This window comes from Armigeres subalbatus, unplaced genomic scaffold (assembly GCF_024139115.2).
Source record: "Armigeres subalbatus isolate Guangzhou_Male unplaced genomic scaffold, GZ_Asu_2 Contig1562, whole genome shotgun sequence".
Taxonomy (NCBI): Eukaryota; Metazoa; Arthropoda; class Insecta; order Diptera; family Culicidae; genus Armigeres; species Armigeres subalbatus.
This window is the reverse complement of record NW_026942354.1, coordinates 1-51,989: the sequence shown is the minus strand read 5'-3', so window position 1 is coordinate 51,989 and position 51,989 is coordinate 1. Positions and strand designations below refer to the sequence as shown.

The window sequence follows — 51,989 nt, the reverse complement described above, 5'->3', positions numbered from 1 at the left end:
AACTGCCGAAAATGTACACAAAAATGACAAATGGTAGTTTTGCCACGGGATGCATATTACCCCAGTTTCCCTTACTGTCATGAGGGACGCCTGCGACGATATTGTGCGCATTGGAATTCGCTCCGTTGATTGAGATCCGGAATGTCCTTGCCGACAGGTAATTCTTGATGATTATCACCAGGTGGCTGGGGAGATTGTAGCGTTGATCATATTTTTTGATGATTCGATATGGACCGTCAATTCGTCAGCTGTGACCTCTAACTCCTCCGAAATGGCGACCTATTTCGGTTGTCTTCTCTGCAGGAGTTATCGAGCGATCATTAGAGTCATTGTGGTTTAGTGGAATCAAAGGGGGAATGGGCCGAGGCTTGGATTTTGGAATTTTGGTTAGTCCTTTATCACTAAAAAAAAATGAAACTCGCAGCATTGAAGAGGAGAAAACATCGATGAAGAGAAATCGATCAATGCAGTTACCCCCTTATCTCCCTAATCGCTAGAGTTCAATGTTCAGAAAATTATCTTACTAAATGTACGTTTTGACAGTTTTCTCATGGAAAAACTGTCAAAACGCACGCAAACGTATTCATTGTGCGTGGCTCTTAAGTCAGTCTGTTTGTAAAGTCTACTACATAGGATGGCATTTATGTTGCAATATTAACTTCTCGTTCTTGACAGTTAGTGAGAAACTCTATTCGCCATTATATTTTGTCGGGCGCCAATATTGCACTCGCAAAGCTGCTAAAAAACACCAACTTTATGAATATTCTTACGCATTTTGCCCTAAACAGGTACCACCAAACGGAAAACACAACGCAAAAACAAACAAGTTTTCAATGAACGAGTTGAACCCCGTGATGCTATGGCACTCCCTAGGAACCCCTTTTCGCGAACGGAGAAGCCAACCAGCTGACAGCTGGTAAAACCAACTCGGACCGGTTCTGCGAAACTCTGTTCTGACTGCTGATGTTGTAGGTTATGGATGACAACGAGGGATGGATAACTACCGTTCGCCCGCTCGCGAGAGAGCGATTTCGCACATATACGCCGTTACCTCAATTGCTCGGCGGTTGGCATTCATAGCAGGATTGGGAACTCTTCCGAGAATGGGAGAGCGTTTTCGCCCTTCATTGATATATCCAAGCAGGCGGGTTGGACAACGCAAGCCGAGAGACACGGCCGCCAGACAGAAAGTAGAACGGTACGGGTGAGTTTGGTTTCGCGTCGTTTCAGGCAAAATTTTCAGAAATTTTGCTGGTGACCCTGAAGGTCCTGTGATTCGCGCAGGTGTGACACGGCTTCGATTGGATCGAAGGTTCCGAAACGGTGCGGTAGTGGATAGCAAAGTAGCTAGTTGCTCGTTCGCAGGAACGGTCGTAGAAAAGTTGGAATCTGCTTCACGCGAGTGAAGGTGCGGATTTTTCTTCTTTGTGGAGTGTAAAATTGGTGCCAGATCGCAGCAACCTGTACTGCAGAATTTTGGGGATTATTTAGACCCGAAAATAGCAGCAAAATGCTGGCGAGACAAGTTATGTAAGTTGTTCATCATTGGTAATGAGAGTAATTATGTCACTTTGTGCATTTGAGTACGTCAAGCTGAAGGAACGGAGTCAGTAATGATCGATTGGAATTTTTTGGGGATGAAATTTTGGTCTTCTTTTTGTTTGATCTTATAGCGTATGTATTTGTGTGTCCATGGACTGAATCTGGAATGGTCATGGCTTTCATCAACCAGAATGACTCAGTAAAATTTCCTCAACGGGTCAATGAACTAAACTAAAATTATCTGAAATAATCATTATGAATTAATTTAAGGGAAAATCCATTCCCGAAGCCACCAAGGGATTGGTGACGTAACAGAAGAAAACTGTTCAATTGAAGTATCTTTTTTCATCAGGTGAGCAGCCAAGTGTATGTACTCTCTGTAAAGAGAAGCACAAAGCACGCGCACGCTCCTCACGACTCGTGTCACACAAAATACCCTGCGACTCCACTGTGTCACATGTTTCCGCATCTGCCTCCTCGACTGTTGTTTGTATACATTTTATCAGTAACCCTGAAAAAACACGGAGCAGAGGCCACACTCGACACACTTCATTGAACGACACTTCCTGAGCTTATAACTAGCTCATACTGGAGTGAGTCATGTGAAAGTTCCCCTGCCCCTCTGTTCTGCAATGCCATCTAAACGCAAAAATGTGTGGATTTCATTAATTTAGCACTCGTTACTATGATGTGGTACTGTGACCTAATTTTGAATCCCCCCAACGAAGACGAATCGGCGTCATCAGCAGCCTTGACTCACGGGGGAACGGCGAAACATTGACCTTGAAGTAATCCATGACGTTTGCGCGTATACGCGCGATGAATGTTGAGAAGCGGCGGTGTGTGTGTATGGTGCGTGGCCGCCAATGCGCATCTTTGCGAGAGGTTTATCGCTGGCTATTTGTTGTGGGGGCCGATGAAGTGATAACTTTCCGTACAAACAAGTGGTAGCCATACGACGTACGGTCGGTATCAGCTGTAAGCGCTTGCGGAAGTTGACAGATAGCACGATACGGCTGTGAATTTGTACGTTGATGTTTATGTAGATATATTTACGCGAATTAACACGTGATGGGAATGGTGACACTTCGATGCAAATGAATCCATTAAAGGAATTAAAATATTTCCTTATCAATGACAAGCACGACAAGCGCTGTAGCATGTAGGTGGCATTTTCAATAAGAGAATTAATTTCTGTTGGATTAGATTTCAGTGGGAACAAAGAGAAAACAAATGGCTATCTGTTTTGATTAGGGTGATAATATGAAATTTATCCAAAGGAGGACAGTTCCTTCGAATCGTGCCAAAAAGGAGGACATTTGGTTGAAAAATGAGGACATGTGAAAAAATACCAAACCCAAATGCCCTTTATTTGATATTAAATTGACTGATTTTTCGAGTGTCGACTTACAATTATACGACATATAAATGTATTAAATTAAAAATCAGAAGGGTTATATACAAGATACGACCGCTCAACGTAAACTACGTAAACAGATCATAAGATAATTATTTTGGTTAGAGCTTGAATGATAATATTTGCTGTTTTGTTTGGTGAACCTCCTAAATTTTCAACTGAATTGATTATAATTAAACTGAGTACGAGCAGTTTGAAGTTTGTATGGAAATTACTATAGAAATCGCCCCGTATGCGAAAAATCGTTTCATGAGGCGGATCATTAACTATTTACGGGGAGATTCCTCAGCGCTGGACACCTCCCAATACCGGACACTACACTACTTGCAGAGATCGCTCCTTCATCTTATTAAGTACAGAAGGAAGCTATTGAAAAGGCTTCTAACGGCAAGGAATATCAGATCTTTATGTGATAAACTTTGTTTTCAATTGTTTCTTCTTGCTGAGAAAGCCATAGAAATTATCAGACACAAATATTGAAGAAAACATTGAAAAGAGATTAGGATGTAAAAATTTAGCTGAAGAGTCAAATAAGCTCTACTAATAATTTTAATATTTACAACATAAGACACGTGAAAAATATTCCTCAATAATCGATTCGTATTGGGATCAGCTGTGTTTCTATATGCAAAAGGTTAGTGAATTTTAAAGGAATAGTGGGAAAATTGTCAAAATGCAATATTAGGGTGAGTTTGGAGAAAACCTTATGCGATCGCTCGAAAAATGATCTAGAGTGCGGCGTCGCAATTAACGCAAAAAAATGACATTTCGAACGTTGAACGTAAAAACCCGAGCAACGCAGGGTACGTTCTGCTAGTAAGGTATAAAAGGAAACATAATCCGGATAGTTAGATTTTTTTTTGCAAATTGTTTCGCAATAAAGACAATTTATTCACTTGCTAAATCTCCTATGTTGCCAACGTACTCATATATTTTTAGATATTAATGAGCAACGTTGCAAAACGTTTTTCCGAAAAAGTTACTGTTTTCATAGTAATTCTCATACAAACTTCAAACCGCGCGTGCGTGCTTAGTCAAATTACAACCATTGGGGTCGGGAGGCAGCGAGGTTCGTTTTGGTAAACGTTTGGCCGTGTGTAATGTGTAGTTTTTCCGCAAATCATGTTCGATCGCACACCAATCCATTTTTGTTTCGAACAAAATTGGCGTAACTCACTTTATATGAAAATGGTTGAATATTACAATTTAAAAAACCCAAATTTATTATTCCGCAGTGGTGATGATGCATATCTCCGACTATTATTCGACTTAGAGTGATTAATGCATCTCATAGTTTGTTTGTCTATTAAATGGCGATTAAATGCTTTTGAAGTGTTATATTAAGGGGATGTTGCCTAAATAGTAAGATAACCTTGTTTAAAGTTGATAAATTAATTTTAATAATCACCTCTAGCTTACATGAGCATGTCCAGCATCTGTAACACTTTTTCATAAACACTACTTTATTGGTCCGACCACGGTCATTGCTCTGGTTCTGTTGCGGATGCAACAAGAGAAACGCTTTCCGAAAATTTACAATCCGGTTTATTTGCAGTGTCGAGCACCGAGATTAAATTTTTCCTACAATAACATATAGTTTTAATTAAAATCACATTTTAGGTTAGACAGAACAGACTCACGTTTGCACGTTTCCCTGTTTTACTACGGTTCCCCGTCTAGCGACGTCAATTAGGATTAACAGAATCTCAAATCTTTAGTTTAAGGCAAACCATTAATTTATGTTTCTTTAAATTATTTAGGCTTAGTTACCGTTAATTTTAGGAATACTGACTGTCTGGATCCTTCGCATGCAGGTCCAGCTTATTGGCTCACTTTCACGTCTCTGTATATAATGTTTACTTTAGTTTTTAAGTTCTTGTTTTATGTTTTTCTAGCTTACCGATTCAATTTAGTAATAGGTAGAATAAGTTAACAGTAGGGAATAACTAGTTCTAGCAACAAGTAATAGATTAAGCAAATCACCGTCTCATTCACAATCTTTATGTAGCACGAGTAGAATACAGTTTTTGCTCGTCCTCGCTTTACGATCTGTTGTTGACAGTTCTGCTCCACGTCATTCTCGCAAACCGCATCACCCAGACAGACCCACAAAGAGCTCTTGTAACTTGGCGTTGAAGGTATTCCCACCAACGAACGCCGTTAGGGTGTAGGTGCTGCGTTACGCTTAGGGTGTGCGCAACAGTCCCCTCAGTCACTTCGTTTTGCACCTACAGCCAACACTGCAAGCTTCACTACTGGCCTTTGATAGAAGCCTGTAACTGTCTGTACGACCGCCGAACGTACTTGTCCGTCTGATGAAGTCTTGACTGATAGCACCCGTCCTTTCAGCCAACAGTTCCGAGCCAACTGAGGATCCACCACAATGACAATGTCGTCAACCGCAATTGGCTTCACAGGATAGTACCATTTGGTTCACCGAGTTATTATGGGCAGATACTCTGCTACCCATCGCCGCCAAAACGAATTCGCCAAAGCGTCTGACCCCTTCCATGACTGTTGAAGTGCCAGCGGACAATCGGTATACGGGACTAGTGGCTTGGACCCGTTCGAAGATCCCAAAATAAAATGGTTTGGGGTCAATGCTGGTGACGAGTCATCATCCACAGGTACGTGTGTCAGTGGGCGGCTGTTGACGATATTCTCCGCCTGGATTAGGTAGCTTCTCAGTACTTCTTCGGTAGGCACCCTCTGCGGTTTGATGACAGCTAGGATCTTCTTCACCGACTGGATGAGACGTTCCCAGCAGCCGCCCATGTGGGGTGAAGCCGGAGGGTTGAAACGCCACAGTGTTGTCGGAGTGGTGAATTCGGTCATCAGCATGTCCTGGTGTAGCCCCGCTAACGCAACCTTCAGCTTCTTTTCTGCACCAACAAAATTCGTCCCTCGATCGCTTCGAATTTCCACGGGAGTCCCACGACGTGCGAAGCAGTTCCTAAGAGCCATGATGCAAAAACTGGTGCTCAGCGAAGTGGCAAGTTCGAGATGTATGGCCCGAGTTGTTAGGCACGATCAGTCCCCAGCGCTTTCCATGTCGGGGACTGATAAGGACGAGAAATGGACCGAAGAAGTCCATACCCACATATGAGAACGGGCGTAGGAAAGGTGCAACTCGCGCCTTTAGAAGAGGTCCCATCGCTGGTGGTTCAGGTATCGCACTGGTGATCAAACACAACATTCACGACGTACTTGGTCGTAAACTATGCGCACTCGAATTATATAGAACTGTTTACGAAACTCGTTCACACAGGTTTCGTGGCATTGATGATGTTAACGCCGATGAACATTAGCGACGATGAGACGTGTAGTTGGATGGTCTCGCGGGAGCACGATTGGGTATTTATCACTCTCGTCTACAAAGTCACATTCGCCTACACGACTGTGGATTCGCATCACGCCACGGTCGTCGATAAAAGGGTTCACTTTGTATAAGCGATTCTTCTTAATCATACGGTGGCTACCTGTTGTTATTATTGCTAACTCTTCGCCGTATCCATCTTCTTGGGCTCGCTGAAACTAGCGCTCATTCTGGAAAGTGGTGATATCGCGCAGTATTGATAGTGCTCTGTCGTCTTCCTTCGAAAGTATATGGTTCTGTGGAGCTCTGATCCCCAAACTGTCGAGTGCGAAATAGTTCTTAACCGTTTCGTGTAGGGTTTCATCTGGTCCATGGGAATGTGAGCAGATATGGAAGCTGAGAAGAGCGGTACTGTCAGCTGATACACTCGCCGATGGGCAAGTGCCATAGACAGTCCAACCAAGACGAGTCTTAATCGCCACCGGTTCGTCTGGGTTCCCTCCACGGCTGTCCAAAGCGTGCATCACTCTTGCGTTGCTAACACTGATCATTATCCTTGGTTGAACGTTGCTGTATGATTCCAGTGGCAGTGATTCCGGTAGAGATTGAGAAGGAAGCTTTAACTCTTTCACCGTGTAGACCTCCTTTAAACTGTGCAGACTTCTTCCACTATGCGTGCCAGATATGTTGAGCGAGACTATCTTGGCATCCTTTCCATACCGGCAGGTGTGCGCAGTCCATCGCAGACACAAGGGGTACTTCTCACCATTCAGGTTTAACTCGTCCGCCAAACTGTCTTCCATCAGTGTTAATGATGATCCACTGTCTAGAAATGCGTGAGTTCGGAGCACGATACCGTTGTTATAGAGAACTACCGGAACGTACTGGAAAAGAAAGGCCTTTCCTCCTCCTCGATGCGTATTGCACGACTCGACATCCAATGACCTTTCGACGATGCCTTGTTGGGGAACACTATTGCTTGAACCAGGGGCTGCCCCGGTTTGTTCTTCCCATCGTTGTGCAATAGCCGATGGTGTTTGTATTATCATCCGTTTCTCCCACATGGCTTCACAGACTTGCACTTACCACGATGATTGTTCAGACAACTGCGGCACAGTTTGTGCTCACGAAGTGTGTCACAGCGAGCGGAGAGACCGAGCGAAATAAACCGCTTGCACCTCTCCACTGCTACGCATCGTCCCTGGCAGACGAGACAACCGTTTTTGTTTCCAACTGCTTCGCTTTTGGAATTACTTCAGTGTGGGCGTTCAAGAATCCATCATCCTTCCTACCTCGGCGAGATTTGCTGTCTACGGCGGTAGAAAATTGTGGTATGGTCCGGTCAGTGCAGTGATTGCCTCTGCTAACGTATACAACCAATCACTGAATTCGGACAACGTTACGACACGAAGAAATTGTCGATGTGTCGCCCAGTTCAATCTGATCATCGGAGGAAGCCACGGGGATGACAAGCTACGCCATCTTTGTCACATCTTTTCTGAGTCACCAATACGAGTACACTGCGAATGCAACATAAACAATTCCGAGGGTGAATATGATATAAAACGAACAAAGGCCTAGACAGTAACTTGTGCAAATAGTATTTTGAAGAATTGAGCAAATAAGCTGAACATTCGTATGTTTAAAGCATGGAATCGAGTGTAGAATAGTTTCAATTTGTAGTTCGTTAATTTTCTCTATTTTCTCATGATTGTATCATGTTGGATTACTGAGTTGTATGGGCGCTTTGCATCATATTCTCCTGTAAAAAACGTAAACATTCAAAATTCGCGCACATACTAATGCAAAATAAATCTGTATTGGGGTAATTTGACACTGAGGTATGAATTTATCCCCCAAAAAAGAACAAACGGGCAAACCTGTCATAATCCATAGTAAAGAAATTGGATGTCGGTCCTCTGGTGGAAGCCGTTCGGTCAAACTATGCAGAAGGCTGAGGTGCTCCTCTAGTTCTCAGGCCTTGACTGTCGCCACCATATTGCATACAGCGAGAGCAAAGTCGACAAATGTTCCAAGGCGGTTCGCCTTCGGGGCCGGTAAATTGATGATTTTCTGTAGAAGCGAATGTACAACGATTTCTGAGCGACCAAACAGCATCTTGAGTGTACCCAGCACTTGATCTGGACGATGTAAGTCTGGTGGTGGGCGGAAAGATGGAGAGTTCGATTGTAGATTGCCAAGCGGCGGAGGAAACATCGAAACGTTCGGCCGATTATGATCCAAGGAGGGAAATTCGAAATTGGCCGCGAGATTGGAACAAACGGTGATATGTTCCTGTTCTCAAGAGTGGAACGTGGAGGCAACTGATTGTGACACACTGGAGATGAATGATACACTGGTGGAACCACGGTGACCTGGTTTATCCAAGCGGTCCTGCTTTCTTCTTGTTTATTCACGGGATAATCGTTGATTGGTGACTCCAATAACAGCTGAAACCTACGCAGCAAGTATCGCTGCTCGAAGGCTTCCTGCTGCTCCAGGAACTGGATACGACGATCCACTGGCAGTCTGTTAATAATTTCCACTTCTGCAAGCGTGCGTTCTACAACGGGTGCACACGAACCATGTGGCGGGGGCATCGGCGTTTGTGCTGGTGGCATGGACGATCGTGTAATTGGCTCACCTGTAATTGCTGTCGGTGATATCGATGATAGTGGCAGTTGTGGAGCCGGATTTGTAGCTGGCACTGGCAAGCAATCCGGGCAGCTCCAGGACACATTAGCCACGTCTTCATTAACTCCGACACAGTCAAAGTGAAACCACTGGTTACATCGGTCACAGCACACCATCTCGTTGCAGTCTGGAAGATTACACAGCAGGCACGACTGTTGAAGACTTTCTTCCAGCGCCCGATTCCGCCTAGGGTTCCTCCTATTGGCCACCGTAGATCGATCCAGAAAACGAAAAATTTAAGATTGTTACGGATGCAACACGAAAAACGCTTTCCGAAAATTTATAATCCGGTTTATTTGCAGTTTCGAGCTTACTTACTTGATGGGCTACAGCTCTTCGATGAACCTACGCCGAATGGAGTATCCTTCTCCACTGGACTCGATCCTGGGCCAATCGCTTCCAGTCGCCCTGAACATTGAGCGCCCTCAGGTTCTCTTCAACTGCAAAAAGCCATCGTGTCCGCGGCCTTCCACGAAGCCTGCGGCCTCTTCCGGGTTCTCTACTAAATATTATCTTCGTTTGACGTTCTTCCGGCATACGAACAACGTGACCAGCCCACCGTAGTCTGCCGTGTTGTATAAGCTTATAAGCTATATCCAGCCCTTTATACACCTGGTACAATTCGTGATTCATGCGACGCCGCCAGATATTGTTCTCCTGTTTACCGCCGAGTATTTTCCACAACACCTTACGCTCAAACACTCCGAGAGCTTTCCGATCAGCCTCCTTTAACGTCCATGTTTCATGGCCGTATAAAGTCACCGGAAGAATCAGAGTAGTATACAGCGCAAATTTCGTTTTCGTTCGCAGACTACAGGCCTTAAACAGGTTACGAAGTCCGTAATAATAAGCCATATTCGCAGCTGCAATACGCCTTTTCGCCACACGGGTAACATCATTATCGCACGTCACTAGAGTTCCAAGGTACACAAATTCTTCTACAACTTCAAATTTTTCACCATCCAGCACCACTTCACTACCACCACCACTAATGAACCCACGTTGATTGCCAGCGATCATGTACTTCGTTTTGCTGGTATTGATCGTGAGTCCAATCCTCGCTGTCTCCCTCTTAAAAGGCGCAAAAGCCTCTTCCACGGCACGGCGATCAATTCCGATAATATCGATATCGTCCGCAAATCCCAGGAGCATATGCGATTTTGTGATAATGGTACCGCTTCTTTGCACACCAGCTCTTCTAATCGCTCTCTCGAGCGCTATATTGAACAGTAGATTCGAGAGTGCATCACCCTGCTTTAATCCATCTAAGGTAACAAATGACGTCGATATTTCATCCGCAACCCTTACACTTGATTTCGATCCGTCCAAAGTTATACGAATCAGCCGTATCAGTTTCGCCGGAAAACCATGTTCAAGCATAATTTGCCATAATTCATTCCGTTTCACTGAATCGTACGCCGCCTTGAAATCAATAAACAGATGATGTGTCTGCAAGTTGTACTCCCGGAATTTATCAAGGATTTGTCTCAGGGTAAACATTTGATCCGTCGTTGATTCACCCTCATGAAAACCTGCCTGGTATTCCCCGATAAAGGACTTTTCAATCGGTCTCAATTTGTTGAACAAAATAGGGGACATAATTTTGTACGCCAAATTAAGAAGGGTTATTCCTCTGTTATTAGCGCACTCCAGTCTGTGCCCTTTCTTAAAGTGAGGGCAAATGAGGCCTTCCAACCAGCTAGCAGGCATTTCCTCGTCTTCCCATATTTTCGACATAATATGGTGCAGAACTTCATAAAGCTGCTCACTGCCATGTTTGAGAAGTCCAGCCGGGAGCTGGTCCTTCCCCGCAGCCTTATTGTTTTTCAGCTCTTTGACAGCTTTTTTAACCTCATCTAGTGTAGGTGACGCCACAGCTTGTCCATCGTCGCTAATATTTATTCTGTTCACCGATGCACCGTCACTTCTCGTCTGTCACTCTCTGACACTCCACATCGAACCAACCCGTCCTGGGTCGCCTCTGTGCAGTGCCTACCACTTCTCGTGCTGTTGTGCTCACCGCTCCATGGATCGACTCCCATAGATCGTTGATGTTGTCGCTAACGTTGATTGCACTTATCCGTTCGTCGAGCTTCTGGCGGTACTCAGCCGATACTCCTTCCGCCGACAATCGCTGGATATTGTAACGCATCGTTCGCTGTGATCTTTTGTTCGATACAGTTGACAACCGTGATCGAATTTTACTGACAACGAGGTAGTGATCAGAGTCAATGTTCGGACCTCTGAATGTCCGCACATCGATAACATCCGAGAAATGGCGCCCATCCACCAGAACATGGTCTATCTGGTTGCAAGTTTCACCATTTGGGTGTCTGCAGGTGTGCTTTCGGATGTTCTTTCGTGCAAAGTAGGTGCTACTGATGGCCATCCCTCTGGCAGCAGCAAAATTTACTAGCCGTAGGCCGTTGTCATTGGTAGCGGAGTGAAGGCTCTCCCTACCGATTATGGGACGGAAAAAGTCCTCTCTACCGACCTGAGCGTTAGCGTCTCCGATAACAATTTTCACGTCATGCTTTGGGCACTCTCCATAGGCTTTATCAAGACATTCATAAAACGTGTCTTTCGCGTCGTCGGATTTATCGTTTGTCGGTGCGTAAACGTTGATTAGGCTGTAATTGAAGAATTTGCCCCGTATCCTCAACACACAGATTCGTTCGCTAATGGGTTTCCACCGCATCACTCGCTTCATCTGCTTGCCCATCACTACGAAACCAACTCCATGCTCTGCTTTTCACCGCCGCTGTGATAGATGTTATACTTAAATGCAGTATTGGTCGTGGGGTCCACGGCTCGGAATTCACGTTCTCCGGATCTAGGCCATCGGACTTCTTGAATAGCGGCCAAGTTCACTCCAACCTTCTGCAGTTCACGAGCCAGAAGGCTCACTCGTCCAGGTTCATTTAGGGTCCTGACATTCCAGGTACCGAGTTTCCAATCATAGTCCCTATTTCGTTGCCGGATCGGTTGCCAAAAATAACGTTCTCTTTTTCTTCTATCTCCATTTTTCGTGGTATTGAGAGGCTTCAGTAAGCTACCTTACCGGGATCGTGTCACCTACATCGCGCTGGTGGGGCTGTCAACTTAGGTGTAGCTGACGCGATACAGCATTTCGTTAATCAGCCGCTGGGTACCAGGCAGACGCTGTTTGAGCCGCACCTCCTGGTGAACAGACGCTCGAGGCGTACCTTCTCACTCTAGCTGATGTCAGAAGGACAACAGTGCCCAGGCTGCACCCTTAGCTGGCGGTCTTTTGTCATCGGACGACCCGTGGAAGCGTGAGATAGGGACTTGTGGGGACCAGAGCTCTGTTGGGCGCACCAGAAGATCCAATACAACTGGCAAATTGGTGGAGAGTTTCCGAGTCGATTGATATAGGGTAAATCATTACTTGGGCCTATGGACCCGATTCCCGGCTTACTGCACAGAAAACTAAGGATTTATACTTTTTGGAAGCCGTAGGTTTATGATTGATAATTTTAAAAAAGTCTCCCATTTATTTCGCACAATACTCAATATTTTCCAACCATTGATTTCACTCCTAATTGGCTCAATTATAGAAAATAAAAATGTAGATTCCGAACATTCGCTCTCCGTTGCTACACAACTGAGCAGGAGTGAAGCTTTCCACTTTTACAAAACGGTATTTCCATATAAACGCCTACCTGAAAATCGTCACAGTTCTCGATACAATCATTGCTTGAAGCTGTTAATATCCACACAATAGTTCAAAGCTCACGTACTTTAAGGTTCCCCAAACACACGCGACGCGACGGTCGCGACGCGTTTCTGTCGCCGTTGGTATGGAAACGTAAATAAAACATTGCCTGCAGCGAACCAACGATAGAATCGCTGCGACTAGTTGTCGCCGTCGCGGCGATGAAATCGCTTAGGTCTGGGGGAGCCTTTAATCTTTTCTATTTGTTTGTTTCACTAGAACTAATATAAACATATTAGAATACATTTAAAAATGTATCCTCAAACCGAACACAAATTCACCTCGGCATAAGAACTTCTAGCCGCACAGCGCTGCCAAAAGCCCAGGAGTATTTATTAGTATGAAAAAAATCCTTCATCGTTCATAGGAAAACTATCTAATACGTTGACGTTATCATGTTATTTATAATTCTCTCGATTTCAAAAAGTGAACAAATATAGTTTTTAAGTGTTGGGAAGTAATTTGGATGAGTGAATATATCTTTTCAACCAAATAAGAACTATTATAAATAATACCATCTGACATCATGTCGACGTTGAACGTGCATATTCTTGTTTACGTCGCATTTTCTACCGTCCCGAGAGAGAATGATAGTAAGATGTTGAGAGCAGAGATGCCAGATTTGAAGACATGTCTTCAATTTGAAGACATTTGAATCTCTGTGAAGACATTAATTTCGCGAAGACATTTTGAAGACTTTTCGAAATATTTGAAGACTTATCTACTTATTTGAAGACATTTGAAGACAATCCATAAGCCAGCTAATAGAAAATACAATTTTATTACTAACTTATAAATTCTGCGACTTCATTCCTTGTCGAGTTTCTGGTCGAGCCGGACGTTTTAATACATCCGTGTCTCATCACGCGGCTTACTTTAATCTTATAGAGTTTTTTTTACCCTTGTGCATCAAAGGGCTGTTTTTTATATCACACAGTAGTCATTCCTACTAGTGCGAAGTGCAGCTGCAAGGTGATCTTTCCAGCCGACTATCGGGAAGCGGGCTGTATTGACAAAGTCATTACAGTTCCGTTAATTAGTGCCATTTGCTGAAGCCAGGGGCCACTGATTTGGGGGGCAGGGGCCATGGCCCCGGGCCCCACAAATCTTATGTACCAAAACCAACCTATTTTGTACATTTTGGGGCCCCCACATACTGTTGGCCCCGGGGCCCCTTCCGGCTAAATCCGGCCCTGGCTGAAGCCAAAAGCTACTGTGACGACAACCAGCAGCAAGCGTCGTCATCAAAAGCTACCTACTCGGGAGAGTAGGCAGTAAACAGGCTAAGTGAAAAATTCCATTGTTCCGCTGTAGTCGATTCAACCACACTTCAGTGGTGCCGTTTTGTGCTCTGCCTATAGTTGGGCACGGTTGATATCGGTGGATAACAGTGGGACAAAAAGCAAAAAAGTTTGCCTGAAATATTATTATTGAATTTGTTTTTTTTTTTTTTTGTGTTTGTGTCGTTATTGTTATTATTAGTTAATTATTATTAGTATTATTTGCTTACTTTTTTTTCTTTTTTTTTTAATTATTTTGGGGATTTTGGGTTATATTACATGGACGAAGAAAACGGAGGCGAAACGCCTCCTAAAGACAACCACTGCACATTGGTCCAGGGAGAAGATAAAGTGGTAATAAGTTGTTCAAGCCGAAAATAGCAGAGATAGAAAAAACTTTGTTCTACTAAGTTGCTCCTAACGGTGAGGGGCTTATTGAGGTTTTCATAAAAATTAGGGTGGGCCACATTTAAAAAAATGAAAAATAAAACTTTTTCATTTCGAGAGATACGGCAATACAATGTTCCGCGAAGTTATAGTTCAGCCAGATTCCAAGAATTTTGCTAAAAAAAATTATTTCTCTAGTTCTTAAATTGACTGATTTAGAGCAATTTTCCCAAGTTTACTTAGGGTGGCCCTTAAAAAACAGTTTTTTGCTCTAACTTTTTGTTTCAAATTTCTCAGCAATGTGATGTTCAGAGCACTTTTGTGCTTTGCAGGGCGCAACTTTTCATGGACTTAGCGTTGCCATATCTCATGCGGATCAAAGTTATTAAGGTTTTCTTCGAAAAAACGTTTTCTTCTAAAGGCTGTATCTATGAATGGCGCAAACATTTTTTCAATCTGTTTTCTCGACCTTATTCTACTACTTTCAGGCTTCATTTCAGAGTGTTTAAATCAAGGGAATAATTGAAAATAACCCCATATTATTGCAATGAAAAATTACCGTTTTTTTTCCATTTTTAAGCACTAATTTGCTATTTTTAAGTGTTTTGCTTACATGGCTTACTTTGTGATATGGCAAACGCCACACCATTTAGTTATAGAGCCTGAGCAGAAGCTAATATCTTGAAAACAGCAGTTTTTATGAACTTGATATGAATAAGAGGTAACATGACAAAAAATAATAACAAAAATTAATATCCAAAATAAATACTTTAGGCATAACATTATCAGATATTTTAATACAAAACAAAAAATAATTATGTTCTGCCTTTGATATTGTAATAACAACATATGTTATGCTTTGAATATTTTGTATATTACTTTTTGTTATTTCGTATCTTATACATGTCAGTAATTTTCGCTGAGACCGAGCCACTATTTGCACGAGGTCTTTGAAAATGCCCAAATTTATGTTTATTAGAATGCTTTCGGCGAGTTTACTAAGGATCCGAGTTATTTTTTCAGAAAGATAGACCCCTCGTTAGTTATGGACGAAATCACTTTTATGGACCCTCGATTTTTGTCAATTCTTGATTTACCAAAACTGTCATAACTCCAACATTTCTCAACCGATCTTATGGATCAGCATATCGTTGGAAAGAAGAAGAGTGTATCCTCAATTTGCGATAATAACAATGGAGCAGCCATATTTGATTTGGCTGCCATCTTGAATTTATTTTTAAATTATTTTCCGCTAGATTTGCATAACCGATTTTGAATATCACCACATCGATGGAAATCTTAGCTTATATAGAGCTTTGTGTTAAAAAATCTCAGGTCTATGTTTTTTCTATCAAAAGTTTTGTACGATTCACCAAACTATTTTTTAAGGCCCATCTGACGAAAGAACATTATTTATACAAACAATATGAGACTACGACATCAGTTCATTGATTTCATACACTATTCTACGCCAAATATATTTTGAAAGTGAAGAGCATGTCTACAGCAGTAATTTATTTGGAAGGTTCAAAACTTTAATCCAATACTAAATCCAATATGGCTGCCCCATTGTTACTATTGCAAATTGAGGATACACTCTTCTTCTTTCCAACGATATGCTGATCCATAAGATCGGTTGAGAAATGTTGGAGTTATGACAGTTTTGGTGAATCAAGAATTGACAAAAATCGAGGGGTCCATAAAAGTGATTTCGTCCATAACTAACGAGGGGTCCATCTTTCTGAAAAATTCAACTCGGATCCCTAATAAACTCGCCGAAAGCATTCTAATGAACATAAATTTGGGCATTTTCAAAGACCTCGTGCAAATAGTGGCTCGGTCTCAGCGAAAATTACTGACATGTATAAGATACGAAATAACAAAAAGTAATATACAAAATATTCAAAGCATAACATATGTTGTTATTACAATATCAAAGGCAAAACATAATTATTTTTTGTTTTGTATTAAAATATCTGATAATGTTATGCCTAAAGTATTTATTTTGGATATTATTTTTGTTATTATTTTTTGTCATGTTACCTCTTATTCATATCAAGTTCATAAAAACTGTTGTTTTCAAGATATTAGCTTCTTCTTCTTTCTTCTTCATTGGCATTACATCCCCCACTGGGACATTGCCGCCTCGCAGCTTAGTGTTCACTAAGCATTTCCACAGTTATTAACTGCGAGGTTTCTAAGCCAAGTTACCATTTTTGCATTCGTATATCATGAGGCTAACACGATGATACTTTTATGCCCAGGAAGTCGAGACAATTTCCAATCCGAAAATTGCCTAGACCGGCACCGGGAATCGAACCCAGCCACCCTCAGCATGGTCTTGCTTTGTAGCCGCGTCTTACCGCACGGCTAAGGAGGGCCCCTATATTAGCTTCTGCTCAGACTCTATAACAAAATGGTGTGGCGTTTGACATATCACGAAGTAAGCCATGGAAGCAAAACACTTAAAAATAGCAAATTAGTGCTTAAAAATGGAAAAAACGGTAATTTTTCATTGCAACAATATGGGGTTATTTTCAATTATCCCCTCGATTTGAACACCCTGAAATGAAGCCTGAAAGTAGTAGAATAAGGTAGAGAAAACAGCTTGAAAAAATTTTTGCGCCATTTATAGATACAGCCGTTAGAAGAAACCGTTTGTTTTTTCGCAGCAAAACCTCTATACATTTTGATCTGCATGAGATATGGCAACACTAAGTCCATGAAAAGATGCGACCTGCAAAGCACAAAAGTGCTCTGAACATCACATTGCTGGAAAAATTTGAAACAAAAAGTTAGAGCATAAAAACTGTTTTTTGAGGGTCACCCTAAGTAAACTTGGGAAAATTGCTCTAAATCAGTCAATTTAAGAGCTAGAGAAATAATTTTTTAGAAAAATTCTTGGAATCTGGCTGAACTATAACTTCGCGGAACATTGTATAGCCGTATCTCTGCAAATGAAAAAGTTTTATATTTATTTCTTTCAAATGTGGCCCACCTAATTTTTATGAAAACCTCAAAGAACCTCTCACTGTTAGGAGCAACTTTGTAGAACAAAGTTTTTTTCTATCTCTGCTATGTTCGGCTTGAACAACTTATTACCGCTTTGTATGCTACCTGGACCACTGTGCAATGTCGTTCACACGCGATTCTACCAGGCTTCTTCGCCTGGGCCTTGGGTTGTTTACTTTCGGCAGAAAGTGAAAAGTATTGATTTTTTAGGAATCAAACGTGACTTGACGCGTCGTTTTCCGAAAACTGATTTTCATCAGATTAATAGGAACAAACTACGTGTAACCGCACCTACATATCAGGATGCAAATGCTATCGCAAAAGACCAACTGTATAGTGTAGAATATTTGGTTTATGTGCCCTCGTGGGAGGTCGAAATTGAAGGCGTGATAAACGCAGCGAGCCTGACTTGCAAGGATGTACTTGCAGGAAAAGGTCGTTTAAAGAATGCCCTGCAATCTACTGTGGATATTCTGGATTGCAAGGAGTTGCGTTCAGCTGCCATGATAGATGGTAAAAAAGTGTATTCCAAGTCAGGTTCACTTCGGGTTACGTTCGCCGGTTCGATACTCCCAAAATATGTAGATATCGAAAATATGTTGTTTCCGGTGCGTCTTTTGTACCCAGAGTTTTCAATTGTACCAACTGCAAACAGTTGGGGCACACTGCCGAGTTCTGCGACAACAAGCCCCGTTGTGGCAAATGTTTTGAGAAGCATAGGGAGGAGTCATGCCAACAACAAGCTACAAAATGTGCTTATTGTGGTCTGGACCCTCCCCATGGTTTGCAAGAATGCCCAGTGTACAGAAAGCGCACCCAAAAAGTGAAGCGTTCGTTGGTACAGCGCTCCAAGCAGTCGTATGCAGAAATGGTGAAGTCGCAAGACACATCCGCAACTGCCAACGCATCGGCTGCTATTTCAGCTGCCGTTCAAGTTAGTGATTTTTATGATGTCATTTCCATTGACGAATCGGACTCTGACGTAGCCGACATGGATGATTCTGCGGAGGTACCCGACCAGTAGATAGTAACAGATTTATATCAGACCTTGTTATTCTGTTACAGCAGTTTTTTATAACAGCGGTTGTTATAAAACATGTACCATTAGTAGTTAAAATAACAAAAATTGTAACAAAATCTCTTCTAGTTTTAACAAAAATATTACTCAATATGTTATGAATTGAACAAAATTATAACTCGTTGTGTTACATAAAAAGCGGTGAAAATAGCTTATACTATAACAAATTATGTTCTTGCAAAGATTATGATTATCCATAATGTAGGCAATTATCTTGTCCAGCTGGTTCAACTTTGAATGTAGATTCAAGTTATACTATAGGTGACACCTTACTTTTTTTTCCAATTCCTATCTACCAAAAATGTAGGCAATTTTTTTTTCTGGGGAAATAAACATAACACATTGTGTAATAATCATGTTATGACGATCATGAAATTTTATTTCCTTCATCTTTGGCAGAGAATTTATAACAAAATTATTGCAAATTTTGTTATTTGTAACACATATTGATATAATTGTGATAAAATTTTGTTATGACTAACTAGTCGGGTACACGTACCCGAAAAGAGGAAAAAACCGTCTTCCCCGGGATTGCGCCGTAAGAAAACAAAAATCATCCCTAGAAGCTTGCCGAAATCTGATGGTAATGGGGATTATTTAAAATTCGAAGCAACCTGTCTATACTGCTCCTTTTGACCCATGTTGCAGTAAGACATTCCCGCCATGGCCGAAAACTGATGTGACAAAGAAACAGCAGTCAAGGAATATCTCTGAGCAGAAAACTGCTACTCGCACTTCCAAAAAAAGAATCTCGTCCAAGCGAGGATTGATCTCCTTTAAGGACCTTGTGGATCGTATTTTGAACTTATTCAATATTCCGAATTCATTGAGGCCAATCATTGACCTCTTTATTCCAACAGTCGGAAGTTATCTGAAGCAATTGACTGTTTCATGGCCCTTCTTGCAGGACTTGTATCTTTCAATGGATAATACGGCCATACAAGATACAATCACTGTGCTGCAGTGGAACTGTCATAGTCTGAAACATAAATTGGACGTGTTTAAGTTTTTAATTCGCAACTCCGATTGCGATATATTTGCACTCTGTGAAACATGGCTTTCTTCTGAAGATGAAATCAACTTCCACGATTTTAACATTATTCGCCAAGATCGGAATGATCATTATGGTGGCGTTCTTTTGGGAATCAAAAAATGTCACACTTTCTACAGAATTCCCATTCCGACTGTTAATTGTTTAGAAATCGTCGCTTGCCAAGTAAAGGTAAAGAAAAAAGACCTTTGCATAGCTTCAGTGTATATTCCCCAAATGCCTCACTTAATCGTCGGCATCTTTGGAGCGCAGTCTCTCTTTTATCATCCCCAGTTTTAATACTGGGTGATATGAATGCACATGGTATTGCATGGGGCGAAACTAGAGACGATAACAGAGCGCCTATTTTCTATGATTTGTGCGACGATTTCAACTTGAATATTTTGAACACAGGCGAAGTAACTCGAATAGGACCTCAAGGTCAGGAAAGTCGAATAGATCTGTCTTTATGCTCTAATTCACTATCATTAGATTGCACGTGGAAGGTAATCCAAGATCCCCATGGTAGTGACCACATGCCGATAGTCACCACAATCAAAGGCGGCTATCAACGATCAGTGCCAGTTAATGTTCCTTCGACCTCACGAAAAACATTGACTGGCAAAACTTTGCATCGGCAGCGATACAAATTGGTATTGAACCAACTGATATTCTTCCACCACTGGATGAATATCGATTCCTCTCCGAATTGATTCATAAATGCGCACTAGAAGCTCAGAAACGACGCGTTCCAAGTACATCTGTCATAAGAAGACCAGCCACTCCTGGATGGGACGATGAATGTACTAAGTTGTATTCTGAGAAATCTGATGCCTTCAAGGCTTTTCGTAAACACGGAAGGTCTGAGCTATTTGAAGTGTACTTGAGGCTTGAAAGAAAGCTAAAAAGTCTTCTTAAGGTTAAGGCTAAAAAACGTAGCTACTGGCGACGTTTTGTCGAGGGACTATCACGAGAAACCTCAATGACAACACTTTGGAAAACGGCCCGCAACATGCGGAACCGCATTTCCACCAACGAGAGTGAAGAATACTCCAATCGATGGATATTCAACTTCGCAAAAAAAGGTCTGTCCAGATTCCGTACCAGCAGAACCGCTATTTCGAGAATCAGTCAATGATCCCGGTTCTTTGGGTGGACCATTCTCAATGCTGGAACTTTCTATGTCTCTTCTTTCATCAAATAACTCTGCTCCGGGATGCGATAACATCAAATTCAATCTTCTTAAAAACCTCCCAGATATCGCAAAAAGACGATTACTTGACCTGTACAACTGTTTCATGAAGTACAACATTGTGCCACCAGAATGGAGACAGGTCAAAGTAATAGCTATTAAAAAGCCTGGGAAACCAGCGTCTAATCACAATTCATACCGACCGATTGCCATGCTATCATGCATGAGAAAATTATTGGAGAAAATGATCCTTTCAAGAATTGATCATTGGGTCGAGCAAAATGCATTACTATCAAATACTCAGTTCGGTTTTCGAAAAGGTAAAGGAACAAATGATTGTCTAGCGTTGCTCTCTTCAGATATACAGCTGGCCTATGCGCACAAGGAGCAATTGGCTTCAGTATTCTTGGATATTAAGGGCGCTTTTGATTCAGTTTCCATTGAAGTACTGTCAGACAACCTGCACAGTAGTGGATTACCCGTTATTTTGAATAATTTCTTGTACAATTTGTTGTCAGAAAAACAAATGAACTTTACACTCGGCACTCTGACAACTTCCAGAAATAGCTACATGGGCCTTCCTCAAGGATCATGTTTAAGTCCCTTGCTTTATAATTTCTATGTTAAAGATATTGACAATTGTTTGGAAGGACAATGCACGCTCAGACAACTTGCAGATGATGCCGTGATCTCTTTAAGAGGTTCATGTGCAGAAGTCCTGCAAGGACCATTGCAAAGTTCCCTAAATAATCTGACTGTTTGGGCCAGACATTTAGGGATCGAGTTCTCTCCGCAAAAAACTCAATTGGTTGTGTTTACTAAGAAGCGGTATCCTGCTCAACTGAAACTCAAGCTGTTGAATGATGACATCAACCAATCTTTATCTTCAAAATACCTTGGGGTCTGGTTTGATTCTAAGTGTACCTGGAAAACCCATATTGATTATTTGATAGAGAAATGCCGAAAAAGGACTCATTTTCTACGTTCTATCTCCGGAACGTGGTGGGGCGCTCACCCGGAAGATCTCATCAAACTATATAGAACGACTATTCTCTCTGTTTTAGAGTATGGCTCTTTCTGCTTCCTCTCAGCAGCTGATTGCCACCTGATCAAATTGGAACGAATTCAATATCGTTGTTTGCGTATTGCTCTTGGCTGTATGCATTCAACGCATAACATGAGCCTGGAGGTGCTTGCTGGAGTCACTCCTTTAAAGCACCGCTACTGGGAACTCTCACTTAGAATACTGATCAAATGTGGGACAAGTAACACACTTGTCTTAGAAAATTTCGATAATATGCTTGAACTGATTCGTCAGTCAAGATTCCTGAGGGTCTACCTCAACTACATATCGACAGATCTTTGTCTTCCATGTTATAATCCACCACGAGTTAACTTCATCAACGACAGTTCCTCCATTGAATACGATCTGTCCATGAAACATGCAATTCAAGGAATACCAGATCATCTTCGAAATCTTTCCATTTCTCCTATTTTTTCCGGAAAATATGAACATGTCAATTGCAACAACAGATATTTCACTGATGGTTCTCGCATCAACGGATCCACTGGCTTCGGTGTCTTCAATGTAAATTCAACCACCTTCCGAAAACTTCAGGAACCGTGTTCGGTTTATGTTGCTGAGCTGGCAGCAATTAACTTCGCTTTGGGGATAATTTCCGATCAGCCCGTAGACCATTATTTCATCTTCTCGGATAGTCTTAGTTCTATCGAGGCACTCCGGTCGATGAAACCTGTTAAGCACGCATCTTACTTTCTTACAAACATAAGAGAGCAGATGCGTGATTTGGTCGAAAAGATCATTCAAGATTACCTTTGTATGGGTCCCATCCCATTGCCTAATCCATGGCAATGAGAAGGCGGACTTGCTAGCAAAGGTGGGCGCACAGGAAGGTGAAGTTTATGACAGACAAATCTCGAACAACGAGTTTTTCCCATTAGTTCGTCAGAGTACTCTTCAAAATTGGCAAACGATTTGGTCACACAATGAACTTGGAGGGTGGCTATTTTCCATAGTTCCTAAAGTTTCTGCGCGAGCGTGGTTCAGAGGTGAGGACTTGAGCCGAGGCTTCATTCGCACGATGTCGAGGCTTATGTCCAATCACTATTCACTAAACGCACATCTCTATAGAATAAACTTGGTCGATAGCAACCTATGTAGGTGTGGAGCCGGTTACGATGACATCGATCACGTAGTTTGGTATTGCTCGGAAAACGACGCCTCCAGAGAGCAACTATTGGATTTTATTGTGACCCGAGATAAACAATCCTTCAGGGAAGTAAGAAGTGTTTTGGGGATTACGAAGTGGTTTACATGCAGGCAATTTATGCCTTTCTTTCCTCGTTTGACATCAAAGTCTAATATTTCATTTTTTTTTTCAATTTTTTTCTTCTCTCTTTCTTATTGTTCCATGTACCATGAAGCTCTGACCATCCGGAAAATGCTCACTGACAAACCACAACTCGAACACGACGCTACGATACAACGTTTTGACGTCAAATACCCGGATGAGCAGCTGTAATACCCCAAACCAAAATCAACCCTGCCCATCCTGCAATTACGCAATCTAACCTTGACTCGCCCCGAGTACCTTGGTCAACGTCCCTCTCCCCTTACTAACCGCTAAGAATACCGATATAGTATGTAAATATCACAAAGAGCCTCGCCTCCGTCAAGTGTTATACACGCCTGAGCCTGTCAAATAAATGCAATAGATATCAAAAAAAAAAAATCTGCGACTTCAATGAAAATCATATAAATATCACGCGCTGGTTAAAAAAATCCCGATGGCAGCGACATTTTTGACGCGTCTGTGAAAAATATTTCGATCATTACATTGGAGCTGATCTAATTTACGGTAAAAGTGAACTGAATTTTTCTATCACTTGATTCAATCTAATCAACCGTTGAGCTAGAACCAGATTTTTTTCTAAATTCCTTCTGAATTCATCTGAACTTTTTGACATTCCTCTGAATATCCGTCGGTAAACTCTTTGAATTTTATCGTTCCAATTTTAGTATATGTCCAGCCGAAGCTAGGACTAAACTCTTTGAATTTTCTGTGGATTTAAAAAAGAATTGTCAGTAAAAATTTAAAAGAATTTTTCGTGTAAAATAAGGAGAATTTCCGTTGAAAATTATCAGGAATTTCTCGTCTAAATTCAAAAAAATTTAAATTAAAAATTCAGTACAAATTATCGTGGAAGTAAATTATGATTTCCGTAAAGAAGAAATAAAGGAAATCCTCCAAAATTTAAACGGAAAATTCTTCTTAATTTCCACAAGTTCTTCTGAAAATGTTGCCGAAAGATTCTCCAAGAATCCTCCAGAATTTCTTTCGGAAATTTCCTCAGAAATACCTCAAGAAGCTCCTCCAAGAATTTATCCAGAACTACCACCAAGATTTCCTCCGGAAGTTTCTTAAGAAAGAAACCGGAAATTCCTTAAGTTGTTTCTCAGGAATATCCTTCAGAAATTCATCAGGAAAATCCCTCCGGAATTCATCCTGAAGCCTACATACAGGGCCGGATTTATGGGGAGGGCGGGGGGTGCGTGGCCCCGGGCCCCCACAAATCTTATGTACCAAAATCAACCTTTTTTGTACATTTTGGGGCCCCCACAAGCTGTTGGTCCCGGGGCCCCCTTCCGGCTAAATCCGGCCCTGCCTACATAAACTTCTTCTTATGTTCTTCCAGGGAAACCTCCTGAAACCTCCTTCCAGCAGTTCCTCCGGAAGTTCCTTCAGAAATTTCTCTGGAAGTTCCTTCAGTAAATCCTTGGAATGTTCTAACAGGAATTCCTCGGGAAATTTCTTCAAGAGTTCTCCAGAAGTAATTAGAAGCTCCATCCAGCAGAAAATAGTATGAGTAATAAGATGCTCCATCAGGAATTTATCCAGAAGTTGCTCCAAAAATTTATCCAGAAGTTCCTTAAGAGATTTCTCTGAATGTAAATTTTGAATCCCCACAGGGTACTCTTTAAAAAAAAATTGGAAGAATTCCTCGTGGAAATTCAGTTAAAAAAATCCGGTGGAGTTTTAATCAAAGACTCAGTAGAAAATCCAGGGGAAACTCGTTATACACTATCTCGTGAAAATTTTAAAGTAAATTTGAACAATTTGAATGTTGAAAAATAAACATTATTCCACATTAGTTAAAAAAGGAAATGTTTTTTTATTCTTAGAGTTTGTCGACTGGCTAAGAAAATGATTGAATTTACAAACCTATTGAATTTTGAAATTTCTCGCTGATAATCATAATTTTAATGTTGAAGACATTTGAAGACATTTTTAAACGACTATGAAGACATTTGAAAATATCATCTGGCATCCCTGGTTGAGAGATTGAGTGAAATTTTGCTTAGGCCGGGAACTGGTTTGGAAGTGGGCCGGATATGTAATCGCTATGACTGAAATGAGTGCTGCACATCGTTAATTCAAATCAAATGAAAGCTTTTTCAAACGATGTTTACCAAGAAAAACTATTTTTAAGCAGAAGTGAACCCCTTTGCAGTATTGCACGGCCCACGAAATTCAGGAAAAGTTGCTTCCTGTCATAAATATTAATTAAATAATGCAGTCGTAATCATGTTAGGCCGGGGATAGGGTAAGAAACCCTATAAATCTCAAAAATACATCGAAAGATTAACTAACCAACTATAACTATTCCAAATCTTACATGATTTCGTGACAGTCCTCAATATTAAAATTTTCATTTTACACCCTGTATTCGAGTCTTCCCTTTAGACGTAGTTTACGTCAAAATGAGATAAAGATGGGAGATGTGAGAAGGAAGAAGTGAACCATGCGAATTTGACGTCACACGTTCCATTGCTTGGATTGCAATCGTGGTATCATGCTCGTTTGGCTACACTAGTTGAGAGTTTGTTCGGCTACCCTCATCTTCGCCTCAGTTCGTCTATAGAACCTACAGTGTCTATAATCTAGACTACTTTCCGATTTGGGTACATTATTTAGACCACTACCCGGGATGTGAGTGGTCGTCGAGTAACTCCATAGCATTATCGAGTTCGCAAGGGGAAGGCAGAACATCAGTAAGGAACTGAAACAGAACCAGCTGGTGTTCGAGTCGTAAGACAAGAACAGGACGCTTTTATCAGCCACCCCGGAGAAGCGAGGAGGCCGACAAAGGTGCACAACTGAGGCCTTTTCCTTCCTTGGAACATCGACTATAGCCGAAGTGATTGATTTCGCCCTGACGGCCAACGAGAAAAAGATTGCGCCTAACCAAAAACGGCTCAGGCACCAAACCGGCGAAGGTGTTCAAAGCCAAACAGTAGGCGATAGTATGCCGAACGAGCTGTAGTGATGCCCGAAGCGAAAGGCACCAACCAGGCGCAAATTGCCGGGCCGCAAGAGGGTACCTATCGGGAAAAGATCTTAGGTGACGGCGCCGAGGTGAGATCGTTGGGTACGGAAGTGACCTTCCAGTGCAAGCAACTGGACGAGGTCACGAACGCGGACGTCATGTTGGTTGGGAAGGGCACAAGGCGCAAGAATGCGATAAGTCACCAAAGTGTCCATCTGCTCCAGCAAAAAGCAAGCTTGTAATCACGTTATGGGTGAATCCCAGTGTCCCATCGGAGAGGAAAACAAGAAGAAGCCAAGCAAGCAACACAGTTGTATCTTAACCACTGTGCATCTGTCCAGGAGCTGCTGTGGCAGTCGGTCTCGGAGTCGAGGACCGATGTCGTTCTTCTGTCCGACCCGTACAACGTTCCTGACTTGGGTCGTTATCGCGCATCTCGGAATTTATTCCACGTACCACAAGGAGCAAGCAATTTATTTGAAACAGGTCGACAGACCTTTGCTTACGCGTGTAGATCTAAATACCTTACTTAAGGATTTTTTTGGATAGCCAAGAAGTTATTCTTCATACACATTCTATTCTATGTACCACAAAGAGCATGCACCATGTTTGAAACAGGTCGACAAAACCGATTTTTTTATTAAAAGTCGTTTTTTACGCGATTATCGGGATTTACGCGGATTTCTTCAAAAGTTTTTTTTTTTCACGCGGTTTTTTAAAAAGGTTCGGAAACACGTAAAAACCACCTAAAAACGATTTTTATTGAAGTCGTTTTTTACGCGATTTTCGGGATTTACGCGGTTTTGATTTACGTGGAACGTATCCCCCGCGTAAAAACCGACTCCAGTGTACAAATATTTTGAATAGTAGAAATGGTGAAAAATCTTTAAAATCGCTCCAGAAAATGCAAAATTGATAGTGACATTTTACTAAAGGAATTATTACCGTTATCAAGTTATAAATCAAAGCTTCATTTTGAATTCAATTCAATTCAAATGCCACTACGAAGTTGCAAATTATTCTTTACCAAAATCAGAGCCCCAAGAATCTTTATCTTAGTCTTTCATAAATACTGTAAGTTCCGGAAAGATACAATTTCGAAATCCCGAGAACTGCCTTGAGGATACCAAAAACTAAAATTATAAATTAGCTCAGACCAGCTTCGAACCAATGACGTCGCGAAAAAGAGGCCATACGAGTAAATTGTGCGTGATACATGGTGCTCTTGTTCAATCACATCTTCATTGATAATATTGGATTGAATTTTTCTAAGTTCAAATCGTAAACGACAAGGCCAGTAAACGTCAAGACTTAGAAGAATTTTTCCTAGCAACCCGCGCGTGCAGTGCTTTATTGAAGGAACAATCAAGATAAGAAGAGGTTGAAGAATGGAAGGAAAATTAAAATACTAGAGATCGAAAATAGCTCGTTGCTATAGACGAATCCAAGTAAAAATAAGAAGAAGACACACGACGGTGTTAACTTTGACAGATCCTACAGCACAGCATAGGAAGATCATTTTAAAATGCTTATAATAAATTCTAGACAAAATGTAATTAAAATCTGATTTATGTATGATACGGAAAAAGTTCCGAACTATATGATAGATGCATTTGCAAAAAATTGAGATAAGCTTCTAAATATGTAATTTAGAACTTTTTCCGTATATCACATTAATCAGATTTTAATTGCAATTTGTCTAGAATTTATTTTAAGCATTTTAAAATGATCTTCCTATGCTGTGCTGTAGGATCTGTCAAAGTTAACACCGTCGTGTATCTTTTTCTTACTTTTACTTGGATTCGTCTATAAAAAACGACAACAAAACAAATGTCATCTCTTGTTTTTAATGTGCTTGTTATTGTTCCTAGATGATCTAGTAGCCTAGAAATATGAATATATCGATATAAGGAGAGAGAATGCCGATTAAAATAACACATCGAGATAGAGAGATATCGAGATATGAAGGTCATTGAGATGTAGAAAATTCAAAATTTAAATGTATATAGATTGACAGGACCCAGAAAACCATCGACATAGGGAGAGATTTCGAGACATAGAACATCTCGATGTAGGGAGTAGAGTGTACATATTTTAAAACCATAATCTTTCTCCACGATTTTTCTAAATATTATTCAATAAATCGACTGCGTTTTTATTTTGTACTATTCTTCTTCTTAACTAAGCTGCGAGGCGGCTCTGTCCCAGTGCGGGGATGTAATGCCACATCCCCACACTGGGACAGAGCCGCCTCGCAGCTTAGTGTTCATTGAGCACTTCCACAGTTATTAACTGTAAAATTTCTAAGCCAGGTTATTATTTTTGCATTCGTATATCATGAGGCTAGCACGATGATACTTTTATGTCCAGGGAAGTCGAGACAATTTCCAATCCGAAAATTGCCTAAACCGGCACCGGGAATCGAACCCAGCCACCATCAGCATTTTCTTTCTTTGGAGCCGCGCGTCTTACCGCACGGCCCCTTATTTTGTAGTATGATTGTCCGAATTGTACAAAGCTGTACTGATCTTGTATTTCGTTTAGATACGATTAGCTAATTTTTAAAGTTTGCTAATTAAAAAACGCTAAGTTGAAGAAAGAATGTCGTGACCCCACAAAACCAATATGATGTTTGCTATAATGTGGTTAAATAATATAATCTCTACTTATCCTGCATACATGCATCTAGACGACGCGAATTTGTCGTAGATTTCATGATTTGTATAACAATCAAGGAATTGTCGACCGAGATTGAAACTCATCCACTCATCACTTCTTTAATAGAAATTGATTGACATATCACATGTTGACCTCGAACTTGCATTCGGAGCATAACCCTGCCAACTGAAACAAACTCAATTATCGAATCGGTTGGATCTTCTATTTTAATCTTACAGCAAAGCCCTATTACATACTCGATTCAATCACCACCCAGTGCCTAATTTATTTTTATCAAACCGCTTCACTACATCTAGTTTTTTCCGTTTCATGACACTTTAGCTCTATCAGCGTCTCAAACAGTTGGCTTAAGTGGCATATATTACATAGCTATCGTGTGTTAGTGAATTCAACACAGCGCAATCCCATCGTTATCTAAATTACCCTTTCTGACATAAATTATCATCTCACTTTCAGAGCGAGTGGTGCCTCGTCCGCACTGAAAACGATCTCGGCCGCCACTGCGTCACCGAAGCGGGCCCTAACGAAAGCCGCTGTCACTGCCACCGTCCAGCACCAGCAAACCCGGGACTACCATGAAGTTACCGGCGACATCATCAGCCCCTCGATGATCCAAGGGATCGATCACTTGCGTGATCCACGGCTGAACAAAGGTTTGGCCTTCACCCTTGAGGAGCGCCAGGTGCTGGGCATCCACGGGCTGCAACCCGCCCGGTTCAAGTCCCAGGATGAGCAGCTGGAACTGTGCCGAATCTCGATCTCGCGCTACCAGGAGGATCTCAACAAGTACCTTTACCTGGTGGACCTGCAGGATCGTAATGAGAAGCTGTTCTTCAAGTTGATCTCCGAAGATGTCGAGCAGATGATGCCGATCGTCTACACGCCCACTGTGGGGCTGGCCTGTCAGAAGTTTGGGTTGATCTACCGACGACCCCGTGGTCTGTTCGTCACGATCAACGATCGTGGCTACGTCTACGAAGTCCTTCGTAACTGGCCAGAGCACGACGTGCGTGCCATCGTTGTAACAGATGGGGAGCGTATTCTTGGTTTGGGTGATTTGGGAGCTTGCGGAATGGGTATCCCAGTCGGTAAGCTCGCGTTGTACACTGCCTTGGCTGGAATTCCACCACATCAGTGTCTTCCGATTGTAATTGATGTCGGAACAAATAACCAGGCCTTGCTGGAGGATCCTTTGTATGTAGGACTCCGGCAGAAGCGTGTTTCTGGTAAGGAGTACGATGACTTTATCGATGAGTTTATGGAGGCGGTAGTGAAGCGGTACGGCCAGAATACGCTGATCCAGTTCGAAGATTTCGGCAACCACAATGCATTCAGATTCTTGGATAAATATCGGGATACGTACTGCACCTTCAACGATGACATCCAAGGCACGGCTTCGGTGGCAGTAGCAGGACTGCTGGCATCAAAGCGAATCACCGGCAAGAAGATTTCGGAAAATACTTTCTGCTTCCTGGGAGCAGGAGAAGCTGCCATCGGTATCGCCGATTTGGTGGTCAAGGCCATGCAGACAGAAGGTTGCGGACTACAGGAAGCTCGCGACAAGATCTGGTTGTTCGACATTGACGGTCTCCTGGCTAAGGGTCGTCCGGAAGGCCGATTGGGTGGCCACAAGGCATTCTATGCTAAGGATCACAAGGTGATGAAGAACTTTGCCGAGGTGATCAATGAAGTTAAGCCGTCTGTGCTGATCGGTGCATCGGCTGCTGGAGGAGCCTTCACACCGGAGATTCTGCAAACCATGGCCAAGAACAATAAACGACCTATTATTTTTGCTCTTTCGAATCCAACGTCGAAAGCCGAATGTACCGCACAAGCAGCCTACGAAAATACTGAGGTGAATTAGTTACATCAAGACCTACGGATATTCAAATCATTATAATTTTCTTTTTATTTTCATAGGGCCGTTGTATCTTCTCATCGGGATCTCCATTCCCTCCAGTTCAGTTCGGTGGTAAGACCTTCAGTCCCGGTCAAGGCAACAATGCCTACATTTTCCCGGGTGTTGCCTTGGGAGTTATCGTCACAGGAACCCATCACATCCCAGAGGACATGTTCCTGATTGCTGCTCAGGCTGTGGCCGACCACGTGTCTCAGGAAGATCTGGACAAGGGTTCGCTCTACCCACCTCTAGGCTCCATTCAGGACTGTTCTCTTGAGATCGCTGTCGGAGTCACCAAGTATGCTTACGAGAAAGGTAAGATTGTCGTCAAATCACACCATTGATGACAACAATTGATCGTTGAAATTACGTTTCTTCCAGGTCTCGCCTCGACATACCCCGAACCACAGGACAAGCTGGCGTACATCAAGTCTCATTTGTACAACTTCAACTACGAAAGTGCCATGCCCGTTACCTGGAAATGGCCCCCACAGAAGGAAGCTCCTACTCGCCCCATCACCCCTACCAAGCTGCAGGCATAAGACCTTGGCTCAGTTTCTCAAGTGCAGCCAGTATTTATTTTACTTTTACACATCGTCAATTCGCCCTCGTTTTGTACCAATTTAGTTTCTTATTTATTACCCTAGATATTCTCTTCTGTCGGACGACATGAGGTCGATTGAGGCTGCTCAAGCTCAGTAACGACATTTCATCAGGTTTTTCATTCGAAAAAAAAAATTCGCACCGATTGTGATACCAACGCTGATTAACGCTAATCGACTAGAATTACGTGTAAAATTGCTCTTTTATCATTATCAAAGGTAGGCCAAACGCGCTCTACTGCAAACCATTGGATGTTCCTCTTGAAAAGCAAAATCATGAAGAAAAATGTGGATAGATTTTTTCCTACTTCACTCCAAAGGTCTACTACTCAGAAGGACAGTTCGAGCACCAACCAGCACAGTGGGCGACAATTAGATTAGCTATTATTAGAGACGCGGCAGCAGATATGAGCGAACAAAAAAGGAAGCTGCAACTACATTGTTATAAAACCTTGAAAAATAAGAGAAGGGAGGAATGCCTCCGAAACAAAAGCCGTACTGAATTATCAACTAGTAGGACATTTAAGTTTTAAGATCTGTTGGAGGGATTCGATGAAATGAAGACAAAGTTGAATATCATTTATCCAACCAGCAACGATTCGTGACTACAATAAAATTGTGTTACCCTAAAAAAAAGGTCTGCAGTATTATCAAATACGTTTTTCACAGTCCATGCAACACTTCAGACATTATTGTAGTGGTACCGTCCAGAGTTATAAAATATCATAGGAATCTATTTGCCTAATTTTCCAGGAACGACAAGTGAATAACGCATTTTACAGTTACTAATATCCCCAGAACCTTATTCTCTAGAATTGCACCATCGTTTTATAACTGATAGTTGATCAATCTCAGAGGTTTCGAAGATTTTTAGCCGACCAATCTCTTGCTCATTCCATCTCTTACGGTGTTGCCATGTCCATGTTGTATTCTTCTCTTCCAATTACTACTCAGATTTGTCGACACACCAGTCGTTTCTATGATTCGTGACCAGGCCAACATGCCTAGACAGATCAAATGTCTACCCAGCTATATATTTTGTCAGGTGAAATTACACTTTTTACTGTATTTATAATTCAAAATGTCAGACGCTACCGATGCTATCGGCACGATTGGATTGTCCAGTCACCAAGCAGATGTGTTTAGCATTTTAAACAAAATTAATGGTAAATCAATTCTCTACTTAAGATGTTGGTTAAACTGTAGAATAAATAGCTTTCAATAATTTCGCAATCAATAACTTTCTAGGAGAGATCGACTATAATGGTGGTTTTGAGGTTATGGCTTTCAGTCTTCTTATGGTCAAAACGGGTTTTACGTTTTATCCAACGTTTCGGTTACACATATTGTACCTTTATCAAAGAGTTAACCAAGTCACATTTTATTGTTTACAATCGGCCGGGATTCTACCAAATCACACCAAGCGCCAACTTAAAACTCTAGAATCCGTAATGTTTGAGCTTCTTGATGGGTCTCCGAGACTTCTATAAAAAAAATAGATTTTGGAGTGAAATGATAGCCTTTCGGTACAACTTTGTTGTACGAGAAAGGCAAAAATGATATGATGAAAAAAAAACTGAAAGCACATAGCATGGGAACAAAATGATATCTGAATGCACCTCAGTGAGGCTTTCTCCATACTGGATCTATCATTATTGCTGTATACCATCCTATTCTTGGTGGTCATATGGCTACCGCTTCTGGCTCACAAGCAGGAAATTGTGGGTTCAATCTCAGGCCCGTTCCATACCTCCTACTATGTATCTTTTCATATATTTTTATTGTTCTAGCATTCGCTAGAACTGGAAATGGAGCTCATACCGTTTCCATCTTCTATACCTACACCTACAACTTGATTGGTTCTAGCAGGTAACTGTTAGAATTCGAATTGATCGGAAAAGCTCGTTTTGGCATCTAATTACTATCACTTTGGCAACCCGTTAACCGAGACAAACCACTGTCATAGAACCTAACCCCAGATTTCATTAAAAAATCCACAGGAACTCGTGGCGAGTGCAGAGGTGTTGCAGTGGGCGAGTCATCAATTCTTTTCCATCTCCGATAAACGCAAATTTGTCATGGCTGCCATTGATTCGAATAGATTGTGCAATAGATGGCGCTATTGTTTTCGATGACGAGAGATTTGAAGCTGATTTTCACTAAAAGCTATGCCTGTTTGTCTGTGGTTTAGCGTTGATAATCAAAAGTTTCAACAAAACTGGCAAATTCGTGGAGAGTTTACGTTCGAGTCTCCAAAATCCATCGAAAGATTAAGGATATAGATTAACGTTCAAAATTTTACATTATTTCGCGACGGTTCCCAGTTTTGAAATTTTCATTCACACCCAGTTTTGCAATATTTATACGTTAACAGTATTTATCCATAACTTGTTAAACATCCACCATATTTATCCATCAATTCATAAACTTAAACCATGTTTATCAGACCTCTTCATGTTTCCAAAAGTATCAAAAATTCAACCTAGAATTAAAATTCTTATGCTAAAACAAGCCTTCTGTCAAATTTTCAGCTAATTCGTATAACATTTCGAGGTGGCTCAAATCGATTTAGTGTTTTTGAGCTGTTTTCAATTTGAAAAAAAATCAAGTTAGAGATATAAACGACAAAAGCATCACAACAACCTCTAAACGGCAGCTTATGGTGTGCTCTACAAGTCTTGTGAACATTTCTATTAATTTCGTTCACGATTTGGCCATGTTAAAGTGATTTTCAACCTTTTAACTACATAAAACACTGTTTCTCTTTGAAGTCGTTGTTATACAAAGTTCTTGAATTTATTGCAAATCGTTGCTTGTTTATTATATTATTATCCTTCTCTAGACATTTGAGTAATAGAATCGTCAATGTGCGATTTATCGTAAAATTCTTAAAAATCAGAAACTGTACATTTGTCATAAATTTACACGCTAGGATCTCTTCAAAGAAGTTGATCGAACAAAGAAGCTTTGATTACACTATTTACTACGATGCACGACGGTGCAATGAACCAAATTTGGAAGTCGTTTGTTGTAAGCATCAAATATTATCGAAAACCAATGCTTCTTTGTTCGAATAACTTGTTTGAAGAAATCCTAACGTGTAAATTTATGACAAATGTTTAGGTTCTGATTTTTAAAAAATTGTCACACATTAGCGTTTGTATTACTCAAATGTCCAAGAGAAAAGAGGGATAATAATACAATAAAATAGTAATAATTTGTAATAAATACAAGAAATTTGTAGAACAACAACTTGCAGGGGAAAAAGAGTTCTTAAGCACTTCAAAGCTTGAAATCATTTTAACATGGTCTAAACGTAAACAGAACGAATCGCAATGCTTACAAGACTTGTAGAGTACACCAAAAGCTTACGTTCAAAAAACTGTTGCGAAAGTTTTTGGTTTTAACCATCTCTTAGAATTTTATCAAAATTTAAAATAGCCCAAAAACACTAAATCGACTTGAGCCACCTAGATGTTTTATCCAAATTAGCTGAAAATTTGACAGAAGGCTTATTTTAGAACAAGAATTGTGATTCTGAGCTGATCGGTTGAATTTTGATACTTTTTGAAAACGTGAAGAGGTCTAATATTTATCCATCACTTGATCAAACTTCAACCTAAAACCCAAATTTATCCCAAGTGGTGATTATGCCTTTCTCGATTCGATATGTTGGATTCGAATTAATGTTGTAAATGCTGTGCTAATTGCCTACATCTTGGCGGTTAAAATATTTGATGCAACTCTATCACGCTGCTTATAAATTACTCAATAATTGAGTAATTTTTAGGCAATTATTATGAGAGTAATGGATTGCGTCATGGCTAAATTGATTAATGACTTAAAGTGTGCATGTAAACAGCGTATTTGTTAAAAGAAAAATAGAAATATTATTCAAATCGAATGAGTTATTAGCAAACAAAAACAATAGTGTCCAACTAGGAAAGTTTCTCCGTCGAATGAAACTAGTTGCACTCGAATCGGTCAAGTCCTTCTATATGAAACGTGTTTAACAATAAAAAATTCCCGGGGCTACACACACACACACACACACACAGTCAGACATGTGCCCAGTTTTTCGAGCTGAGTCGATTGGTATATAACACTATGGGTTTCCGAGCCTTCTATCAAAATTTGGCTTTTGGAGTGAAATTATAGCCTTCTGGTACAACTTTGTTGTTCGAGAAAGGCAAAAAGGGCACTTCTTTTTGTAACGACTAAACGCTTTGAAAGATGAGTAAAGATTGATTTTATTAGTTCAGTTTTAGGTTACGAGAAATAGTCTTAAAGTGGCATTATTGAAAATGAAAAGAGGAGGTACTAGGAGTTTACTTTTGTTTCGTTATTTAAAATGAATTAATCCGAGTTGATCAGAATTTTTTACTGTTATGTATTTTGAATTGGAAGAATGGACACTTGCATCGTGAGAACGATGGGCTCGGTCGTAGGCAAAGAGATCGAATTATGCTACGCTAATTTATTGTCTGGGGCAGAGCTTCAAATATTCATCTTCATGAAGCAACTTCGGTCCGAATTTTGACAAACATCGCATGAATATTCAAAACATAGAATGACATATGTCGTTTTCGGTTATTGCTGGGTCGAACCTAGTTCTGCACCGAATCCGCTCTAACAGCTGTCAAAACGTTCGGTTATTCGTTCAGGTTGGATCGCGATCCGCACCAGATCCGACCCAAAATGAATGAGGTTCGCTCTCCGATTTATCGAGATCCAACCTAGGTTCACCAATACATTCGAACACAAACTGTCAAACTGCGGTGTTTATGTTTACGCTAAAGGAAAATGAAAACGTAAAGGACACGGATAGGTATTTGATTTTATTTGTTTCACTTGTTAAATCTGTCAATTTTGTTGCTGTCTTCCACGTAAAAATGGATTATTTTTATTATGTGCTGTCTTCAAGCTTCTCTGATGGTGAATCGGATTCAGATATCGACATATTTTTTCGCTGATTACCTCAGATGGTAGTTCCATGATAAACAAAATGGGGTTGAACAATTTGTTGAAAATGTGACTTATAAAACGCAGTAACGAGAAGGTAACAGAAATTTATTCACTATCACGATACGAATTCGTACATATACTTGAGGTATAATTCCTCTATCACAGGGAAAATAGCGTACCAGAGTATCTGCTGCTATGAAGTTATTTATATACCAAAATGTTCATACCATTATTTTATTCATGATTGCAATTCTGTGCATAATTTGTTCAAGGTTACGGATTTGAAGAATATACACCTAATGTATTAACTTTGGCATTAATCATTTATAAGAGTTTAGCAACTATATTGCCATCAACAAATTTATTGTTAATTATTTATAAATGATTATTTATAAATAAAATCAAATGTTTATTTAGGAACAGTTTTCATACGAATTGTGCATAATTTTTGAGTGGAAGAAAGGTTTTTAATTGTAATTCGTTAAGAAAACGACAAAGACATATTTATCCCATTGATATTTATTATGTTGAATCTCCTGTTTAGATTTTGTAGTGAAAAATTATTTGCCTCTTCTGTATATGTATTTGGTTTTGCAGTTCTGACGAAATCGCAATTTATCCCAAAGGGTCTCCCCCTATTGAGGGAAAAATAGCAGAAAGAATGCAAATAGCAAAAAAATGCTGTTCAACTCTTGTACGATTTGATTCTTTGTTTTAAAATAAAAGACTCCAAATCTCAATGAATTTTGTATTGGATTTTTTACAAAGTGTTTCCATATTTTCTTGTACTGTTCCATTTCAATGACATAATTGATAATTCAAATCTACTGTAACACAATCACTGTTACCCAAAAAGCCATATAGAATCAGCTTAATAGTTTATCGGGAAACACGGATTGGCATAAATTCTTTCTCGGCAATCCACATTGCCGTCGTCATTCATCACAAGCTCCTAATCACATTAATTTATTGATGGATTAATAGTCATTTTAGTCATTAAACAATTAACAGAAGAAACGTCTGATTTCCCCCATAATTCATAAAACAAGAAAAAAAAATAACACTAATAACAAAATTCAATAGATAAAATATGTCTGTTTCTGCCAGCTGATAAAAGTGCGAATTGAAAACAAAACAGATGATAGGGATTGAGTTACCACTAATACCATCATACTGACTCGATCCCGATTCGTTTTTCGTTCGGTTATTCAGAGTCGGGGTCGGACCTGACCCAGGTTTAAAACCGAAAACGACAATAGTCAGACGACTACTCCACGAACTCATTCATTCGACTGTCACTGAATGTGTTTACGATGTGCAAAAAAAACATAATTACTAATTAGCATTGTTTATGTTGATGTTTACCGCTGAAAGTGCCTCGCGGATGAAAATCGGATTCAGTCCTGTGTGATAAATCACTTTACTCATTTGAAACGTGTTCAGATTTCAGATAATTTATCAATTTATAAAATGTGCATAAATATTCAATGACTAATATTCAACTGAATATTGACTGTCCAGAGCCGAGTATGAATGTGCCGGAAGTGAACTGACAAATGAAGAAAAATGGACTTCACTAAAAAATTTCGATTATTTTACACTCTGGTCTGGGGTGAACATTTGGGTTTAAGTAAGATGCCGATGACATGGGTCATCGCCGGAGTTGTAATTTTGAAAACGTTTATAATTATTTATTTTCAAGTGATTGCATTTGGTATGCGTATTTTACGAAAAGTCAAGTAGGATTTTATGACCGTGAGAAGGTCTGGAAGCTCTGTTGCTCGAAAGATGATAGAAACGTTCTTTGTTTTGTTTTACGATTTGTTTGTTAATGTTTGTTGTTATCTAGATTACGCGTAACACACAAAACTCGTTTTCCGGAGGAAAAAGCACCAACAGGAAGATCGAGACCGTGAAGAGACGGAGGAACTGTACCGCGCTAAAACGCACGAAAGTTCTATGAGAAGTTGAACCGTTCACGTGCCACAGCCCGATATGTGTAAGCGACATAAACGGGAACCTTCTTACAAACGAGCGTGAGATGATCCAAAGGTGGCAGCAGCACTACGAAGAGCACCTGAATGGCGATGTTGCAGACAACGGTGGCGGTATGGTAACGGCACGGCAAATGCTGGAGTAAAGCGTACCATTGGTACTTCGCGTACCTGAAGGAATAAAATAGACCCCATCTCGCGGTCCTTAGCCTCTTACCCAGCAACTCCTATCCCTACCTCCCCGCGGTGCTGGCCGGGATACGAGCAACCTTAGGCAAGATCGGGTAACCAACCCCGGTGGGAACTATGGTCGTATGCTGACAGGGAAGGGGGGTTTGCTCCTCTGGAGGTGCAAATCTTATTGAGCGTCTGTTCTCCATGTCAGGATCGGCTCACAAACAGCGTCTGTTCTCCATGTTAGGGGCGGCTGATCATCGTCCGAGTGCCAGCGAGGGACTCTAAGCGAAACTGTGCACCATGGTCCACAGGAAATAAGGAGGAATGGTCCTCCGGAAGTTTTGGCGGTTTTGTGTCAGACCCTACAAGCCAGCCTTTAAAAAAAAACTAGCAACGAACAATCAGCAAGAGAATACGAACTTGAATAATTGGCGAAGACCACAGCGACGAAAAGAGACTAGCGATTGGAAGCTCGGATAATGGAAGTTCAAATCTCTCAACTTCATCGGGAGCACATGCATACTCGCCGATGTACTCAAGGACCGTGGATTCGGCATCCTAACACTGCAGGAGGTTTGCTGGAAGGGATCGATGGTGCGAACGTTTAGAGGTAATCATACCATCTACCAGAGCTGCGGCAACACACACGAGCTGGGAACAGCTTTCATAGTGATGGGCGGTATGCAAAGGCGCGTGATCGGGTGGTGGCCGATCAATGAAAGAATGTGCAGGTTGAGGATCAAAGGCCGGTTCTTCAACTTCAGCATAATCAACGTCCATAGCACACACTCCGGAAGCACTGATGATGATAAGGACGCATTCTACGCGCAGCTGGAACGTGAGTACACCAGCTGCCCAAGCCACGACGTCAAAATCATCATAGGAGATTTGAACGCTCAGGTTGGCCAAGAGGAGGAGTTTAGACCGACTATTGGAAAGTTCAGCGCTCACCGGCTGACGAACGAAAACGGCCTACGACTAATTGATTTCGCCGCCTCCAAGAATATGGCCATTCACAGCACCTACTTTCAACACAGCCAGCCGTATCGGTACACCTGGAGATCACCACTGCAGACAGAATCACAAATCGACCACGTTCTGATTGATGGACGGCACTTCTCCGACATTATCGACGTCAGGACATATCGTGGCGCTAACATCGACTCTGACCATTATCTGGTGATGGTTAAACTGCGCCCAAAACCATACGTCATCAACAATGTTCGGTACCGACGAGGAGATCTGGTCCGTTGTCGCGGTACGACCTTGAACGACTGAAGCAACCTGATGTCGCCACTGCATACGCGCAGCATATCGAGGCAGCGTTGCCGGAAGAGGATGAGCTCAATGGGGCCCCTCTTGAAGACTGCTGGAATACAGTCAAAGCAGCCATTAACGACGCAGCGGTGAACAACGTCGGGTATATGGGACGAAGTCGACGGAACGATTGGTTCGACGAAGAGTGCAGACAGATTCTGGAGGAGAAGGACGCAGCGCGGGCGGTCGTGCTGCAGCAAGGTACCCGGCAGAACGTGGAACGTTATAGACGGAAGCGGAGACAGCAGACTCGCCTTTTTCAGGAGAAGAAACGCCGCCTGGAAGAAGCGGAGTGCGAGGAGATGGAACAGCTGTGCCGTTCTCAAGAAACACGCAAGTTCTATCAGAAGCTCAACGCATCCCGCAAAGGCTTCGTGCCGCGAGCCAAAATGTGCCGGGATAAGGATGGGAGCATCTTGACGGACGAACGTGTGGTGATCGAAAGGTGGAAGCAGCACTACGAGGAACATTTGAATGGCGCTGAGAGTACAGGCAGTGAAAGTCAAGGCAGCGGAGGAGATGACTACGTCAGTTCAGCGGACGATGGAAGCCAACCAGCCCCAACTTGAGGGGAAGTTAAGGATGCCATTCAACAGCTAACGACCAATAAAGCAGCTGGTAAGAATGGCATCGGAGCTGAGCTCATCAAGATGGCCCCGGAAAAGCTGGCCACTTGCCTGCACAAACTGATAGTCAGAATCTGGGAAACTGAACAGCTACCGGAGGAGTGGAAGGAAGGGGTTATATGCCCCATCTACAAGAAAGGCGACAAACTGGAGTGTGAGAACTTTCGAGCGATCACCATCCTTAATGCCGCCTACAAAGTGATATCCCAGATCATCTTCCGTCGTCTGTCACCATTAGTGAACGAGTTCGTGGGAAGTTATCAAGCCGGCTTCGTTGACGGCCGCTCGACAACGGACCAGATCTTTACTGTACGGCAAATCCTTCAAAAATGCCGTGAATACCAGGCCCCAACGCACCATCTGTTCGTTGATTTCAAGGCGGCATACGACAGTATAGACCGCGTAGAGCTATGGAAAATTATGGACGAGAACAGCTTTCCTGGGAAGCTTACCAGACTGATCAAAGCAACGGTGGATGGTGTGCAAAACTGTGTGAAGATTTCGGGCGAACACTCCAGTTCGTTCGAATCGCGCCGGGGACTAAGACAAGGTGATGGACTTTCGTTCCTGTTGTTCAACATTGCGCTGGAACGGGCCTTCCCAACCTTTTCAAGCCACGGTCCGATTTTCAGAATGGCCACTTGCGTGTGGGCCAGACAATATTCGGTATATTTTTTATACAGTTTCAAAATAACCAAAATAAATATTTTTTCCCGAATGGCATTTAGTTTTACAGAATGCCTAAAATTGTTTAAAAGAAAAACTAAACACAAATTAAATCTTGTTTGAATGCGTTTGAACATTTTTTTTGTGAGCTTATTTCCTTTTTCTTTTTATGTAACAGTAGGTACATGGAATTGTTTGCTTCTTTCCAGTACTCGACGCATATTGATTTCACAATCGGTATTCGAACTTCGCAAGTGCGATAATGAAGATCAACAATTACTTTTTACTGCTTTCATTCTTGATAAGACTTGTTTACACAGATATGTATATCTGGAGGGTGAAAATATCTTACGAAATATATTTGTATGTATCTTTCTGAAATTTAGATTTGAGCACGTTGCTGCATTGGAGGTCAATCATCTCCATTTGAATCATTCTAAGTACGTTATTCACATCAGTAAACGAGGAACTGTGTTCTCAAAAATAAGCGAATAGGTTTGAAAATTTGTGTTCGAAGGCTTCGACTGTTTTCAACCTAATTTGAGAAATGTATCAATTTTTAACAATCAATTGTGTCAAATTATTTCGTTTCAATAGTTTGCATGTTGGATAATAAAGGAGCGATGTATTGATCCTTGATTTGGAGCCTTATGTACTTGCCATTAAGGTGATTGGTGACATCTGCTATAAAGGCCAAGCAACTCACCCATTCAAGTTCATGCAGCTTGGACATTGCATTTGCTTTATCCTGTAAAAATGGTTTGATTTTCTATCGAAGAGAATAGAATCTCTCTAGCAAGGTACCACGGGTTAGCCAACGAACTTCGCAATAACACAGCAAATCAGCAAATCACCGTATTCTGCCTCATTTCCGTCAACATACTTTGGAATTAGTGGTGGTTAAGTTTCCTCGCATAGGTAAAGTTGATTTTTTTTAATAACTAGCGTCGCTACATCACGAATATTGATAGTTTTTGCACGTATATCTTTTTTGGTAAAAAAAATGCAAGGTGCAAAGAAATATCACAAATTAAATTTCGTGGCTTATTAACAATTATATAACAAATGTTCTTTCCCGTCATCGCCTGAGCTCCATTAGTTTTTTGGCCTTAAATTTTCAAAGAAGTAGTCGTTTGCTTTATTGATATCAAAGCTGCCAATTTCTCTGTAATCTGAAGATGATTCTCTGTCCTGGAAAGGTTTTATCCGTATTGTCAAAATCTCATTAACAGCAAAACTAGCCCGTACTGCAATATTGGACTCCATGCTGGTCCAGATTTAATTCTTTTGATTAGTAAAAACCTACAGTATTTATTATTAAATAATAAGTAGGAGCTTCTCAAGTCAAATAGAAAAGCTTTCGGGTAATATATCAAGTATTTTTTCTAACACTCCGCGGGCCACAAAAAATGAAGCCAAGGGCCGCATCCAGCCCGCGGGCCGTACGTTGGGCAGCCCTGCGCTAGAAGGTGTCATGCGGAGAGCCGGATGTAACAGCCGGGGTACGATTTTCAATAGATTCAGTCAATTTATTTGTTTCGCGGATGACATGGACATTGTCGGGCGAACATTTGTAAAGGTGGCATAACTGTAGACCCGCCTGAAACGTGAAGCAACAAAAGTTGGACTGGCGGTGAATGCGTCAAAGACAAAGTACATGCTTGTGGGCGGAACCGAGCGCGACAGGGCCCGCCTGGGAAGCAGTGTTACGATAGACGGTGGTCGAGGAATTCGTCTACCTCGGATCCTTGCTAACGGCTGACAACAACGTTAGTCGTGAAATACGAAGGCGCATCATCTGTGGAAGTCGGGCCTACTACGGGCTCCAGAAGAAACTGCGGTCGAATAAGATTCGCCACCGCACCAAATGTGTCATGTACAAGACGCTTATAAGACCGGTTGTCCTCTACGGACATGAAACATGGACAATGCTCGAGGAGGACTTGCAAGCACTCGGAGTATTCGAGAGACGGGTGCTTAGGACCATCTTTGGCGGTGTGCAAGAAGACGGTGTGTGGCGGCGAAGAATGAACCATGAGCTCGCCCAACTCTACGGCGAACCCAGTATCCAGAAGGTAGCTAAAGCCGGAAGGGTACGATGGGCAGGACATGTTGCAAGAATGCCGGACAGCAACCCTGCAAAGACGGTGTTCGCTTCCGGCAGGTACGAGACGGCGTGGAGCGCAGCGAGCGAGATGGGCAGACCAGGTGCAAAACGGCGAGCGTGGGGCATATCCGAGGATGGAGAGATGCGGCCTCGAATCGTGCATTGTGGCGTCAAATTGTTGATTCAGTGTTATCTGTTTAGATGTTAACTAAATAAATGAAAAATGATTGGTAATGAACCTAGGAGAACGCGCGCAGGACATGCGACTTCCGGCTCCGAATCTCCATGAAATCCAGGAGGAGATCGGCCGGCTGAAAAACAACAAAGCCCCTGGTGTTGACCAACTACCAGGAGAGCTGTTTAAACATAGTGGTGAGGCACTGGCTAGAGCGCTGCACTGGGTAATTACCAAGGTTTGGGAGGATGAGGTTCTGCCGCAGGAGTGGATGGAAGGTATCGTGTGTCCCATCTACAAAAAGGGTGATAAGCTGGATTGTGGCAACTACCGCGCAATCACAATGCTGAACGCCGCCTACAAGGTACTCTCCCAAATTTTATGCCGTCGACTAACACCAATTGCAAGAGAGTTCGTGGGGCAGTACCAGGCGGGATTTATCGGTGAACGCTCTACCACAGACCAGGTGTTCGCCATACGTCAGGTATTGCAGAAATGCCGCGAGTACAATGTCACCACACATCATCTATTTATCGACTTCAAAGCGATACAATCGATCGGGACCAGCTATGGCAGCTAATGCACGGAAATGGATTTCTGGATAAACTGATACGGTTGATCAAGGCGACGATGGATCGGGTGATATGCGTACTGCGAGTTCCAGGGGCATTCTCGACTCCCTTCGAAACGCGTAGAGGGTTACGGCAAGGTGATGGTTTTTCGTGTCTGCTATTCAACATCGCTTTGGAGGGAGTAATACGAAGAGCAGGGATTGACACGAGTGGTACGATTTTCACGAAGTCCGTCCAGTTATTTGGTTTCGCTGATGACATTGATATCATGGCACGTGACTTTGAGAGGATGGAGGAAGCCTACATCAGTCTGAAAAGCGAAGCTAAACGGATTGGACTAGTCATCAACACGTCGAAGACAAAGTACATGATAGAAAGAGGCTCAAGAGAGGTCAATGTGAGCCACCCACCACGAGTTTCTATCGGTGGTGACGAAATCGAGGTGGTAGAAGAATTTGTGTACTTGGGCTCACTGGTGACTGCCGAAAATGATACCAGCATAGAAATTCGGTGGCTGGAAATCGTACGTATTTGGACTCCGCAAAACGCTCCGATCGAATAGAATTCGCCGCCCTACCAAACTGACTATCTACAAAACGCTTATTAGACCGGTAGTTCTCTAAGGACACGAGACCTGGACGATGCCCGTGGAGGACCAACGCGCACTGGTAGTTTTCGAAAGGAAAGTGCTGCGTACCATCTATGGTGGGGTGCAGCTGGCGGACGGTACATGAAGGAGGCGAATGAATCACGAGTTGCATCAGCTGTTGGGAGAACCATCCATCGTTCACACAGCCAAAATCGGAAGACTGTGGTGGGCCGGGCACGTATCCAGAATGTTGGACAGAAATCCGGTGGAAATGGTTCTCGACAACGATCCGACGGGAACAAGAAGGCGACGTGCACAGCGGGCAAGGTGGATCGATCAAGTGGAGGGTGATTTGCGGACCCTCCGCATACTGCATGGTTGGCGACGTGCATTCATGGACCGAGCTGAATGGAGAAGACTTTTATGTGCAGCACAGGCCACTCCAGCCTTAGTCTGGTAATCAATATAAAAAAATATCTAAATTACACTGTATCCGAATCTTCCCCTTTTACTTAGTATACATTGAAATTTTATAACCCAACCCGACCAGTAGATAATAACAGATTTATATCAGACCTTGTTATTCTGTTACAGCAGTTTTTTTTTATAACAGCGGTTGTTATAAAATATGTACCATTAGTAGTTAAAATAACAAAAATTGTAACACAATCTCTTCTAGTTTTAACAAAAATATTACTGAATATGTTATTTATTGAACAAAATTATAACTCGTTGTGTTACATAAAAAGTTTTGAAAATAGCTTATAGTATAACAAACTATGTTCTTGAAAAGATTATGATTATCCATAATGTAGGCAATTAACTTTGTCCAGCTGTTTCTACTTTGAATATAGGTTCAAGTTATACTGTAGGTGGTACCTTCGTTTTTGACGTAAACTACGTCTAAGGGGAAGACTCGGATACAGGGTGACAAATGAAAATTTCCAAATTCGAGACCGTCACGAAATCATGTAAGATTTTGAACTTTAATAGCGCCTTTATCTTCCAATGGATTTTTGAGATTTATATATCAATTGATTCGGAAATTCTCTACCAATTTGTCAATTAAATTGAAACTTTGGGTTATGAATGTTAAAATAGGGTATCGGATCATTTTGGCAGCACCCTCTTTTCTTGTCCGCAAGAGTCTCGTTTCGGCCGTCGCCGTTCAGTGCGGTTGGCTTTTGGACTCTCCTTTTTTGTGCGGTGTTTCGCACAAAAAAGTAGAACAATGGAGCCGGACCAGTGACCGCGGTCGAAACAAATGTAACAAAATGCGTAATGTAGTGCATGGTGTATAAAAAGTGATCCAGATAGAGGCATGTTTGTGCAGGCATGAGACGATCAATGTTATCAATGCCAATGCCCTTACTAGTAATGCAATCAATTTATATTAAAAACGACTTTGGAAAATGCATTTTTTGCAAACTGAAAACTAATAAGGCCGTTACACATATTTATGAAAAGTTATGGTCTCCGCAAAGTCAAGGGGGAGGAGGTAATCTTCTTCTTCTTCTACTGAATCGAGCGGCATGAAAATTTGAATGCAGAGGTTTTTGGGGCCGGGGAAGGTTCTTAAGATGGTTAGAGACCCCTCTCCGCTTTGAAACCTGGCTCATATACAAATGAAACACCAATTTCATCATAGCTCGAGATCAAGCAAATGGAAACAAATCTGGCGTGTGGAGGTTTTGGAAGAGAAGACATGTTTCTGTAGTGGTTTGCAACGCCTCCCCCATCTGGAAAGGGGGGCTTCCATACAAATGAACCAAAAATGTCTGCATAACTCGAGAATTAATCAGAGAATAAATCAATTTTAGGCGAAGCAAAGTTCGAAGGGTCTGCTAGTAAAAATTAAATATTAAAATGGAAAAAAAATAAAATAAAAAAAAACTCCTCGGATTTGTTAAAGAATGTTTTGAAAGTTCTCAAAACTTACCGGAATTTTTTTTTGTTGCCCCTCAAGTTGTTATTTTTGAGCAAAATAACAATGTGGGTGAGACATATTTAAAAAAAAATATTTATATCGGCCTAATAATATTTTGTCCAATAAAATGCGCGCCTGAATCAGAAGGATTTAACTTTGATTCAGGAAGTGTGAATGCACTTAAGATATTTTTATAATACGTGGGTGCAATAATGCGGTACTTATTGTACACGACAAAAGCTTCGGAACGCATACGTTCTTGAAACAGGCTATATGGAGATACACCCAGGTTTTTTACACGGTTTGGTTTTAGTCGTTCAAGACCTTCAGCGTCAATGAAACAATGAGTTAACCCCACCAAAAAATTCACAAAAAATCAAAGAAAATTCAGGGGGTATTTGAAAAGCTGTAAAAATTCAGGTTAACCGAGAAATTAATGAATTCCAACCGCGTAAAAAAAACCTGGGTGTACAATAGAGCTATCACTTTCTTGCTCCCTGATTCAAAAGTCTTGCAATGATATTAATAAAATGTTTGCACGAATATATTATCCATAATGACACTCAGTGTTGGTAGAATCATACTCAAATCTGAATCATCGAGGTTTCATGCACGAGCTAACTCGCCTGCAATTCTGTAGGGGAAGCATCGCGCTTGAGTTTCTCGGCCAGAATCGCATCGCTTCGCTCACTCACCGAAAAATGATTTCGTTCTAAAAAGCGCCAAAACGCAATCGAGATGTATGCTTTGTTTATATATAATTATTAGCCTTTGTTTTAGACGAAAAATAGTTAATTCAATGCATTCAACAATGAAGAACACGTAAATATCATGCAATGATGCAAATCGCAATTCAAATCATGAGCAAATCTCTCGGTCATAATTCTGATGGGATTTGACTCACGCATGGTTTGAATCGCCGATGAGATTTGAGATTTTGAGATTTTACCAACACTGCCAGACGGTAGGAGTTAGAATGTAATAACACACACACTATCTTTTCCCGTCCGCAACGTTTACTACTCGCGCGCACCACAACCAAATTAATTGGGTTTTGGTACATGATTGACATTTTATGATTTCTAGTGATGCACGAAAAACAAGATATGCCTATGATTGGAATGTTTCTGAATAATAAATGTTGCAAACGGAAAAGAGAATGCTTCCCTAAGGCTTCTTCTATTGAAATATTTCATCAAATGCTTCAAAACCCAAATGTAGGCAATTCGGATCCAAGAAAGGCATCATTACCACTGAGGACTAAATTTGGGTTTTCATAGTAAATTTTTTAAACAATTGTCGTATCCAACAATTTTCATATCTTAAGATACGCTAGTTTTGTTCGAAACCAGTGACATAAGTAATCAAATGAATTTTCTAAAAATATTCATGCATGATGGCACTACAATCCTCAATGAGCAAAACTGCTTTACGTAGTTTACGTTGGGCGGTTGTGTCTTGTACATATCACTTCTGATTTTTTTTTCCAATTGCTATCTACCAAAAATGTAGGCAATTTTTTTTAGGTAGAAATAAACATAACACATTATGTTATAATCATGTTATGCCGATCATGAAATTTTCTTTCCTGCATCTTTGGCAGAGAATTCATAACAAAATTATTGCAAGTTTTGTTATTTGTAGCACATATTGATATAATTGTGATAAAATTTTGTTATGACTAGCTGGTCAGGGAATGGTTTCGGTTCCACATGATGTGGTGTTCAGGTATTAGGAAGCGTGTCCTGAGCCTTTCCAACAATTCACCAAAGCGGCTTGATTTTAGCCAGACGACTGACCTCAGTATCTCGCATTCTCATCCGATCAAGAATCATTTTAAGGAGCTTGTTTCGGACTCAGTTGTGCTGTTTAAGGTGATTTTGGAGGACGTTCTGTGCCAATTCTGCGTTGATGCAAATCTTCAAGCTAATGAAGTTTTCTGTCTGTGACATCTACTGCCGCTGCATGAATAACTGTCCCATGTTTGCTTGGTTTGCTTCCTAAGTCAAGGCAGTTATGCTTTTACAGGCAGTCTAGGCCACCTTCAAGCTATGATGTCTGAACTCTGATCAGTCACTCTACCATTGAAGAAGATATTGGTGTCATCTGCAAACAGAGACAAAGTGCCAAATGGATTGGGCCCTAGAATACCATTCTGAAGAACGGCCGCGATGATGCAGTGTGCATCAGATGCAGCATCGCCAATATTGAGCCGAAGTGTCCTCGCCGACAAACAGTTTTTGATGATTTTCACTAAAAAACTGAGTAGATTTTTTTACAAGTAGTAATGCATTATGTACTGATCCAACACACGCGTAGTAGTTGCCAAGCTACCACACCACATGGCAGTGTACCGGAGCGTGGGACTTTCACCCACTAATCCCTCCTTGGGCATCAACCCTAAATTCCCCCGGGACAGCTTTTCAGCATTGCTTCTGGAGGATTGGCTGTACTTAATGTACTCATTCACACAGGCACTCATACCATTTGAGACTTACTTGGAAGCTCACTCTAACACTCAACTGCCATGCCTCGAGGAACAATAGCGGTAACTGCCTGGGCCAACAGATTCTACGCTAAGACACTCCTTCCTCAGCATGTGTAGTCTATTCACAAACCGCACTGCCTATGATCGCATATTTGTAATAATCGATAAAGTAGGCATGGGAAAAATGGAACGTTGAAGTTTGTGATACGCATAAGTATGCAAATCTCAATGAATTTCTTAAAATTCTCAAAAATTGCACAAGCACTTTATCCAGTTGAAATCTTCGGTAAAAACATATCCATTAATTGGTGATTGAATGCAAACTAATTGCGAAATTTTTTGTACATAGTGCATGGCGTACCGACAATAAAGTTTTTCAGTGTTACGGTTATACGGTCACTTTGCTTAATGTTACAGAACAACTTGGTAGTTTTTTCGAGTTTTTTGGAACAAACTCTCTTATTTCACCTGGTCAACTGGAAGTATTATCAATTTGGAGATTGTTCATGAGCTTATCTAAAAATCGATAAAAATGCAATTGTTACAAATATGCGATCATGGGCAGCGCAGCCATGCCACAGGGTGACCATAGCGGCTACCCGCTACGACACTCCTTCCTCAGCACAGGCCGATCACTTACTCTTCTGCCGAAGCAGATCACGCGCTAGCTTACCGAAGTAGGGCACTCTCCGTGCATCACTTGTGCATACCACCCTGCCGGCAAAGCAGCTTATCCAAATGTTTCTCGCCCCATGTGAGGGCTTATTTGGGCGCTCACCCTAACAATCCACTGGCATGCCTCGAGGTGCCAATAGCGGTATGTAGGGACCAATCAACGATACTCCCTGGACACTCCTGCCTCAGCATGCACAGTCCACACTCAATCTTCTGCCGTGTCTTGAGGTGACAATAGTGGTGACGCACCACGACACTCTTGCCTCAGCACAACCAAACCTCAACTCACTCTCTGCTGAAGCAGCACACGCACTACCCTACCTCTTTGTGGGTTCCTGTGCGTTTTGAGCGGCACACGCTTACTTTGATAGGGCCTGCTTGCGGACACATGCAGTTTTTTGTAGAGGTTCAACAGAGCCCACTGCCAAACCCCACCACGTCCTAGGCAAGCCCCTAACTCGCAGAGGCCGTGGGGAGGGGTCGTAAAGCCCTTGAACATAGTCCCTGCTGCCCCTGTGAGCATATACACCAGTCTACCATGCCAGGCGTTGTTGAAGGCCTTTACGACGTCCAGCAGCGACTGAAAGGTTGATTTTTTCTGTGGCAATTTCGAGAAGCCGACGCTCAATCGCTTTTTCAAAAGGCTTAGATCCTAGGTTCCAAAAGTTTGTCCAGGGATTCCTCCAGTAATTTTTATTGCAGATCCTCCAAGAGTTCCTCCAGAAGATGAAGATTTTTCAGGAATTCCCCCGGAAGTTCATCTAGAGATTCGGAAGTTCCGGAATTTCTCTGAAAGTATTAATATTATAATTCCATTGTTTTCGTTTGTTATAATTTTATGTTACTTTCACTATTAATGGGACACAATTTATAATATAATCTATTTCAAAAAGGTACATAGCTTAATAACATGATCAGTTATAAGTTAGTTACTTTATTCTGGTCGGGATTATACCTCACAATAATGTGCTCATTTTAGACACCCTGCACAAGTAACGGATTTTTACCAACAGCTTGATGGATATTGCCCACTAAACTTATTCAAATGTGGGAATGGTCAGTTTTTACTAAATGAATGGAAGAAAATTTACGGATCACCTGCACGTTACTGACTACCCAGTCAACAGAAGATCGTATATGATGTCACAAAAGATGCTAAAGTGGAGGCAATATAGGTACTTCCCCTTACAATATGTACGTATATCGCCTCCACTTTAGTATCTTATGTGACACCATATACGATCTTGTGTTGACTGAAATATCTCTTGGTATTATCCCGAATCAAGATGAAAACATTTCCAACTATGCATTTATTTTTGTTTATTATTTGAACATGGATCCTTGGATGTTCCGTGAGGCTTAAAATGCTGCTCCGGCCAGGCCCAGGTTGCAGGAAGTGATGGCTCGTAGCGGAAGCAGTATTGGTGTGACTTGACAAGAGCCAGTTTATCTTCCGGCTCGGGATACCTGGAAGCAATGCCTGGAATTTCATTAATTCGTTAGTCAAACATCGTTCAAACATTTAAAAATTTCAACAAACCTTCCTTGTAAGCATATTCAACCACTGCAACAGCTATTTCGATTGAACACTGCTTAATACTACTCAACGGAGGATACAGTAGACCTTTGGATAAATCTTCGTCGGAAACCTTCCTGGAAATGACTTGCGCTGCCGTCAGAAATATGTCGTCTGAAATGTGATGAATTCCGGAGGCAATAACGCCCAAAGCCACACCCGGAAAGACATACGCATTATTTCCTTGACCAGTGATGAAGGTTTTTCCATCTCTCTGAACCGGCGGAAATGGTGACCCTGACGCAAATAAACATGTGCCTTCCGTAACATCGTATGCCTGTTGGGGTGTACATTCTGCGACTGCCGTTGGGTTTGACAAGGCGAATATGATTGGACGTTCGTTACATTCTCTCATAGATTTCAGTACTTCTTCGTTGAAAGCTCCAGCAACGGCCGATGCTCCAATCAGCACTGATGGTTTAATCTCTTTGACGATTGCCAAAAAGTCTTTCGATGGATATATATCTTTCGCGTAGCGAACCATATGCGCATCCAAGTTTTCCTTCTCTCTTTCTAACACTAACAATCCATGCTTATCGAACATCCAAATCTTCTCGCAAGCTTGTTCAGTCGACATGCCTTCGGACTCCATCGCTCTCACCAGAAGATTGGCAATACCAATTGCTGCTTCGCCCGCACCGAAGAATAGAAATGTATGCTCAGACATTGTTTTCTCTACAATCTTCTGCGACGCAATCAACCCAGCCACCACAATGGACGCCGTCCCCTGAATATCATCGTTGAACGTACAGTACGTGTCTCTGTACCGAGCCAAGAATTTGAAAGCGTTTTTATTCCCAAAATCTTCAAACTGAATCAGAGTATTTTGCCCATATCGCTTCACCGCGGCCGCCATGAACTCATCGATTAACTCATCATACTCCTCCCCGCTCACACGCTTTTGCTTCAACCCAATGTACA

At 41.6% G+C, this 51,989-nt stretch overlaps 2 protein-coding genes across 3 annotated transcripts; one reads left to right on the top strand and one right to left on the bottom strand.

The window, feature by feature from the left end:
* Positions 1-1,178: 1,178 nt before the first annotated feature.
* On the top strand, positions 1,179-31,850 carry LOC134203001 (NADP-dependent malic enzyme-like). 2 transcript variants are annotated; one of them, XM_062677999.1, is made up of 5 exons: positions 1,179-1,530; positions 29,169-30,567; positions 30,633-30,927; positions 30,994-31,184; positions 31,260-31,850. In XM_062677999.1, exons 1-4 carry the CDS (start codon positions 1,511-1,513, stop codon positions 31,152-31,154), a joined length of 1,875 nt encoding a protein of 624 aa, XP_062533983.1. In that variant the 5' UTR covers positions 1,179-1,510; the 3' UTR covers positions 31,155-31,184; positions 31,260-31,850. The 2 variants fall into 2 exon arrangements, with proteins under 2 accessions (XP_062533983.1, XP_062533982.1); XM_062677998.1 differs by having other exon boundaries at positions 1,181-1,530; positions 30,994-31,850.
* An 18,924-nt stretch (positions 31,851-50,774) lies between these two features.
* LOC134203002 (NADP-dependent malic enzyme-like) lies at positions 50,775-51,984 on the bottom strand (the record flags this gene model as incomplete). Its single annotated transcript, XM_062678000.1, has 2 exons — positions 50,775-50,972; positions 51,033-51,984. Coding segments are annotated over 2 exons (1,122 nt in total), but the record flags the coding sequence as incomplete, so codon positions are not given.
* Positions 51,985-51,989: the final 5 nt, after the last annotated feature.

Excerpts from the sequence above, each read along its gene's own strand:
- LOC134203001 (XM_062677999.1), top strand. The coding sequence starts at position 1,511 with ATGCTGGCGAGACAAGTTAT. Across the intron at positions 1,531-29,168 it reads ATGCTGGCGAGACAAGTTAT|AGCGAGTGGTGCCTCGTCCG; the intron begins GTAAGTTGTTCA and ends TCTCACTTTCAG. Across the intron at positions 30,568-30,632 it reads CAGCCTACGAAAATACTGAG|GGCCGTTGTATCTTCTCATC; the intron begins GTGAATTAGTTA and ends TTATTTTCATAG.